The sequence below is a fragment of the Aulonocara sp. 'chitande type north' Nkhata Bay genome, linkage group LG18 (assembly GCF_057382095.1).
Source record: "Aulonocara sp. 'chitande type north' Nkhata Bay isolate Kocher_YH1m ecotype deep benthic linkage group LG18, A_spYH_male_GT1.1, whole genome shotgun sequence".
NCBI classification, from domain to species: Eukaryota; Metazoa; Chordata; class Actinopteri; order Cichliformes; family Cichlidae; genus Aulonocara; species Aulonocara sp. 'chitande type north' Nkhata Bay.
Window position 1 is genome coordinate 28,891,844 of NC_141361.1, and position 57,875 is coordinate 28,949,718.

Consider the following 57,875-nt stretch of genomic DNA (forward strand, 5'->3'; position numbering starts at 1 on the left):
TTTAAATTCTGGATTTCACTCAGTCAGACTTGCATATAGGATGAGGTGGAGGAGTGCAGGGAGGTGAGAGTCAGAGGGCACACCAGCTTCTGAGGAGCCTGAGAAGGAAGCCACTGTCACTTATGGACAAGCGTGTAACCAAAGGTGTTTTTTGGCTCTACCCGTTCTTTCTTTATGGATTCAATTTCAACCCTATTAACACTGGGTTGAAAGACTAACAATAAACATGAAAACAGGGCAACTCTGTCTATAACCACCATGACTGGAGGATCACTGATTGCATCAGTGATCAGACAGCCAGGTTCTTGAAAGTGTCAAAGCACACAAACCAAAGGGAGATGCTCATCTCTGCAGGCAGCCCAAACATTTATAAGCTGCATATCATACGTTAATATCTATGACATGACTTGAATCTGGATATATTCAGTACTATTTATAGCAATTTCAATGCATATAGACAGATTGTTTAAGACTGTTACTTTCCAGCACTGACAAGATGACTTCAATGTGTGATCAGACGATAGAAGGCCAGTGCAGATGTTTCCTACAGCACTTACGCAATACCTATTAACCATAATAGGCTTCAGCTGTGGTCTCTTTGCTCCAGCACAGACTACTCAAACACTGGGATGTCCTTCTCTGAACTTCACCTTCCTTTTTTAAATCAAGTATTTCCCTTCATCTAACAGTTCAGAGATCCACATGAAAAAAACAAAACAAAATGAGGGACAGAAGAAAATAAACAACATTTCTGAAAAAAGGTTTTGCTGGAACATGTTTCTTTCAACCACATATGGTAACCATGGTAACTTTCAGGATTTGTGGAGGGAGAAATCAAGTCAAACTGTTCTGAAGCAAACTGATGTATTCTGAGAGAATTAAAAGACATAACAAGTGAAATGTAACATTTTTATTGTTACTATCAGGAGAGTGTTGTGAGATTTGTTGTTTGAAATAAAAGTAACTTTTTTGATTAAGTAATGTTACTAGGTTTAAGAATGTAAAGGCTCAGTTTAGGAAAAGCACCCGTGAAGCTCTACTGCAGCACATGTAAAAACCTCCCAACACAAATAACACCAGGTGTGTTCCCAGTCTGAGATTTATTCTTTGATATAAAACTGCTACAGTATAAAATGCAACACCTCAATGCGAGATTCAGATTTAGAAAAATAAAAGATTTAAAATGATGGAAAATATAAAGGGAACATTTTAAGAAACATAATAAGTAACTCTGATAAGTAATCATGCATCCCTAGTTGCACAGTAAGATGTGCTGTATTTCCATGATGACTTCAGGTGCACTGAGGTGGCAGCACAAGTTTCTTTCTCAGGGTGAATCTCACTTCAGGCATCTGCTTGGCCAACGAGGAGGTCTCTCTATGTGCTACATCATCGTTCACGTAGTGGAGGATGGAGACGATGTCTTCGCCCCTAAGAGCATTTATAGAGATACAAAAACATGTTGATATCACTGTCAGGGTCAGTGTGCACATGTGTTTGGTGATTTTAAAACAATTACCTGGGACAGCGCTCCTTCAGCTGCTCACAAAGAGACTGAACGAACCAGCTTCCATCGACTATATGTCTAAATGAAGCATGATCTTCAACAGTGGCTATGGCAACCAGAACATCAGCTTCCTCAGGGATGGTAGACGGTGAAGTATCATCATCAATCTCCATATCGTTCATCTGCACTCCACGCTGTATGTTACTTCCTTGGCAGGCCTGGATCAAGAACACTTTGGGCTTACCGGTGAGGACGGACTGGTCACACCCCCTGAACTTCCGGGTAATTTCTTTAATGGGGAGGGGGTTCCTGTCAGTTCCCAAAGCTACACCCCTTTTTCCGTGACTCAGAATAGAGCAGATGAAAGCATCACCGTGCTCAAGAACCTGCTGAGGATCAACAAAGCTGCTGCCATCCCACTCTTTAAAGTTGAACTTCTGCAGCTGAGACATGTCTGCCAGGGAAGCAACAAACGTCAGTGCCTGATCCATCTGATCCTTGTTCAGGTCTTCACACATCAGCACTCTGAAGCCCAGACACTTGAACACCTCTGCCAAGCTTTCTGCAAAAAATGTAATTAGAGAAAAATATTTAAGCACCAGATACTAACAAGAAAGAATAAAAAATCTGCCCCTGAAACTTACGGGCGTCTTTATCTGTCCCTCTTCTCTGTGAACCATCCTTGAAGTTCTTATTGTTTATGATCACGCAGAGGCCGATGGGCCGGCTAATGATTTGATAAACATCCTAAAGAGTGGACACCAAGATTTTACATGTGTTACTACAGGATGTGTAACCACAGAATCTCATCTACATATCTGCCTCAAGCGATGTCACAAGTGTAGGAGGCTGGTTCTGCATCAGCATCTTACCTGTGACATATTCCCATCTTGTGGCAGAACATGTGAGGGAAGAACAATAAAACTGAGGTAAACAACCAAACACAGAGTGTTTCTATACTGTGTTACGTGTGTGTGTTACCGTGCTGACATGAAGACACTTGGACAGGCTCGGATAAAAGGGGGGTACAACTCAGCTGTAACCTCGCCAGCAGAGGGAAAGTTTCTTTAATGGCGCCATCGGTTTGCAGGAGGTTCAGGAAGTCTTTGCATTTATCTTCTCCTTTATTCATGATCTTATCCACGAGCTCATTGACGTGTGTCTCCGCATTTGCGTTGCTGATGCTTTTAAGATTGTTGTATTCCCGGTGAGTGATCAGCTTATTCTCATAAACTTTGTTGAGAATTAGCCTGTGGTCTCCGGACAGAATCTCATGAATGGCTGTTTTATTGCTCCTTATTGCATTTTGGGCCAACATGCTGAATCTGCGCAAAGGAAAGAGTCAGAGGTGATCCTAAACACTACTGTCTATGAGAACGAAGTGGTTTATTACAGCTTACTATCGTAATAATAGCTGCACATTATATTACATAAAACGAAATTCTCTTACGGTGAAATGTATGGTTGTAGTTGTGTGTCTTATTTTGAAAGAACTATTTACGCGTTACCATAGCGACCAGAGAGCGTTAAGAAGCAGAGAGGAGGATGTCACTGTCATTGTTGCTGGCGCACAGCTCAAGTCACGTTTATTATTATATTTACAAAATACCACAGTTTCTTTTTTTTTATTCTTTTGTTGTATTTATCCGCGACACCTTAAAGGTCGTTCCCTGAAAATATTGTCTGACATTAAAGTGGTCTGTGGTGCAAAAAGGTTGGGGACTCCTGCTGTACAGTACAGAATGCGCTTAGCTTGTCGAATTTACATAAATCTTCGATCGCTAGCAGTGTAACTCTGAAGTGCTGTACTGTATGTTTGTAAGTTTTCTCACAAACAAACACTACAATGCCGACGAAACGTTTTGCACCCTCAAATGCACCTTTATGTTTCATTCCATAATACTGGACTTATGTTTCTACGAAGGTTTGAACTCTAAGAGTGTTTAAACAAAAGAGAAAAGTGTGAAAATGTTCGTTCCTGTCTGAGAAAAGTGTATAAAGCATGTAGTGAGGGGTTTTACAGTCTTAACATCTATAATAATTGTAAAAAATAAAGTTGGCTACTTCACGGATTTCACCTACCGCGGGTTATTTTTTGAACGTAACACCAGCGATAAACGAGGGGCTGCTGTATTATTAATAGTAGTGTCTGGGACATCTAATTGATTAACATCAACATTGATTATTATGCACTATTATTTTTGTTCAAGGAGAGCAAAAAATATGAAACTCTCTCTCAGCTTGTTTGTTGCCAAAAATGGCTACTTTTTGTGTATGTTCACAAAATGCTATAAAATGTATATTTCTTAAAACATTTATCTACTTTTACCGATGTGACTCTTTAAAATAGCACCAGTCCTTTTCATCAAAATCAAAATTGTATCTAAATTTTTTACTCTTTATAGCCAGTTAGGTTATATATTACCATTAACTTTTCAGATAAAACGGTGATAAAGTCCTAATGTTTTCATGAAACTTCCTTTTTATCCCCATCTGAGCATCGGGGAAAAGGCTGTCTTGCAATTGTTGAGGTCACTAGTGTGTGCCCCATTTCTTCCGGGATCACTCTCTTTATAGGTTTTAGTGGACTCCTAGTACTGCGAAGTGGTTTCATGGTACAAAGGGATTGTATTCCAAGATCTGGGAGACTGTAGAAATGAGCAGTGATGCCCTTCCTACCATCTTTCCAGAAAAATAAGTGATCTGGAAGCTGTTAGGCTTACTTACAGCAGCAGCACTTTCTGCACCTGCATAAACTCCAGGACACATTTACTAACGGTGTTGCTGTATGTGCTGCAGCTTTGAATTTGTTAATAATATATATTTTGTTAATATTTTGGCTATGGTGTCTTGTTTTGAAATGTACAAGAGTAAAAGTGTTTTTAGCATGTGCTTCAAAGCTAAGTTTGACTGGGAAACTCAAAGCTCAATAGGCTGCATCAACAGAAATTCACTGCAGCCTATGTAATATTTCATGCGTCATAATTTATTCTACTCTATCTTGCAAATACATATTTGTGTGGCAATGTCATGCACAACACACACAACTATTAGATCCTTAAGATCAAACCCGTGTCATTCTTTTGGTCCACTGCAGTGCAGTAGTCAAAAAAAAAGAATAAGTGAAGTGTCCACAGATGGCCAGGATAGAGCCCAGAGTGTTAATGTTTAAAATGTATAAAAATATTATTGATTGCAATTCTTTACTGTTATTATCAACAATAAGCTTTTTATTTTGAAATTACAAGTTTAAAAAAATGCTGTTACATTTACATTTAATGCTGTTACACTGTAATCCTTTATTATAAGTATGGACACAGAATAAAGTGAACAACATTTTGAAATAAGTTTAATTGGAATTTTGTACTACGCAAAAAACAAAACAAAAAAACAACAACAACAACATATTAAACAAACAAACAAACACAGCCAGTGCCTTCATTTGTCCATTACATGTCAAACATAGCACTGACCCTTAGTCCCTGCTCATCAGCACATGCTTTCAAAAAGAGCTCCATGTCCTCTGCAAACTGAAAAACAAAGAGGAACAAGTCCCTTGCTCCAGTGTCTTCTTCCTCTGACATGTCTATTAAGACCCTCTGCTGGTCCCCTTGATTTAAGGACAGATATTTGGGCATTGTTACATGTCCACGGAAAAGTGCCTTATTTTGGACAACCCACTGCACAGCAGGACGCAGATCTTCAACAACTGCTGGCTCCTGTGTCAGGCAAATGGGGATGAAAACATAGTTATTTCTCTGTTGCAGAACAGTTTTTTAACAGTTATTCAAATTTCACTAACCATGTAATTACACTACTGTTTAAAGTGAATACTGACCTGACTGACTTCCTGGAACTTGCGCTTTTTCAGTCTGAAAATGGGCACGTGTTGTCCTTCAAGCACAGCTTTGGCTTCCTCTCTCCAGTGTGCAAATAGCTTGCCAGAGCTATGAAGAGTAAGGCCACAGTGAGGGCATGTCATTTTCATGGACTTTCCATCAGCTGCAGTTTTATTGAACACAGAGGGTAGAGCCAATGAATGTTCTAACTATAGCTGTCGAAATTAACGCGTTAATTGCGATAATTAAATTTTGGAATAAATTACGTTAGAATATTTAACTATTTAGCGCAACACGCAGATAAGTCGCTCCCATAATTCCACTTGATTTGTTTACCGCGCCACTGAAAATGGAGAAGCAGGAACAGGATGGCCTTCTGGATGGGGAATTTAAATACAAGAAGAACATAGATGGGACAATAAACAAACGCGTTGTAATTTGCACTCACTGTAGTAAAGAGTTTCAATTTCACCGTTCAAATTCGACCTTAAAATACCACCTGAATGCCAAACACGCATTTGTCGGGGCAGCAGCTTCACCCGGCCTGCATCAGACCACTCTTAGTGAACGCAGGCCACTCGGTAAGTCTTCTTTGGACAAACTGACCGACAATATAGCCAAATGGATAGCAAAGGACTGTAGACCGCTAAGCATTGTGGAGGACAAGGGCTTTGCGGATGTTTTAAAGGTTGTATCTCAGGACGCGTCCTACAAGCCCCCAGCGAGAAGCACAATAACAATTCGAATCCACGAACTGTATGAAACGGAGAAATAGAAAAAAGAAGAGGCTTTAGTTCACACAGAATGCGTGGCTCTGACAGGAGACCACTGGACATCATTGAGTAATGACAATTACCTGGGATTTACTGCGCATTTAATCACTGAAGCCTGGGGTCTGACATCCTTTGCGCTGACTATAATGAAAACGGAAGAGCGGCACTTTGCGGAGGTTTGTGCAGAGCAGTTCCAGACTGTGGAGAATTGAGGAGAAGGTGACAACAGTAGGCACGGACAGTGCGCGCAATATGATCGCCGCGGCTCGCATCATGCCATTCAATCACATGCCGTGTACCGCGCACATTCTACAGAGATGCATCACAGTGAGTCTCGCAGACAGTGGCTTTGTCACTGCGCTGGCCAAATGCCGCAAAATTGTTGGCCATTTTAAGCACAGCCCAGCAAACACAGCAGAGCTGAACGCAGAGCAGGTGTCACTGGGGCGCAAGCAGGAGCCGTTGGCCCAGGACGTGCCTACGCGCTGGAACTCCACGCTGGAGATGGTGAAGCGCTTGATCCGCAACCAAACTGCAGTAACCGCGACTCTGGATAAACAAAAGCATAAACTTGTCCTCCTGACGCCTCCAGAGTGGGACAAACTCCAGAGACTGGAGACACTTCTAGAGCCCTGCAGGTGAGCCTGTCATTGTGACCATAATTGTAGGTTTAGATTAAATGTATCAAACATACATCTTAAATCAGTTTTGTTATTATGAAAATGTCTTATTTAAAAAATAAATGAAATCAAATATTTTATTAATATTACCTAGTATTAAAAAGCTTTTTTTAATTTGCTGTCTTATCTGTGTGTGTGTGTGTGTGTGTGTGTGTGTGTGTGTGTGTGTGTGTGTGTGTGTGTGTGTGTATTCCACTGCCACTGCAGATATGTGACTGAACTGCTGGGAGGAGAGGCCTACGTCTCCTGCTCTGTAGTTCTACCAGCCTTCTGCCACCTGCGCCGTGTCATGGAAGTAACTGATGAGGACCCTGCATATGTGGTGAGGTTTAAAGAGAAGTTTAAGGAAGACCTTGCTTCCCGCCAGGAACATACCAACTATGCATGGCTCCAGATCGCAACTGCACTGGACCCACGTTTTAAAGACCTACGCAGTGTGCCCAAGACTGACAGAGAAGCAGTGTGGACCACACTGGCAGGCATGCTGCATGAAGACTCTCCTAGAAGATCACACACTGCAGAAGAAGGTCCAGCCAAGAAGAGGCTGAGCCTGCTGCAGATGGACTCTGACTCTGAGTCAGAGGAGGAGGTACAGCAGGACAGAGCCATACAGTGCTACAGAGCAGAGCCCTGCACTGCCTTAGAGGACTGTCCCTTACAGTGGTGGGCAGCTTATGCAGGAGCCCACAGCCAGCTGGCCCGCCTTGCTCGCAGATACCTGGCCACTCCTGCCTCCACAGTGCCCTGTGAGAGGCTGTTCTCTGTAGCAGGGCACATTGTGAACAAGAAGAGGTCTGCTCTGCACTCAGAGAACGTGGACAAGTTGGTTTGTCTCAGCAACTGGCTGAAGGATGAGTAGACCAGAGGACCGTGTGTTTAGAGCTTGTTCTATGGTTGAATGTGATTTAAACAATACTTTTCACTGTTGTTCATATTTTTTTGCACTAATCTACCTTACCCAAAAGGATGATTGGAGATTTTTTCTATTTTGCCTGTTGAATTAGGCCTATGTTCTGTGAACTTGAAGATGTATATGGATAAAACAATGTGCTAGATTTAAACGGGTGGAAAACATTCAGTAAAAATCCCTCACAATTATTTGAAGCCCTGTTCTTCTTGTACTGCTTGTACTCACAATTCATAATAAATAAAACAAACAAGTGTGTTAAAAACCACTATCTGTCCCGATTTTTACACATATATACACATATACACATATATTTCGAGTTGCGATTAATCAATTTTTAGGCTGTGATTAATTCGCTTCCAGCACAACACCCAGCCTACGTCAGACCACGCTGAGTGAACGCAGGCCACTCAGCATGGTCTTAGCATTAAATAACACTAACAAGTGTGTAAAAATCCGCTATCTGTCCGTATGTTTGCACACATTTTGGTCATATTTCGAGTTGCGATTAATCACAGCCTAAAAATTAATTAATCATGATTAATCTGATTAAAAATTTTAATCATTTGACAGCCCTAATAAATTATAATATGAAAACTAAAAGAACATGCATATTCTCTGTCATATGGACCTGCATGAATAAACTTTCTGAATCCTTTATCTTCCACTACTGAAAATAGTTGTGGATGATTACTATATCTTTCTAATGTGACGTTGTTGTCCCTGGCTCTCTCTCCCTCTGGCTCTATTCCTGTGTTACTTGAGTGTAACTACCGCCCCTCCCCCCTCTGCCCAGTGTAAAGCACAAGGCTCACGTGCACAGTAAAGCGGAAAAAAAGTGCGAGAGAGAGGGTGAGAGAAGGGGGGGGAAAAAAACCCACGTGACGGCTCGCGATAAGGAGCCGGCTCGCGTCGTTCACGTCAAAGAATCGGCTCTAAGAGCCATTTCGTTCGCGAACGACCCATCACTAGGAGCTCCACAGTGGCTGCAGCCAGACCCTTCTCCAGAAGGCGGGATAGTTTCGTGTTGGATGTTAATTGAAAGAAGGAACGAGGTTTCGTTTTCAAGGACAGCAGAAGTTCCAACTGACCGTAAGAGAATTACGTTTTATGTAATATAATGTGCAGCTATTATTACGATAGTAAGCTGTAATAAACCACTTCCTTCTCATAGACAGTAGTGTTTAGGATCACCTCTGACTCTTTCCTTTGCGCAGATTCAGCATGTCGGCCCACAATGCAATAAGGAGCAATAAAACAGCCATTCATGAGATTCTGTCCGGAGACCACAGGCTAATTCTCAACAAAGTTTATGAGAATAAGCTGATCACTCAGCGGGAGTGCAACAATCTTAAAAGCATCAACAGTGCAAATGCGGAGACACACGTCATTGAGCTCGTGGATAAGATCATGAATAAAGGAGAAAAAACATGCAAAGACTTCCTGAACCTCCTGCAAACCGATGGCGCCATTAAAGAAACTTTCCCTCAGCTGGCGAGTTTACAGCTGAGTTGTACCCCCCTTTTATCCGAGCCTGTCCAAGTGTCTTCATGTCAGCACGGTAAGACACGTAACACTGTATAGAAATACACTGAAAAAAATATGTTGTTGGATTTACTTAATTCAATAGTGGACATTTGTTGCACACAGATGTTTTGCTTTGGCAGCAACTTAAACAATTGAGTTAAATTAACACAATTTATTCATGTTCAATAAACCTGTGCAATTTGTGTTGATAAAATGTGACTTAACCTCCTAGGACCTGGTGTCCACATATGTGGACATCACATTTTGGGTTATTTAGACCAAAATACTCAATTTTGCTCTACAAGGGCCTGATATCCATTTACGAGGACATTATACTGCTACTGTTCTATTGAAATTTTAAATGAATATCCTGATATGTGGCTCTCATTTTTCTTAGAAACAAAAATCAGATAAAAAAAAATAAAAATCTGGTAATTGTTTGTTTTTACATTCGTCAGGTCCCAATATGCCCAAATATCAAAGAGAAATTAAAAATGCAAGCCGTGGAAAAGTTTGGCTCTTAGGAGGTTAAACATGTTTTGATGAAGTAATTTGAGCTCTTGGAATATTTTAATCCTTCACAATTTTCTCACTTTATCCCAACACCATTCAATAACTTTTACCCAATACTCAGATGTGGATACAGTATCCACATCTGAACCAAAGAGTAAAACAGTGAAATGTGGATTATTAAATATTAGGTCTCTCTCCTCCAAGTCTCTGTTAGTACATGACTTAATAATTGATCAACAAATTGATTTACTCTGCCTTACAGAAACCTGGTTGCAGCAGGATGATTATGTTAGTTTAAATGAATCAACACCCCCGAGTCATTCTAACTACCAGAAATCTCGAAGCACAGGCCGAGGGGGCGGTGTGGCAGCAATTTTTCACACCAGCCTATTAATTAATGAAAGACCAAGACAGACTTTTAATTCATTTGAAAGCCTGATGCTTAACATTGTCCACCCCAGCTGTGAAACTCAGAAACCAGTCTTACTTGTTATCATCTATCGTCCACCTGGGCCTTACACAGAGTTTCTGTCTGATTTCTCAGACTTTATATCTAATTTAGTTCTGAGCTCAGATAAAATAATTATTGTGGGTGATTTTAACATCCATGTAGATGCTAAAAATGACAGCCTCAACATGGCATTTAATCTGTTATTAGACTCAATTGGTTTCTCTCAAAATGTAAAAGAACCCACCCACCACTTTAATCACACTCTAGATCTTGTTTTAACATATGGCATAGAAACTGAACATTTAACAGTGTTTCCTGAAAACCCTCTCCTGTCTGATCATTTCCTGATAACATTTACATTTACAATAATTGATTATACAGCGGTGAAGAGTAGACTTTATCAAAGTAGATCTCTTTCTGAAAGTGCTGTAACTAAGTTTAAGAATATAATCCACTCACTGTTATCATCTCCAATGCCCTGTACCAACACAGAGCAAAGCAGCTATCTGAACGCTACCCCAACAGAGGTCAATTATCTTGTTAATAATTTCACTTCATCACTACGTACGACTCTGGATACTGTAGCTCCTGTGAAAACTAAGGCCTCAAATCAGAAGTACCTGACTCCGTGGTATAATTCTCAAACACGTACCCTAAAGCAGATGACTCGTAATCTGGAGAGGAAATGGTGTGTCACAAATCTAGAGGATCATCATTTAGCCTGGAGAAATAGTTTGCTGCTTTATAAGTGTTAGGAGTTTTCCTGTAATGCAACTCAGGTCAGAATAAATGATACTCAGACAGGTTTGCAGGTTTAACGTGCACACAGGTGAGAGTTCAAACGGAGACTCACACTCCGCAGCAGTTGCCACCCTTTATTTATACTCAAATTCAAATTCAAATTTTTTATTTGTCACATACACAGTCATACACAGTACGATATGTAGTGAAATGCTTGGACAACTGCTCGTGACCTAAAGAAAACAAAAAAGGAAAAGGCTATGAATAAGATAGGAAATAAATATGAAAAATTAAAAAGGGTAAATTTAACTAGGAAGGAATAAAATATAAATTAAGGTTAAAAATGAAATAACTGTACAACACACTGGGAAAGAATAAGATAAAATATATAAATTAAATTGAAAATAAAATAACTGTACAACAAAATACACAATACACAATATAGAACTATATAAGAATGTATGAACAAAATACACAAGAAGTATAAATAAATATATACACAATAACAGCAGCAGTGATTAAGTGATGAAGTGAAAACAAAGTCCAGAATGTCCAGTGTGTGTGTGTAAGAACTATACAGGGAGTGCAGAATTATTAGGCAAGTTGTATTTTTGAGGAATAATTTTATTATTGAACAACAACCATGTTCTCAATGAACCCAAAAAACTCATTAATATCAAAGCTGAATGTTTTTGGAAGTAGTTTTTAGTTTGTTTTTAGTTTTAGCTATTTTAGGGGGATATCTGTGTGTGCAGGTGACTATTACTGTGCATAATTATTAGGCAACTTAACAAAAAACAAATATATACCCATTTCAATTATTTATTTTCACCAGTGACACCAATATAACATCTCCACATTCACAAATATACATTTCTGACATTCAAAAACAAAACAAAAACAAATCAGCGACCAATATAGTCACCTTTATTTGCAAGGACACTCAAAAGCCTGCCATCCATGGATTCTGTCAGTTTTTTGATCTGTTCACCATCAACATTGCGTGCAGCAGCAACCACAGCCTCCCAGACACTGTTCAGAGAGGTGTACTGTTTTCCCTCCTTGTAAATCTCACATTTGATGATGGACCACAGGTTCTCAATGGGGTTCAGATGAGGTGAACAAGGTGGCCATGTCATTAGTTTTTCTTCTTTTATACTCTTTTTTGCCAGGCACGCTGTGCAGTACTTGGAAACGTGTGATGGAACATTGTCCTGCATGAAAATCATGTTTTTCTTGAAGGATGCAGACTTCTTCCTGTACCACTGCTTGAAGAAGGTGTCTTCCAGAAACTGGCAGTAGGACTGGGAGTTGAGCTTGACTCCATCCTCAACCCGAAAAGGCCCCACAAGCTCATCTTTGATGATACCAGCCCAAACCAGTACTCCACCTCCACCTTGCTGGCGTCTGAGTCGGACTGGAGCTCTCTGCCCTTTACCAATCCAGCCACGGGCCCATCCATCTGGCCCATCAAGACTCACTCTCATTTCATCAGTCCATAAAACCTTAGAAAAACCAGTCTTGAGATATTTCTTGGCCCAGTCTTGACGTTTCAGCTTGTGTGTCTTGTTCAGTGGTGGTCGTCTTTCAGCCTTTCTTACCTTGGCCATGTCTCTGAGTATTGCACACCTTGTGCTTTTGGGCACTCCAGTGATGTTGCAGCTCTGAAATATGGCCAAACTGGTGGCAAGTGGCATCTTGGCAGCTGCACGCTTGACTTTTCTCAGTTCATGGGCAGTTATTTTGCGCCTTGGTTTTTCCACACGCTTCTTGCAACCCTGTTGACTATTTTGAATGAAACGCTTAATTGTTCAATGATCACGCTTCAGAAGCTTTGCAATTTTGAGACTGCTGCATCCCTCTGCAAGATATCTCACTATTTTTGACTTTTCTGAGCCTGTCAAGTCCTTCTTTTGACCCATTTTGCCAAAGGAAAGGACGTTGCCTAATAATTATGCACACCTGATATAGGGTGTTGATGTCATTAGACCACACCCCTTCTCATTACAGAGATGCACATCACCTAATATGCTTAATTGGTAGTAGGCTTTCGAGCCTATACAGCTTGGAGTAAGACAACATGCATGAAGAGGATGATGTGGACAAAATACTCATTTGCCTAATAATTCTGCACTCCCTGTATGTGTGGGTCAGTACTGTGTGGTGGTGTGATTGTGATTGAGAGACCGTATTGCCTGCGGGAAGAAGCTCCTCCTCAGTCTCTCTGTGTTGGTCTTCAGGGAGCGGAATCGCTTTCCTGACCTCAACAGAGAGAACAGTCTGTTGTTGGGATGGCTGAGGTCTAGGGCTGCCACAAACGATTATTTTGATAGTCGACTAGTCACCGATTATTTTTGCGATTAGTCGACTAATCAGATCATCATCATCCATTGGATGTAAAACTACAGCTTATTGCACCAGCAGCATCTGCTCTTATATAACTATCATTAGCTTACAGCTTTAAGTGTTTAAAGTATGCGCTAACTAAAAATAAAGACAAGATGATAGTTTATTAAATTTTAATGAAATCTGCAGATTGTTTCGGTGAAGTTTAATAAACTCCTTGCTATCTAAAATATAACAGGAGACCGGAGTATATTCTCAAGCATCTCACACTTAATAATCAGCTGTCTGCTTGACGTTTATTCAGCTGTGTAAAAACTATAACTTTAATCTCAGCCAAACCGATTTACTCAGGAACAAATAAAATACTAAAAAAAAGACAATCAATAACAGTTTTAAGTTATCTAAGTGACTTATATATGTTTAACCTGAGTAGCGAAAGACGACGGTGGGTTTGAAAACGATCTGCCGGGAGTCCGGTGTTCTCACGGCTCTAGTTAGCCTAGCCCCCGGCTAACTATCGAGCTAGTGGGTAACAGACGTCTCCGAAAACGTCGGATCACTTTTGAAAATATGTGGCGTCTTGATAAACTGAGCAGATATTTGAGGTTTACACAGCTACATTCTCACCTAAAAATATGTTAAACGTTTATTTTGTGACCCAGAAAGAATAATAAGAGTAACATTAAAACTAACTAGCTGCCGCCATCTTTGGAAACTGAGCTGGGCTGCGCTATGATCTCTGGGACACAGCTTCTTCTTCTTCTTCGGGGTTTAACGGCAGCTGGCATCCTTGTACATGCAGTGCTGCCATCTTCTGTTTCAGTCCGGTATTACACTCTTAAATCCTGCTACTTATTGCTGCGTCTTTTGGGATCTTACAAAGCTTCAAACGACGCGTCGACTATTAAATCAGTCGTCGACGATTTTGATAGTCGACGTAATCGTGACTAGTCGACTAATCATGGCAGCCCTACTGAGGTCCTTCATGATCTTCCTGGCCTTGGTCCAGCACCGCCTGCTGTAGATTGAGTGCAGGTCAGGGAGCTTGGAGCGGATGGTGCGCTCAGCTGACCGCACAACCCTCTGTAGAGCTCGTCTGTCCTGCATGGTGCTGTTCCCGAACCAGGTTAAGATGTTTCCCGTCAGGATGCTCTCTATGGTGCACAAGTAAAACTTCCTGAGCACCTTGGAGGGCAGTTGGAAGTCTCTCAAGCGTCTGAGGTGGTAGAGACGCTGACGGGCCTTTTTCACCACGGTGTTGATGTGACAGGACCATGACAGGTCCTGCGTGATGTGAACTCCGAGGTATTTGAAGCTGTCCACTCTCTCCACTGGGCACTCGTTGATGACAGGGGTCTGGTAGTTCCTCTCCTGCTTAGTGCTGAAGTCCACTATCAGCTCCTTTGTCTTACTGACATTTAGAAGGAGGTTGTTCCTCTGGCACCAGTTCTCCAGATTCCTAATCTCCTTCAGGTAGGCCGTCTCGTTGTTATCAGAGATCAGGCCCACCACGACGGTGTCGTCAGCAAACTTGATGATGGTGGTGGAGCTGGTAGTGGCCACGCAGTCATATGTGTACAGAGAGTACAGCAGGGGGCTCAGAACACACCCCTGGGGGGCTCCAGTGCTGAGAGTGGTGGAGGCTGAGACATGTCCGCCCATCCTTACTGCCTGTGGTCTGCCAGTTAGGAAGTTGGAGATCCACTGACACATAGATGAGCTGAGTCCCAGATGCTCCAGCTTGGTGGTGAGTGTGGAGGGAATTATGGTGTTAAATGCAGAGCTGTAGTCTATGAAGAGCATTTTAACATAATTCCCCCTTCTAGTGTCCAAGTGAGTAAGTGATGTGTGGAGGAGATGAGAGATGGCATCGTCTGTGGAACGATTTGGACGGTAAGTGAACTGTAGTGGGTCCAGTGTGTCTGGTAGTGAAGAAATGATGAAGTCTCTGACCAGGCATTCAAAGCACTTCATCACTACTGAGGTGAGGGCTACAGGGCGATAGTCATTGAGAGAAGCAGGGTGGGGTTTCTTCGGGACAGGAACAATGATGGACTCTTTGAAGCATGTGGGGATCATCGACTGAGATAAAGAGATGTTGAATATCTCAGTGAACACAGGAGCTAGCTGGTATGCGCAGTCTCTTAGGATACGACCTGGGATGCCGTCTGGTCCTGCTGCTTTCCTGGTGTTCACTCTCTTGAAGGCTCTCCTTACTTCATGCTCGGAGATGACGAGCACGTTTCCGGTGCTGGCAGTATCTTCCTGTCTGCAGCCGTTAGCGCCGCTAACATTAGCATTGTTGGAGTCCTTAGCTGCAGCCTCGAAGCGAGCACAGAAAGTGTTCAGCTCGTCTGCCAGAGTCACGGCCGCGTTGGTGCTTTATAGTCCGTTATTGTCCTTAGTCCCCGCCACAGGCTCCTAGAGTCACTCTGTTGGAGTTGTGACTCTAGTTTCCTCCCGTAGCGCTGCTTCGCCTCTTTCACCGCCCTTCGCACGTTATATGACGCGGCTTTGTACGGGTCCATGTCCCCCGTCGTAGGCAGCGGTGCGGGATCTCAGAGCGTCGCGGATGGTTTTATCCACCCACGGCTTCTGGTTGGGAAACGTTGTGATAGTCTTTGTCTCCACGGTATCATGCGCTAGTTTCCCGATGAATCCCACAACCGCTTCCGTAAACACGTTGACGTCATCATCGGAGCTGTTTCTGAACATGCCCCAGTCTGCGTCATCGAGTGCGTCCTGTAACGCGGCCACTGATTGATCCGTCCAGCGCGCGACCTTCCTCTGAACCGGAACTTCCTGTTTCAGCCTTTGTTTGTATTTTGGCATGAGGAAGATGGCGGCGTGATCAGATTTGCCAAACGGAGGGCAGGATTGTGCCTTGTAGCCGTCCTTGACCGTAGTGTAGCAGTGGTCCAGTGTCCTTTCACCTCTGGTGGGGCAGGTGATGTGTTGATAAAAGTTCGGCGCTGCGCGTTTGAGGTTGGTGCTATTAAAGTCCCCCGTCACAATAAGCGCAGCGTCCCGGTGTTGTGTCTGGTGCTGTGTGAGTGCCTCATGCAGCTCGCATAAGGCGGTGACCGTGTCCGCTTGTGGTGGAATATAAACGGCACTTATAATGACCGATGTAAATTCCCGAGGACGACACATGATGGACAGTAGTTCCAGATTTGGTGTGCAGGAGCGTGTGAGAGGAACAACGTTCGCACTGTTGCACCAGTTGTTGTTCACCATTAAACACACGCCGCCTCCCCTTGACTTCCCCGAGTCCCGTGTCCTGTCCATGCGGTGAACCGAGAAGAACTCGGCCGGCTGGATGGCGTGGTCCGGCACCGCTGGGTTCAGCCATGTCTCAGTGAAGCAGAGGAGATTGCAGTCCCGAATGTCTCTCTGGAACTTTATCCTGGCCCTGAGGTCGTCAAGCTTGTTCTCCAGTGACTGGACGTTGGCGAGCAGGATGCTAGGCAGAGGTGTGCGGTGTGCACGAGCTCTCAGCCTGTTCCTGACGCCAGCTCGCTTCCCTCTAGGCCGCTGCTTCCCTTTGTTCTCCCTCGGCCAGCTCGGATCCGGAGTTAAAAACTTCGAATTGTGAGTACATTGTATACCAATAGAAACAAGAGTGTCACGGTCATACCTAATGTACCCAATGGTGATGATTTTGCCGATTTAGAAACGCTGAAAACTAACTTAAAAAGCAAAGACAAAGAAAAAGTGGTCGGAGCAGTCGTGACGGCAGCCAACCTCACCGGCGCCATCTTTATATACCCTATTTTCACAACCATAAGGCGCACTTAAAAGTCTTAGATTTTCTTCAAAAAGTACGGCGCGCCCTATAGCGCAGTGCGCCCTTTGTGTTTTAAGGAGGACGTAGTAGAGAACACCATGAGAACGCTAAAGGGTGAAGTGTGTGCGTTGACTTTATTGCACATACCTGTATAAAAGAACAGGTACGTGCGTTATGCAGGACATCGTTGTTTTAACAACCCTGAAAATGGCAAAGAGACACGCTTACGAAGCACAGTTTAAACTGAAGGCCATCAGCTACGCGGAGGAACATGGAAATCGAGCAGCGGCGAGAGAATTTAAGATTAATGAATCGATGGTTTGCAAGTGGAGGAAGCTGGAAAACAAGCTCCGACAGGTCAAGAATACGCAGCTGAGTTTCCGCGGACATAAGGCGATCATCGAGCAAAGAACGAGCGGGAGAAGCGTTTCGACAGTCACCATTCGGCTAAAAGCAGTTTCACTTTCACTTTTTATGAAACTGTGCCATTTTTCCATCCGGACCAGGACTACGGTAGCGCAGCAACTTCCAGCGGATTATAAGGAAAAGCTGGCCATCTTCCGCTCCTACTGCAGCAAACACATCGGCGACAAACACATCCAGCGATGGATGACCGATGGAGACCACAGTTTCACCAAGAGTGGAAGGCAGCGCCGGGCGAGTTACGCCACAATTTGCCAATGGATTGTAGATGCTTGGGCTAACATGTCTGCTGGCACTGTTGTTCGAGCTTTCGCAAAAGCCGGCATCATTTCCGAGGAGCCGCACGGCACGGAAAGTGACTCTGACAGTGAAGAAAGTGAACCTGGCATGTGTGATGGAGATTTAGCGCAGCTGTTCAATTCAGACACAGAGGATGAGGACTTCGATGGGTTTGATTGATGATAAAAATGTGAGTACCAAACTTTGTTTTGCTCCTGCTTTATTTTTAAATACACACACTTGTATGCTTGTGTGTTGTTGATGATGACGATTACTGATAATAAAAATGTGAGTAAGGCACCGAACTCAGGTTTGCTCCCGCTTTATTTTTAAATACGCATACGGTACTTGTATGCGCCCTATGATCCAGTGCGCCTTATGTGTGTGTTAAATACAGTAATGGCACACATAACTGAGACTGCGCCTTTTAGCACAGTGCGTCTTATGGTCGTGAAAATACGGTACTCAAACATGTTTGCGTCACAGACACATGCAGGAAGAGATAACATACAACAGTAGAGACTTCATCACAGATACATGAGTGGAAGCGATAACATACAACAGTAGAGACTTCATCACAGATACATGAGTGGAAGAGATAACATACAACAGTAGAGACTTCATCACAGATACATGAGTGGAAGCGATAACATACAACAGTAGAGACTTCATCACAGATACATGAGTGGAAGAGATAACATACAACAGTAGAGACTTCATCACAGATACATGAGTGGAAGAGATAACGTACACAGGTAGAGACTTTCTGCTGAGCTTGCACAGTGTAACTTCTCTAGTAAAAAGAGCAAACACATCTAGAGAACCTCAAATGAAATGTACTTCTATACATAAACATAATAAAATCTTTCAACAATAAGAAAGCCCTCCGCAAAGCCAGAACATCTTACTATTCATCACTGATTGAAGAAAATAAGAACAACCCCAGGTTTCTCTTCAGCACTGTAGCCAGGCTGACAAAAAGTCAGAGCTCTTTTGAGCCAACCATCCCTTTAACGTTAACTAGTAATGACTTCATGAACTTCTTCACAAATAAAATTTTTATCATTAGAGAAAAAATTACCAATAATCATCCCACAGATGTAATATTATCTACAGCTACTCTTAGTACCATTGATGTTAAGTTAGACTCTTTTTCTCAAATTGATCTTTCTGAGTTAACTTCAATAATTACTTCCTCCAAACCATCAACGTGTCTTTTAGACCCCATTCCTACAAAACTGCTCAAAGAAGTCCTGCCATTAATTAATTCTTCGATCTTAAATATGATCAACCTATCTCTAATAATCGGCTATGTACCACAGGCCTTCAAGCTGGCTGTAGTTAAACCTTTACTCAAAAAGCATCTCTAGACCCAGCAGTCTTAGCTAATTATAGGCCAATCTCCAACCTTCCTTTCATATCAAAAATCCTTGAAAGAGTAGTTGTCAAAGAGCTAACAGATCATCTGCAGAGGAATGGTTTATTTGAAGAGTTTCAGTCAGGTTTCAGAGCTCATCACAGCACAGAAACAGCTTTAGTGAAGGTTACAAATGATCTTCTTATGGCCTCTGACAGTGGACTCATCTCTGTGCTTGTCCTGCTAGACCTTAGCGCAGCATTCGATACTGTTGACCATAATATCCTATTAGAGCGATTAGAACATGCTGTAGGTATTACAGGTACTGCACTGCAGTGGTTTGTATCATATCTATCTAATAGACTCCAATTTGTGCATGTAAATGGAGAGTCCTCTTCACACACTGAGGTTAATTATGGAGTTCCACAGGGTTCAGTGCTAGGACCAATTCTGTTTACATTATACATGCTTCCCTTAGGCAGTATCATTAGAAGACATAGCATACATTTTCACTGCTATGCTGATGACACCCAGCTCTATCTGTCCATGAAGCCAGATGACACACACCAATTAGTTAAACTGCAGAAATGTCTTAAAGACATAAAGACTAACTTTCTGCTTCTTAATTCAGATAAAACTGAGGTTATTGTACTCGGCCCTGAAAATCTTAGAAATATGGTATCTAAGCAGATTCTTACTCTGGATGGCATTACCTTGGCCTCCAGTAACGCTGTGAGGAACCTTGGAGTCATTTTTGACCAGGACATGTCCTTCAACGCACATATTAAACAAATATGTAAGACTGCTTTCTTCCATTTGCGCAACATCTCTAAAATTAGAAATATCCTGTCTCAGAGTGACGCTGAAAAACTAGTTCATGCATTTATTACTTCCAGGCTGGACTACTGTAATTCATTATTATCAGGATGTCCAAAAAACTCGCTGAAAAGCCTTCAGCTAATCCAAAATGCTGCAGTAAGAGTCCTGACAGGGACTAGAATGAGAGAGCATATTTCTCCTGTTTTGGCTTCCCTTCATTGGCTTCCTGTTAAATCCAGAATTGAATTCAAAATCCTGCTCCTCACATACAAGGTCTTAAATAATCAGGCCCCATCTTATCTTAATGACCTTGTAGTACCATATCACCCTATTAGAGCGCTTCGCTCTCGCTCTGCAGGCCTACTTGTTGTTCCTAGAGTATTTAAAAGTAGAATGGGAGGGAGAGCCTTCAGTTTTCAGGCCCCTCTTCTGTGGAACCAGCTTCCAGTTTGGATTCGGGAGACAGACACTATCTCTACTTTCAAGATTAGGCTTAAAACTTTCCTTTTTGCTAAAGCATATAGTTAGGGCTGGACCAGGTGACCCTGAATCCTCCCTTAGTTATGCTGCAATAGATGTAGGCTGCCGGGGGATTCCCATGATGCATTGAGTTTTTCCTTTCCAGTCACCTTTCTCACTCACTATGTATTAATAGACCTCTCTGCATTGAATCATATCTGTTATTAACCTCTGTCTCTCTTCCACAGCATGTCTTTATCCTGTCTTCCTTCTCTCACCTCAACCGGTCGCAGCAGATGGCCGCCCCTCCCTGAGCCTGGTTCTGCCGGAGGTTTCTTCCTGTTAAAAGGGAGTTTTTCCTTCCCACTGTTGCCAAAGTGCTTGCTCATAGGGGGTCATATGATTGTTGGGTTTTTCTCTGTATCTATGAAGCGCCTTGAAGCGACTTTTGTTGTGATTTGGTGCTATATAAATAAAATTGAATTGAATTGAAAACTACTTGGTCACTTAAATACTACATGTTATCTTCAAATTACATTTTGCTATTATATTCTAGTATCAAATACACAATTTTCAAATGGAGGCCTTATAACAGATTGTATTGTTCTCTTCCAAGATGGTTGCTGGCATCCACCAGTAACCTTTCAAAACAAAATGTCTAATTTCATTGCATTGACAGTAGATAAAGAATTAAACTGACATTACTGAATCTATATAAATCAACAGTTAAATAATGTCAGTTCTTCCGTGTTCTCTGGAATCAATCACAGCAAAGAAATTAAACTGTTTCTTTTGAAAAATGTTACAGGTAATCATCTTGGGAAAGAACAATACAAAACATTCTATTTAAGGCCTCTGATGTCAAGATTCAGTTAAACAACAATTATAACTAAACAATTTGAGGTAATGTTAGTTTCCATTAACATTAAATTAGGTTACTGAATTGGCAAACACCTTCCTATTAACATTACCCATGTTACCCCAATAACTAAAGAAATTAGCACTTGCAGGTCAAAACCTTTATTCAAGAGACGCAAAAATAACATTGATACAGTGACTGTCAAAAATTACAGCACTGATCATACTGTGACATCTTGGTTCAAAACAGCACACTTAGAAATATTCAACGTTCTTTACTTCAACTGAATGAAACTGAAAATACCATTTCACACGACCCATATGGGATATTTAGACTGTATAACTGTTCACGCTATATCTCTTCACTAGTAAAAGAAAGAAAAAATACAAACAGAAACTGAAAAATGCTGCCAAACAGACAAACAGAAAAATTGTATAGAGCAAAAGGAAAAACAAACAACAACAACAAAAAAATGGCCCTGTCCTCATGGCAGTTGCAGAGTATATAAAAATGAACCCTGCAATCTGTTCCTGGAATTGAGCTTCAAAAATGCAGCAGAACAAGTGTGAGATTTAAATGTCCTCTCACCTAGAGCTGATCACCTCACATGCATAACAGTGAGCTTTCCTAGCAGGAGCAGTTTTGTCTTACTTGTGAGCTTTTCTTGAGAGCTGAGTTGCATCCAACTCCATTACCACCCTTTGAATCACCTCAAAAGTGTAGCAGAGTTGTGATGGGTAACTCATATTGAAGGAATAAAAAAGGTCCAAACAGCATGGCTACTGCAAAGGTCACGTTATCCAGATCTTGAAGAACTACTATACCCTCGATGATGATGCCAACATCAGTAAAGTCATTGCCTGGCGCATCCTCTGGAGACAGATGTTCATTGTGGTTTTCTCAATCTGTGCAGTGGCCTCAGTCAAGTCCTGGTTAAACACAAAACATTTCTTTAAGATTCCTTTTTAAACTCATCTCTTTTGAATCTACCAGTTCTAATGTTAGAGTAATTTAAACCAATGCAAGCAACATAGTAAATAGTTATAGCCAAAGAGTGGCCTGCCATGCTGCCATTCATGGTCTAACAGAGTTTCTAAGAGAGGGTGAAAAACATAATAATTTCAAATACTTTACATTAGTTTTTGTTAGAAAGACACCGGCCCATCAGAAATCCAGGTTATGTCACTCAGAAGATGTTAGAATTTAGACTTTCAGCCCCACAATTTGGTTAGCTGTTGATCAGTTGGTCATTTTTTTTTTCAAACAAAAGCTAATGTAAATATTGGTGGGATTTTCCTTTGTTCACTAGAATGACAAATTTAAAGTTTTTTCACACTGATGTGACCCCTAATACAGGGGTGGGGGTGAGGCCTCAAGGGCTGGCGGCCGAGTTCACTACCAGGCCTCATGTGAACTTCAAATTATTAAAGAGGACTACTGGTCCTAACCAGTCCAATGAGGATCAAGTGGATAACTGAATGCATTTTTAAATGTTGCAAAGCCACAATCTACTCATAAAACACTCACCATGAACTCCTGCACCAAGATGTTGCAATTGTCTTTCACACAGATGCGGAGCACTTTGATGAGGGACTCCCTTCGAGCATTAATGTCATCCTTAAGTATTATAACAAAGAAAACAGAGATTTGTGAACTTTTCAGTAGCACAGAAGAAAATGATCCCAGACAAAAACTCTTGACTTTTTAAACCAGTCAACATGCAACACCAGCATCTACAAAGCAATATCAAAAGTTCCTGTTTGACATCAACTTTATGGATATATAGTTTCCAGAACATATATTTTTAAAAAAAGATACGTTTTTCTCAGTGGGCCAGTAAATGCATGACGGAAATTATGGCATCCTTTTAGTGGAATCAGTACTCACAGGTAATAGTTGACTGTTTCAATGGATGCAGCATAAAAATCTTTTACTGACCTAATGCAATACATATACACTTTGTAGTTAAAGAATTTTAAAGTTCTTACTGTCATCATGGCAGCTACATCCTTTAGCTTTGTGCCCCGTTTCCCCGATCACTTTGCGAACACTTTCAGCAGACTGTCAGAGAGAAACTTAGCTCCGTCAGAAACCTTGACAGTAAAGGCAAGGTTGGGATGCGCTGGAATCCTGCATTTTATCTGAAATGACATAAATTTTAAAATCTTACTTCTTGCATACAAGTGTTTCCATAAATCTGCTCCTTCATATTTGTGTGACCTGCTCCATATCACCACTGTTTCCCGCACTCTCAGATCATCATCTGCTATTCATCTTACTGTTCCGTCCTCACACCTTATCACTATGGGGAACAGAGCTTTCAGTCGCTCTGCTCCTCGGCTCTGGAACTCTCTTCCTCCTGCACTAAGAAATATTGACTCCCTCTCCGTATTTAAGACACAGCTCAAAACACATCTGTTTAAACTGGCTTATTCGCTTTAATGCTGATTTTATCTGTTGTCACGCTCTGTTTTGTAATTTTAACTTATTTTATGTATTTTATGACTATTGTTCCTTTTATTAATTGTGTTTTTTTGTAAGGTGACCTTGGGTTTCTGAAAGGCACCCTCAAATAAAATGTATTATTATTATTATTATTATTATAAAATTATTTTGAAATAACAGCAGGCACTGTGCTTGGTTAATCAGTAATGTTTTGTTGAATAAAAACTGTGTTTCCAGATCTTATGGGATTAAAAAAAATCCAAAGATGTTTGTTTTTGATTTGCAACCCAACAACCCACAAGTTACAACCTCATTTTAGTTCAAGTGTGCATTAATGTGAGTCCAGTATTCACCTTTCTGACAATACATACAGGTATAAGTTAAACCTATGGCAGATTTTGGATTTCTCAGTCTGTTTGATTATGCATGCACCTAATAATTATAAAAAAAAAACCTTATTATAATTAAGTTACAGAAACCTTAAGCAAAAGTAGAATATACTTTCTAACCATAACACCTTGAACCCACAATCCATCAGCTGACTCCTGGTGAAATGCAGAATAGAGGTCGTCTCTCAATGTGCAGCAAAAAAACCAAAAAAAACAAAAAAAAACAAAAACAAAAGGACAGCAGGTGAGGGCAGGAGGGGTAGGGATGTAAGCTAGCATAATGTCGCTGATGATATTAGCTAAAGCTTTTCAATGTCCAAAATCTCACTAATACCACGGTGCAGTAAATACACAATGTAACTGAAGAGTCAGTTGGCAAATCTATTCACACAGAAAGCCAAATTATGTTATGAGTGCCTCGTAATTAGGTTTAATGTGATATTACGGCTCTTGTGCCAATGACAAATTCAGATGAAAAAGCGCCAATTCTTTGACAACAGATAAAACAGCAAATAAGCTAACGGCTCTTTTTTAGCATGTTACATGGCGACACTCTAGACGTTTAACTACATTTGGCTGAAATATGGTAAATATGAATTCAAAAAATCAAGTCATACCAAAAAACGTAGAGTTGGCTGCTCGACTTGACTGAGATGGATACCTTTTTTAAACCACGATCCAAAGCCCGCGAGATGAAATCACGCGTGGTTTCACGAGATTTAACGTTGCTATCTTATTGACTTACTTCACCTGAACATTATATAAACAATTTAATACACCCTTTCTGCATATCATGTAGTTTTTACACTATATAGTTACATTTAACTTTAAAACATGAGACAATTGTGTTAAATACATGCAAGATGCTTACATAAATCCAAGAGATGGCCAGTCCGTTTTTTTTTTTTTTTCAGTGTACTGTGTCTACTGTTGTGTTTGGTTGTTTAACTCAGTTTTATTGTTCTTCCCTCAGATGTTCTGCCACAAGATGGGAATAAATACGGTGGCCCTGAGAGGCCAAACGGACTGCAACTTCAGAAAACACCAGCAAAAAGAAAAATGCTGCAAATAGAAGAACCCAGCAAAAAGAAAAATGCTGCACTGCAACTTCAAGAAAAATGCTGCACTGCAACTTCAGAAAACACCAGCAAAAAGAAAAATGCTCTAAAAAGAAAAACACAGCAAAAAGAAAAACGCTGCACTGCAACTTCAGAAAACACCAGCAAAAAGAAAAATGCTCTAAAAACAAAAACACCTGCAAAAACAAAAACACCCACAAAAACAAAAACTCTGCAAAAAGAAAAAAGCTGAAAAAGCACACAAAACACAATAGAAATGTTTCTGGGGAGACAATCGAATTTCCCAGAGGAACCCACCCGAGGGATTAATAGTTCTATCTTATCTTATCTTAATCCGGTCTTTAAGGTATGACGTGACGAATCCTACTTCCGGGCCTAAAGTAGTCTGTGTTTAATATGGCTTTTGTGTTGTTAACATGTTTAATGTTTTCTATTTTGGCTCAATGCTTACATATATGTGTAAAAAGAAAATGTACAAGTTGTGATAACTGTTTTTGATAGAATGAAGACTAGACTGATATATTAAATATTCCTTTATTGGGTGAGAAAATCAGACCATGTCATAACTGCTTTAGATATCAGAGTCTTAAACAGGCTGACTTCTGCTAAATGGGTCAAACTGGGCAGAAAGCCTACAAACACATAACATCCTTATAGAATATGATGTAACACTATAGATCAACTTATCTCAGAATATATAAAGCATATAAACAGTTACAGCAATATGATACAACAAACACAGCAGTGCTACTAATCCAAAATACTCAAAGCTTCATAGAACTAAAACAAACATTTATTTTTAGGTCCATTCTGCTGCTGATACATACTTTAAGTTTCTGAATATTAAACTTGTTGCTGCCTTTCATAGTGTGTAATTTGAAGGCCCTGAGTACTTTCTCCCACACTGAAAACACTGGGATGATAAAATTATTTGAACATTACCTAATAAGACTGATTCAGGACAGGTAAATGGTCTGTATTTGCATAGCGCTTTACTTGGTTCTAAGGACCCCAAAGCGCTTTACACTATACACAATCATCCACACACACACACACACACAAGTGATGGCAAGCTACATTGCAGCCACAGCCGCCCTGGGGCGCACTGACAGAGGCGAGGCTGCCGGACACTGGCGCCAACGGGTGAAGTGTCTTGCCCAAGGACACAACGACCGAGACTGTCGGTCGTTGTAAGCCCAGTAAGCCACCCCCGCTCCGCCACTGGCTGTTACTATTTAAACGATTTTAGGACAGAAATATTAGCCTCTGTGATGAAGTAATGAGTTACTACTTAATAAAGTTTCCAGTAAAGTGATTAATCGCAGCCACAGATTGACAGTAAATATCCCGATTAGCTTCAATGCATCTATAAAAATATGTGCAAGTTTCAGTGCTTCGTTTACATTGTATGATACTTATACTGATCTAGGGTCAGTGTAAAATACAATCCTAGCTGTCTGAACAAAGTCTGCCTCATTTAATCCTGCATGACAAACCTCAGGATGTAGGTTTATTGAGCCTCCTTCCTGCTGGCACAGCTGAGAGTCAGCTGGAAACTTACAGTAACGTGGACATCATGCAAAGACTGCCAGACTCTCTAATACTGTAAATGATCAGTGACTCAGGTTAACACTAAACTTTAAACAGTGTGTGTGTGTGTGTGTGTGTGTGTGTGTGTGTGTGTGTGTGTTCAGGCTGCATCTGAGCACGTAAATAGCAGGGGGAGGCGGGGCTTGTTCTTTCTTAACCAATTCGGTTTCGAATTTATTCTTTGGGGTTTCTTATATGTATAATATTTATATTTTATTATCGATTTAAATGAGGTCAACTCAAGTGATTGACAGCTTAGTGATGAATCACACTTAACAATAACAACGTTGCACTGCATTACTGAGTCCTAAAACTCACTGCGCTACATACCAAACTGCACCACTGTGGAATACTGTCAAAGAATAATGCTGTCCAGGAATATAGTTAAGATGGCTAACTGATAAACACACATGTAAGCTGTACTACATTCAACTATGTTTATGTGCTGCGTTCATTAAAGGTCACTTGTTCTTTGCTGACGACTTCATTATCAGCCACCATTGCAATAATAAATAAATAAAAACACGGGCCCACTTTAACCCCTGGCTATGGCACACGATTTTGCCTTTCATGTCTTTGATATCTCCTGGTGATGAATACACGAGCAGGACTGCCTTTCACGTGTTTCTGTTTAGGCTCAAGTTTTTATGTTTGGAGGCTCCCAGTGACGAAATACAACAAATAATGGCAGTTTCTCAATTCTCTCGCCAGTCCGGACTTTGTCGATTCACATGGGAGTCCTGACTTCCCGAGGACGGCAGTGTACGTGATGACATCTCCGTTCCTGAGTTTTTACTGCGTTTCCTTCTTAATGTAACTGTGATTAATATTTGCATTGGAAATTACACATGAAATGAAAAAAATGCACATAATGTAGTAGATTTTTTTTAAGAAAAAAATAATTAAAAAGTACCTTAAGCACTTTGGCAAAATTTGCTTTTACGTATCATCTGTTTCATAATGTCTAATAAGCTTCATACGGTTAAGCAAAGCCACTACATGTCAGAAACACAAGCTTAATCTCTCTATTAATAAACACATGTATGCCTGAATAAAGACAAACAGGTGAGATGTTAGAATGCTTTTATTTTCATTTTAATAGACACTCAAAACTTACAACACACAGCTGCTGGGGTTTGGAAGAGAACTGAACAATATTTAAAATACAATCTTCAGGATGTCCACTTATTAACATGCTATTTTTGCTCCCGGTGAAAATGTTTCTTCTTGTATTAAAAATATTTTTAATGTTAAATTCAATTCACAGTCAGCCGTTTAAATAAGAACAGTGTGGAGGTATGTAATAACGACAGGAGAGGTCTCTGTGTCTCACACTGCGAGACCCAGGTTGACAAAAACGCCTTGGCCACCACTGCTGCGGTAGTGGACGCCAGGGGGACCGCCTCCGGCCACCTGGTGGTCCGGTCAACAACAGTCAAAAGGTGCGTAAAACCTTGTGACTGCGGCAGAGGACCCACCAGATCGACATGCACATGATCGAAACGTTTGCCAGGTATGAAGAACGGCTCCAGGGGCGCCTTGGTGTGTTTATGAACCTTCGCACGCTGGCAGGGAATGCACGCCGACGCCCATTCCTTAACAGATTTGCGAAGGCCTGGCCAAACAAATTTAGAGCTGACCAGTTTAACAGAGGCCCGGACCCCTGGATGAGAGAGAGCATGTACCGAGTCAAAAACTTGACGAAGCCAGGAAGCGGGAACCACTGGGCGAGGGCGGCCGGTGGAAACGTCACAGACGAGGAGGGGACCACCGTCCTGCACGGGTCTGTCCTCTAGTATGAGGCCCGTCTGGGTGGATTTAAGCGCGAGGATGTCCGGGTCACCGCTCTGATCGGCAGCCATGGCGGCGTAGTCTATGCCGAGAAAGATGGGAGAAACCAGCGCACGGGACAAACAGTCAGCCACATGATTGGATTTACCAGCCACGTGCCGAATGTCTGTGGTAAACTCAGAAATGGCTGCCAACTGGCGCTGCTGGCGTGCACTCCATGGATCAGAAACCTTGGACATGGCAAACGTCAAGGGTTTGTGGTCCACGTATGCGGTAAAGTGACGACCCTCGAGAAAAAACCGGAAATGACGAGTCGCCAGGTGGAGCGCCAGTAGCTCCCTGTCAAAAACACTGTAATTGCGTTCGCTGTCACGTAGCGTACGGCTGAAAAAGGCGAGCGGTTGCCAGACACCCGAGATTCGCTGTTCCAGCACCGCACCCACTGCTATGTTCGACGCATCGGTGGTCAACGCAATCGGCGCTGAGGGGGATGGGTGGGCCAGAAGGGCAGCATTAGCCAACGCTGACTTAGCATCAGAAAACGCTTGGATGCTTTCCGGAAACCAGTCAACGGAGTCATTAGCTTTCTTACCTTTTAACGCCCCATAAAGGGGCTTCAGCAGGTGTGCCGCTCTGGGGAGAAAACGGTTGTAAAAATTCACCATCCCCAAAAATTCCTGCAGTGCCTTAACATTCGTGGGACGCGGAAATTCCGAAACAGCTCGGACTTTGTCAGGCAACGGAACCCTCGGCGGAAATACGGTGCCCAAGAAAATCGAGAACGGGCAACCCAAACTGGCATTTAGACGGATTAATAATCAGTCCATGCTCCGCCAAACGCTGAAAAACCTGCCGCAGATGGAACATGTGCTGCTCCTTCGAGCTGCTGGCCACCAGTATATCATCAAGATATACAAAAACAAAGGGCAGCCCGCGCAAGACCGAGTCCATCAACCGCTGGAAGGTTTGGGCGGCACCTTTCAGGCCAAACGGCATGCGCAGAAACTCGAAAAGGCCGAAAGGTGTAATTACGGCGGTTTTGGGGACATCCTCCGCGCGCACGGGAACCTGGTGATATCCCGGTACCAAATCGATCTTCGAAAAAACCGAGGTCCCCGCAAGATGGGCGGAAAAATCTTGGATGTGGGGAATGGGATAACGATCGTTCTCTGTGACATTATTAAGACGGCGGAAATCCCCACAAGGTCGCCACCGACCATCAGATTTAGGCACCATGTGTAACGGAGAAGCCCAGGCACTGTTCGAACGCTGCACGATGCCCAGACGCACCATGGTGGCAAATTCTTCCCGAGCGACAGCCAGTTTGGCAGGGTTGAGGCGGCGCGCGCGCGAACACCGGGGGCCCTACTGTAGTTATGTAATGCTCCACCCCATGCTTCGTCACAGTGCTCGAGAAAGTGGGGACAGAGAGTGAGGGAAACTCAGAAAGCAAACACTGAAAAACGTCACCCGAATCTACTGAGTTAGCATGCACCACGGGCTGAGCACCCCGAGTCAAACAGGGTAATGAGGAAAATGACACAGCATCAATTAAACGTCTGTTAGCAACATCAACCAGTAGTCCGTGAGCACAAAGAAAATCAGCGCCTATTATAGGCACAGAGCTAACAGCAACAACAAAGTTCCACTGAAAGTCACGGTCGTGAAAGCAAACAGTCACCAATCTTTCACCGAAGGTTTTGATGGGAGAGCCATTAGCCGCTGTTAGCAATGGCCCGCAGCCCTCAGCTAGCCTGTCCGAGCCAGCCGGGGGAAGAAGGCTCTTCTGTGAGCCGGAGTCCACCAGGAAACGCCTCCCCGAGCTTGAGTCCTCTAAGAAAAGCAGCCTTTCCTTGTTGCCAGCGGTCGCGGCTGCTACAGAGCGCTGACATGCCCGTTTCCCTGGGTCTGGAAACTGCAAGGCGGGAGACAGCGCCGTGCCTTCGCTCCAAAACGCTGGTGATAAAAACAAAGCCCCTTTCCGCGGTGCCGCCGTGCAGCGATTCCGGCCACCGTGGACGAGTCGGAGGGCCCCTGGAGCATCGGTGAGGGGGCGGGGGAAAACGCTGGTGAGTCCTGAACAATCGCCTGGATGCCGAAAGTCCTGGTAGCCAGGAGGATGCGATCCGCCTCTTCCACAAGGGAGCGGTAATCCTTCGTGGCCAATAGCGGGGAGTTGGCAAGGCCAGCGCACACTGGAGCCGGCAGCTGTCGGAGAAAGAGGTGGGTGAAGAGAAATCCTCCGTCATCCGCGCCCAGCAAGGACAGCATGCTCTCCATGAGCTCGAGAGCGGTGCCGTCGCCCAGGCCCGCGAGGGAAAGGAGTTTCTCGGCTCGCTCAGCATCAGAGAGGGAGTAACGCCGCAGCAGCAGCGCCTTGAGGGCGGTGTACTTGCCTTGGGCTGGGGGGTCCCGGAGGAGAGTCATCACGCGGCGGGTTGACAGCGGGTCAAGTGAGGCCACCACATGGTGGTATTTAGTATCGTCAGCTGAAGAGCACGAAGAGCAAACTGAGCTTCTACGTGCACGAACCATGAAGGAGGATCGTGAAGCCAAAAATCCGGCAATTTAAGCGCCACAGCAAACGCAGCCATCGGCGGAGGTGAAAGTCCGGCGGCAGCCGATGCTTCCAGGCTGGAGCTGGCTTCGTCGTCGAGCCTTAGCATGTTCGCTACAGGGGTCACCAATGTGGAGGTATGTAATAACGACAGGAGAGGTCTCTGTGTCTCACTCCAACTTTATTAACTGACTCTCAGAACTTCACATATATTGAGCGCCAAAGTCTCCACCCCAACACTTCCCTTCAACTTGGGTGTGAGTGGAGCCACCTGGTGGTCCGCCACAACAGAAGATTTTACATCGGGGGGGATATGACGGGTGAAATTCAAAGTACACTGACAGCTCTCAGAGTAAGGCTTCAATATTAAATTAAACGGTCCAGTTATGAAGCCAAACTGATTTAGTCAGGAACCAATAAAACACCGAAATAAACCAAACATTAACATTTAGAAATGACTTATAGATCATGTGCCTCTATTCTAAGCGCACGTAAATAATTTTTGCAAGTACAAATGTTGCATTTTGAGGAGAAAAATTCTCAAGAGAGTACAAACAAAAAGAAAACCCTTTTCACTAGCACTCAAAAACTAATGTGTACACTTATGTCTACATTTTTATTTTAAATGTGAACAAAATGATAGCAGAAGAGCTGTCACGTGTCTGGCCATAAGAGAGTGGCAATTTGTTTGTTTGATTGTTCGATTAAAGGCTTCAGTTGAAAAAAAGAATTGCGTTCACGTTTGCAGCTTGGTCTTGTTGTACAATATTTTAAATTTAAAACAAACACTACTTTTAGAAAATATTTGCAGGTGTTTTCTTGTTTTCTTTAGTTTGGTGAAACTAAACCTTTATGGAGTTAGTTCAGTTACAACAGCATTTGTTTCATTTTTATTTTGTTACTATATACTATATATACTGATTTTGTTTTTGGTGTGTGTGTGTTTTGTTTTTGTTTTTTCCTGCTCATTTTCTGTTATTTTTAGGTTTTTCTTTGACCCTTAGTCTGTTGTAATTATGCAATTTTTATTTTTATAGTATGGCTGGTTTCATTATGTCTATATCCTCAGGCCTTTTTACCTGTAGTCTGTGTTCTGTTCATAATTCTAGTTTGATCGTATTCTGTTCCTTGGTTAAGTTTATTTTACGTTCCCGTGTTTCATCCATATCTTATTTAGTCGCCATTTCCTGTTTTATTTTTTTAGTCTGTCTCCTGTGCGTTTTTGCTTCCCCTGTTTAGTTATCTGATTATTTTCACCTGTTTCTTATTTTCCCCCAGATGTGACTCATTCTCTATTAATGCTCCATCTGTCTGTATATAAAGTCTCGGTTTGTCCTAGCTTTCTGTTGTGTTGTACTTTTTGTCTGCCCGTGTGTTTCCTTCCATTTTGGCTCAATGGACTTTGTGTTTCTGCAGGCTAAATGAAGCTTTCTGAAGCATTTAAGCTTGTACTGAAAAACGGTTCATTACTGAAAGCTTTTCAACACAGTCTTCTTTGGTGGCATCAAAACAATATGAAGAGCAACCTAAATCTAAAACTTGAAACAAACTTCTTCAATTGCCCACTCAAGAGAGCTGTGTTCATAGCTTCTGTTTAATGGCAGCTCTGACTGATATCGGGCTGCTGTTTGTTCTATTCATCCATCCATCCATCCATCTTCATCCGCTTTGTCCGGGGCCGGGTCGCGGGGGCAGCAGCCTAAGCAAAGAGGCCCAGACCTCCCTCTCCCCAGCCACCTCCTCCAGCTTATCCGGGGGAATACCAAGGCGTTCCCAGGCCAGCCGAGAGATATAATCTCTCCAGCGTGTCCTGGGTCTGCCCCGGGGCCTCCTCCCGGTGGGACATGCCTGGAACACCTCACCTAGGAGGCGCCCAGGGGGCATCCTTGTCAGATGCCCGAACCACCTCAGCTGGCTCCTTTCGATGTGGAGCAGCAGCTGCTCTACTCTGAGCCCCTCCCGGATGGCCGAACTTCTCACCCTATCTCTAAGGGAGAGGCCAGCCACCCTTCGGAGGAAGCTCATTTCTGCCGCTTGTATCCGCGATCTCGTTCTTTCGGTCACTACCCACAGCTCGTGGCCATAGGTGAGGGTAGGGACGTAGATCGACCGGTAAATTGAGAGCTTCGCTTTTACACTCAGCTCTCTCTTCACCACGACGGACCGGTGCAACGTCCGCATTACTGCAGCTGCAGCCCCAATCCGTCTCTCGATCTCCCTTCTCCCATCACTCGCGAACAAGACCCCGAGATACTTGAACTCCTCCACTTGGGGCAGGAACTCATCCCCGACCCGGAGTGGGCACTCCACCCTTTTCCGGCTGAGAACCATGGCCTCAATTCAATTTTATTTATATAGCACCAAATCACAACATCAGTCGCCTCAAGGCGCTTTATATTGTAAGGTTGACCCTACAATGATACATTCAGAGAAAAACCCAACAATCTATGACCCCTATGAGCAAGCACTTTGGCCACAGTTTGAAGCGGAAAAACTCCCTTTTAACAGGAAGAAACTTCCAGCAGAACCAGGCTCAGGGAGGGACGGCCATCTGCTGCAACCAGTTGGGGTGAGGGAAGGAAGACAGGATAAAAGACATGATGTGGAAGAGAGCTGAAGATTAATAACAAGTATGATTCAATGCAGAGAGGTCTATTAACACACAGTGAGTGAGAAATGTGACTGAGGAAGAAATACTCAATGCATCATGGGAATCCTATATGCCTTAGCAAAAAGGAAAGATTTTTTTTCCTTACAAAATTCCACTTGTTTTATGACATAAAATAACTAACCTCCATCCTCAGATATCAGTGTGTGGGAATGGGGCAATGGGAGTGGAACACCTGAGCCTGAGGCAGCAGGTTGGCAGATATGTGGTTTGTTTTCCACATATACAAAGGGTCTGCCTTCACCAAATAAATTATCATGGTAAATACAATGCGCACCATAAATTTATTTCTTAAAATGCAGCTTTTATGTCTTTTAATCATGATTTACAATGTACAGTTGCACATGGGCGTGCACACACACACGCACGCACGGATAAATTCAGTGTGAAATTCACTGTGAGATCTTTACAAAATATGTTATGTTTGTGTAATAATACTGTGCGTTTTTGCAGCAGGGTGGGGGATTTGTGGGGAATACTCTCTGCTGCGACAGGGATGCTGCAGCACAGCTTCTTCTCAGTGCTACACCAAAGGCTGTAAACCTGTTATTCCTGCTGTCCAGAAGTAGAGGGCGCTATTGTATAGCGTGTAGTCGTTATTGGAGGATCTGAGTCACTTCCGAGTCTGTTCTCAGAAGGCGGGATAGTTTCGAGCTCAATGTTATTTGAAAGAAGGAACGAGGTTTCGTTTTCAAGGACAGCAGAAGTTCCAACTGACCGTAAGAGAATTACGTTTTATGTAATATAATGTGCAGCTATTATTACGATAGTAAGCTGTAGTAAACCACTTCCTTCTCATAGACAGTAGTGTTTAGGATCACCTCTGACTCTTTCCTTTGCGCAGATTCAGCATGTCGGCCCAAAATGCAATAAGGAGCAATAAAACAGCCATTCATGAGATTTTGTCCGGAGACTACGGGCTAATTCTCAACAAAGTTGATGAGAATAAGCTGATCACTCAGCGGGAGTACAAGAATCTTAAAAGCATCAACAACGCAAATGCGGAGACACACGTCATTGAGCTCGTGGATAAGATCATGAATAAAGGAGAAGAAACATGCAAAGACTTCCTGAACCTCCTGCAAACCGATGGCGCCATTAAAGAAACTTTCCCTCAGCTGGCGAGTTTACAGCTGAGTTGTACCCCCCTTTTATCCGAGCCTGTCCAAGTGTCTTCATGTCAGCACGGTAAGACACGTAACACTGTATAGAAATACACTGAAAAAAATATGTTGTTGGATTTACTTAATTCAATAGTGGACATTTGTTGCACACAGATGTTTTGCTTTGGCAGCAACTTAAACAATTGAGTTAAATTAACACAATTTATTCATGTGCAATTTGTGTTGATAAAATGTGACTTAACCTCCTAGGACCTGGCGTACACATATGTGGACATCACATTTTGGGTTTTAGACCAAAATACTCAATTTTGCTCTACAAGGGCCTGATATCCATTTACGAGGACATTATACTGCTACTGTTCTATTGAAATTTTAAATGAATATCCTGATATGTGGCTCTCATTTTTCTTAGAAACAAAAATCTGGTAAAAAAAATAAAAATCTGGTAATTGTTTGTTTTTACATTCATCAGGTCTGAATATGCCCAAATATCAAAGAGAAATTAAAAATGCAAGCCGTGGAAAAGTTTGGGTCTTAGGAGGTTAAACATGTTTTGATGAAGTAATTTGAGCTCTTGGAATATTTTAATCCTTCACAATTTTCTCACTTTATCCCAACACCATTCAATAACTTTTACCCAATACTACTTGGTCACTTAAATACTACATGTTATCTTTGCTATTTTGCTATTATATTCTAGTATCAAATACACAATTTTCAAATGGAGGCCTTTATAACAGATTGTATTGTTCTCTTCCAAGATGGTTGCTGGCATCCACCAGTAACCTTTCAAAACAAAATGTCTAATTTCACTGCATTGAAAGTAGATAAAGAATTAAACTGACATTACTCGTCTACTGAATCTATATAAATCAACAGTTAAATAATGTCAGTTCTTCCGTGTTCTCTGGAATCAATCACAGCAAAGAAATTAGACTGTTTCTTTTGAAAAACGTTACAGGTAACCATCTTGGGAAAGAACAATACAAAACATTCTATTTAAGGCCTCTGATGTCAAGATTCAGTTAAACAACAATTATAACTAAACAATTTGAGGTAATGTTAGTTTCCATTAACATTAAATTAGGTTACTGAATTGGCAAACACCTTCCTATTAACATTACCCATTTTACCCCAATAACTAAAGAAATTAGCACTTGCAGGTCAAAACCTTTATTCAAGAGATGCAAAAATAACATTGATACAGTGACTGTCAAAAATTACAGCACTGATCATACTGTGACATCTTGGTTCAAAACAGCACACTTAGAAATATTCAACGTTCTTTACTTCAACTGAATGAAACTGAAAATACCATTTCACACGACCCATATGGGATATTTAGACTGTATAACTGTTCACGCTACATCTCTTCACTAGTAAAAGAAAGAAAAAATACAAACAGAAATTGAAAAATGCTGCCAAACAGACAAACAGAGAACTTGTACAGAGCAAAAGGAAAAACAAACAACAACAACAAAAAAACGGCCATGTCCTCATGGCAGTTGCAGAGTATATAAAAATGAACTCTGCGATCTGTTCCTGGAATTGAGCTTCAAAAATGCAGCAGAACAAGTGTGAGATTTAAATGTCCTCTTACCTAGAGCTGATCACCTCACATGCATAACAGTGAGCTTTCCTAGCAGGAGCAGTTTTGTCTTACTTGTGAGCTTTTCTTGAGAGCTGAGTTGCATCCAACTCCATTACCACCCTTTGAATCACCTCAAAAGTGTAGCAGAGTTGTGATGGGTAACTCATATTGAAGGAATAAAAAAGGTCCAAACAGCATGGCTACTGCAAAGGTCACGTTATCCAGATCTTGAAGAACTACTATACCCTCGATGATGATGCCAACATCAGTAAAGTCATTGCCTGGCGCATCCTCTGGAGACAGATGTTCATTGTGGTTTTCTCAATCTGTGCAGTGGCCTCAGTCAAGTCCTGGTTAAACACAAAACATTTCTTTAAGATTCCTTTTTAAACTCATCTCTTTTGAATCTACCAGTTCTAATGTTAGAGTAATTTAAACCAATGCAAGCAACATAGTAAATAGTTATAGCCAAAGAGTGGCCTGCCATGCTGCCATTCATGGTCTAACAGAGTTTCTAAGAGAGGGTGAAAAACATAATAATTTCAAATACTTTACATTAGTTTTTGTTAGAAAGACACCGGCCCATCAGAAATCCAGTTTATGTCACTCAGAAGATGTTAGAATTTAGACTTTCAGCCCCACAATTTGGTTAGCTGTTGATCAGTTGGTCTTTTTTTTTTTTTCAAACAAAAGCTAATGTAAATATTGGTGGGATTTTCCTTTGTTCACTAGAATGACAAATTTAAAGTTTTTTCACACTGATGTGACCCCTAATATAGGGGTGGGGGTGAGGCCTCAAGGGCCGGCGGCCGAGTTCACTACCAGGCCTCATGTGAACTTCAAATTATTAAAGAGGACTACTGGTCCTAACCAGTCCAATGAGGATCAAGTGGATAACTGAATGCATTTTTAAATGTTGCAAAGCCACAGTCTACTCATAAAACACTCACCGTGAACTCCTGCACCAAGATGTTGCAATTGTCTTTCACACAGATGCGGAGCACTTTGATGAGGGACTCCCTTCGAGCATTAATGTCATCCTTAACCCTAGAACACTATCGCTATAAATACTAACACAATCACTAATGCCAGGTGATTTTTACCCGATATAATATAACCAATAAAAAGTAATCAAATATATCAAAATATGACAACACATGACAAATTAGAGTAATAATGACTCTGGAAAGCTGGTCTTTGGTCCACCCATTCCTGGGACATTTGAGACTTCCCTGGTGAAGGCACAGGCTCCTCGACACGCAAACAGCTGCAGGAGAGAGAAATCATGTAAATGTATTTGCTCGGGTGTAAATCACCCAGCGATAGTGTTCTAGGGTTAAGTATTATAACAAAGAAAACAGAGATTTGTGAACTTTTCAGTAGCACAGAAGAAAATGATCCCAGACAAAAACTCTTGACTTTTTAAACCAGTCAACATGCAACACCAGCATCTACAAAGCAATGTCAAAAGTTCCTGTTTGACATCAACTTTATGGATATATAGTTTCCAGAACATATATTTTTAAAAAAAGATACATTTTTCTCAGTGGGCCAGTAAATGCATGACGGAAATTATGGCATCCTTTTAGTGGAATCAGTACTCACAGGTAATAGTTGACTGTTTTAATGGATGCAGCATACAAATCTTTTACTGACCTAATGCAATACATATACACTTTGTAGTTAAAGAATTTTAAAGTTCTTACTGTCATCATGGCAGCTACATCCTTTAGCTTTGTGCCCTGTTTCCTCGATCACTTTGCAAACACTTTCAGCAGACTGTCAGAGAGAAACTTAGCTCCATCAGAAACCTTGACTGTAAAGGCAAGGTTGGGATGCGCTGGAATCCTGCATTTTATCTGAAATGACATAAAATTATTTTGAAATAACAGCAGGCACTGTGCTTGGTTAATCAGTAATGTTTTGTTGAATAAAAACTGTGTTTCCAGATCTTATGGGATTAAAAAAATCCAAAGATGTTTGTTTTTGATTTGCAACCCAACCACCCACAAGTTACAACCTCATTTTAGTTCAAGTGTGCATTAATGTGAGTCCAGTATTCACCTTTCTGACAATACATACAGGTATAAGTTAAACCTATGGCAGATTTTGGATTTCTCAGTCTGTTTGATTATGCATGCACCTAATAATTATAAAAAAAAAACCTTATTATAATTAAGTTACAGAAACCTTAAGCAAAAGTAGAATATACTTTCTAACCATAACACCTTGAACCCACAATCCATCAGCTGACTCCTGGTGAAATGCAGAATAGAGGTCATCTTTCAATGTGCAGCAAAACCCCCCCCAAAAAAACCAAACAAAAACAAAAGGACAGAAGGTGAGGGCAGGAGGGGTAGGGATGTAAGCTAGCATAATGCCGCTGATGATATTAGCTAAAGCTTTTCAATGTCCAAAATCTCACTAATACCACGGTGCAGTAAATACACAATGTAACTGAAGAGTCAGTTGGCAAATCTATTCACACAGAAAACCAAATTATGTTATGAGTGCCTCGTAATTAGGTTTAATGTAATATTACGGCTCTTGTGCCAATGACAAATTCAGATGAAAAAGCGCCAATTCTTTGACAACAGATAAAACAGCAAATAAGCTAACGGCTCTCTTTTAGCATGTTACATGGCGACACTCTAGACGTTTAACTACATTTGGCTGAAATATGGTAAATATGAATTCAAAAAATCAAGTCATACCAAAAAACGTAGAGTTGGCTGCTCGACTTGACTGAGATGGATACCTTTTTTAAACCACGATCCAAAGCCCGCGAGATGAAATCACGCGTGGTTTCACGAGATTTAACGTTGCTATCTTATTGACTTACTTCACCTGAACATGATATAAACAATTTAATACACCCTTTCTGCATATCATGTAGTTTTTACACTATATAGTTACATTTAACTTTAAAACATGAGGCAATTGTGTTAAATACATGCAAGATGCTTACATAAATCCAAGAGATGGCCAGTCCGTTTTTTTTTCAGTGTACTGTGTCTACTGTTGTGTTTGGTTGTTTAACTCAGTTTTATTGTCCTTCCCTCAGATGTTCTGCCACAAGATGGGAATAAATACGGTGGCCCTGAGAGGCCGAACGGACTGCAACTTCAGAAAACACCAGCAAAAAGAAAAATGCTGCAAATAGAAGAACCCAGCAAAAAGAAAAATGCTGCACTGCAACTTCAAGAAAAATGCTGCACTGCAACTTCAGAAAACACCAGCAAAAAGAAAAACGCTGCAAAAGGAAAAACACCTGCAAAAGGAAAAACACCTGCAAAAGGAAAAACACCTGCAAAAACAAAAACACCTGCAAAAGGAAAAACACCTGCAAAAACAAAAACACCTGCAAAAAGAAATACACCTGCAAAAACAAAAACACCTGCAAAAGGAAAAACACCTGCAAAAGGAAAAACACCTGCAAAAGGAAAAACACCTGCAAAAGGAAAAACACCTGCAAAAACAAAAACACAGCAAAAACAAAAACTCTGCAAAAAGAAAAAAGCTGAAAAAGCACACAAAACACAATAGAAATGTTTCTGGGGAGACAATCGAATTTCCCAGAGGAACCCACCCGAGGGATTAATAGTTCTATCTTATCTTAATCCGGTCTTTAAGGTATGACGTGACGAATCCTACTTCCGGGCCTAAAGTAGTCTGTGTTTAATATGGCTTTTGTGTTGTTAACATGTTTAATGTTTTCTATTTTGGCTCAATGCTTACATATATGTGTAAAAAGAAAATGTACAAGTTGTGATAACTGTTTTTGATAGAATGAAGACTAGACTGATATATTAAATATTCCTTTATTGGGTGAGAAAATCAGACCATGTCATAACTGCTTTAGATATCAGAGTCTTAAACAGGCTGACTTCTGCTAAATGGGTCAAACTGGGCAGAAAGCCTACAAACACATAACATCCTTATAGAATATGATGTAACACTATAGATCAACTTATCTCAGAATATATAAAGCATATAAACAATTACAGCAATATGATACAACAAACACAGCAGTGCTACTAATCCAAAATACTCAAAGCTTCATAGAACTAAAACAAACATTTATTTTTAGGTCCATTCTGCTGCTGATACATACTTTAAGTTTCTGAATATTAAACTTGTTGCTGCCTTTCATAGTGTGTAATTTGAAGGCCCTGAGTACTTTCTCCCACACTGAAAACACTGGGATGATAAAATTATTTGAACATTACCTAATAAGACTGATTCAGGACAGACAATTAAATGGTAAATGGTCTGTATTTGCATAGCGCTTTACTTGGTTCTAAGGACCCCAAAGCGCTTTACACTATACACAATCATCCACACTGGTGATGGCAAGCTACATTGTAGCCACAGCCGCCCTGGGGCGCACTGACAGAGGCGAGGCTGCCAGACACTGGCACCAACGGGTGAAGTGTCTTGCCCAAGGACACAACGACCGAGACTGTCGGAGCTGGGGCTCGAACCGACAACCTTCCGATTACAAGACGAACGCCCAACTCTTGAGCCACAATCGCCCCATTAGTTAGTTCTAAACTTTTCTAGCAGTCCTTCACAAACAGGGAACACTCTGTCTATTCTCTCCATCTGTCAGCTGCTGCTGGCTCTTCCTCCTCCTCTTCCTCACACACTGCTGAGTTTGTCCTGGTGGATCATCAGGGGTGCAAAGCCTCAGAGATAATGTGCAGCAGTGGGTCCCTCAGTCTGTCTTCACTCTGGACACTTGCAGTTGTCACACATGGAAATCAAATGTGTGATAAGCTGCAGGATTCAAACCAATGGCGTGTCCAGCGGGGTGGTCTGGGGGGGCACAGGCCACCCCCCCCCCAACCAGACTGGCCACCCCAGGTGCCATCCCGAAGCTAAAACAATAAAATTTAATGAAATATCAAATGTACGATTATGGTTTCACAGTGAAGCTCAGATATCCGAGGGTAAGTGAATGCAGCACCGGGTTCTGCACTATGCGCATCATGTTAGCAAAGGTAGGAGAGCCAAGCACGAAAGACGGCACCGCAGATTAACAAGTTAACATAGCTGGACTAGCCATCTGACATTTGCACGGTGGGCTGATGACTTATTTATGAGAGATGGTGGATTGGCCAGATGCTGGCCGATGTGTAAAAATAACTCAGTTGTTTGGTGGTGGCTATGGCGGAGCTTCCACAGAGGCAACAGGTGGATGAGGGAAGGTGAGGCAGGAGGAGAGACCCGAGGCGGCTGCTGGTGTTCCAGATCTACTGGCGTTTAGATCAACTGGCGTTAGTCGAACAGATGTGTGGCAGTCTTGCGTTTCAGGAGCTGCTACCGACAAACCAGCAAAAACACGCCAAATGTGTCATCTGTGACACTTGTAAGGTTATCTCAAACACACTCCGTCAGTCTTGATGCTGTTGAACAACAAAATGTATAAAAATGTGGCGAGTTTACCTGGTGATATCCTCATGCGCAACGCAATCATGAAAACAGCAAACAATTAACACCATGCCGATGTTGTTCACGGGAGTAAACGATCAGGAGACTCTTGTCGTCGTTATCGTTCCCCTCGCACGGTTTATTTCTCCGAATTCAGCGTTTTTGCTTCACAACTACAGCGTGCAGTTTACTTTGTGCACTAACATGGAGTCGAGTCAACCAGCGCCACCTCTGGCCAAGTGCCACAGCCTACAGCCAGATCAACTTGTGACACACATCTACACCACGTTTGAATTCGTGTCATGCACATTTGTACCTTTCAATTGTGTCTGTTTGTGCGTCATGCAAATAAACCTTTGAAATGAATGAAATGACACTAATATTTCACTAGTGTTGTAACATCACATGTGTCATCCAGGGAAGGACGGATGTTGTTTTGCTGTGCTATATTTTAATATGAAGTGTATTTACTTAGTTTTTATATTGCATGTATCGGTCATTGTTAGATTTGTATTGTTGATTGTCATTTATGCTTAGAAACATTTACCCACATATGCTTAGAAGTGTATAATCATTTGTAGATTGAAAGAATGTCTCATCCTAGGAGGTCTGTAACAGCTCTGTGTAGCATGAAGGGGGAGTGCGTTCACTCCCTCTACAGAGTGTTCCGGCGTAGATCACACCTCCTAGGAGAGGTCGTATCTTTTCTTATTGATTTATGGTATAGCAAGCACACGTATATCTGTTTAAGTATAAGAGCCTTTTGTTCAGATGGACCGCTAGACTCCTGGCACCAGCTTTGGGGAGTCTTCACAGGGTCACATCTGGACACCACACACACACACACACACAGTATTCTTTGTTCACATGTATACCTATGTAAGATGTCATATGTTAATGACCCTATGCATATTCATGTAACCACAATAAAAGGAGTGCTATGGGGAGCCTGGCTGAGAGTCTGACGGAGGTCAAGTGGTGGAACGACACTCGGCTCCAGCCAGCTTTCCCTCATGCATGAGTAAAACCAGCCTGCTTGTGTCTTGCTTTGCAGTGTAACTATATTGTCTTCAACGTTCCAGCGGATAGGTACAAGCTACAAACCTATCAGTCATGTTTTGTGCAGTGGTTATGTTGTTGCATGTTTTCGTTATACCGTCAAATTGTCCTGGAGAGACTCCGCCTTTTCCCCCGTTTTTATTGATTGGACACACCTGAGAGGGAGGCAAGATAATTTACAGAGTGACATATAAGACGGCTGGAGTTGACTTTGAGGAGAGGACCAGCGCGCAGATCGCCAGCGGGGAGAGTGGAGACACCAGCGGGGAGAGTGGAGACACCAGCGGGGAGAGTGGAGACACCAGCGGGGAGAGTGGAGACACCAGCGGGGAGAGTGGAGACAGCACCAGCGGAAGGCACGAGACGGCTGTGCCGATTTGCAGTTTTAAAGAAGCGGCGGGCGGAGTTGAGAGCTCTGCCCACCCGGGGTAAGTCTCTGACTTATCCCTTTTTATGAAATAAAACTGTCTAGAAGAATAGTGACTGCCGCTCCTCCCTTTCTCCAGCATATCGGGACGCGAATGCGGAAAGGAAGGAGAGGACTCCGCTGGGTTTCCCTTTTTATACTACACTGTTAAAAAAATCCGTAAATTTAGGGGTCCCTTTACCGTGGATTTGCTACGGATTCGCTCCGTTTTGCGAAATACGGAAAGTTTGCTGTTGCGCAAGGCAGAATATTCTCCCCCAGCCAGAATATTCCGACGCCATTACTTTCAGTGCGGTCAGTGCCTACCTAAATTTCTGCAAGTCACAAGGAAAGTTGGAAACAGGTTGGTTGTGTGGAATGAGAATGAGAATGGAGTGCCACCTTGTTCCCCCTCGTACATTAAATTGGTCTCGATAGGCAGTTGGTAGTGGTATGTATGTGAGTGGACGTTTGCTGCTAGCTGCGTTAGCATTAGCCAGCCGCCTGCGCTTCGTAAGTACGTCAAAAACCATTTTTTCCCTCCCTCTTACATGAAATTTGGTCTCGATAGTCAGTTGGTAGCCATGTGTTTTTCATGGTAACATTTGAATGTGTGGGTTTTGCGTTATTTTGAAGCGTGGTTTGCCCAACTAAAGTTAACGTTAGCCCATAAGTTGGATGCGCGCGCGCGCGTGTGTGTGTGTGTAAATTAGCCACATGTGTGTATTGTTATAGCTCGCTGTGTTACGTTAGCATGCAACTGAACATGGTAATAATTAAAAGGGGTGATAGTTAAGTAGAATCAGATTTCATTGCAGAAAACATTGCAGCCCAAAGAGAGTGGCCCATGCAGCCCAACGCAGATTACTTATTTGAAGGTACCTGAAAAGTGAATGTGCTTCACTGTGCTGATATAAATTTATTGTTTTCATATTGATTCTGTTCTGATTCTGGCTATCCTTCAATTGGCAAATTCAATCTCTTAAAAATGTTGACTTGTAACATTTGTGGCTTTAACGCTCGGTCTTCGACTGATTACTTGAAACACTGCCGAACACACAGAAATAATAATAATAATACTGTATCTTTTTTATGTGGCCATAGGGATTGCAGAAGGAAGTTTAACACATACAGTAGCCTTGCTGTGCATATGTCACGAGCTCATGTAGACAGAAGGAGCACACAAACATGGAACCGTGATGTGTCTGTACAGTTAAGGTGCTTGTTTAATTTTTGCAGCAGTGAATATGATGATCTTAAAACTTTAAAGTGTCATTTGAGTGGTCACATAGATGAGGGTTTGACTGTAACATGTCCCTTTGATGGATGTTCTAAGACATTCAATGTAAAGTCATCCTTTTTAACGCATATTTCCAGATACCATAAAGGGTGGGATGTTACCAAGATAGCCCCAGTTCATATATGTGAACTAACAGAACGGTCTTTCCAAGGTGAAGGATCACATGTAGAACCTGAAAGTTTTAACACTGATGCAGAACAAAGTGATAATTTCTGCAGTGATCAAGTGAAAGACAACTTCACAGAGAGTCTTGCTCAGTTTTACTTGGGATTACAGGCAAAATATTTGGTTCCAGCCTCCACAATAACAGAAATAGCAAATGAAATGAGAACTATAAGTGATATTCAACAGGAATATACTGTGGATGCACTAGCCTGTGAACTGGGGCAGTATGGTGTTCCAAAGGAGACTGTAACATCTCTTGGGAATAGTATATACGAGCAGAGCCCTATGCACAAGGCATTACATGAAAAGGGTCATTTAACTACGCAACACAAGAGGCTGAAATATTACAAGTCACACTATGACTATGTTGAACCTGTTGAAGTCTTTCTTGGATGCAATCGCAGTGGCCAGAAGAGGCACTATCATTACATCCCAATACTGGAAACCCTCAAAGTAATTCTGAAACAGCAAGGTTTAGATCAGCACAGTCCTAGATCAAATTCTGAAGATGATGTACTGTGTGATGTCACTGATGGGTGGGCCATCAAATCCAATGCCATGTTTTCCTCAGACCCAGACAGTTTAAAGGTAATGCTCTTTCAGGATGCTTTTGAGGTGGCTAATCCACTCGGATCTGCCAAGACAAAGCATAAAGTATTGGCTGTCTACTTCACACTTGGAAATTTTCATCCACACCAACGATCAACTGTTGATCAGATACAGTTGGCATTACTCTGTGTAGAGAAAGATTGCAAATACTTTGGAATGGATAAGATTTTCAATAAGCTAGTGTCAGACTTGTGTGAGCTGGAGGAAAGGGGCATATCTTTCAATGGAAAATATATAAAGGCACTGTTGTGTGCATAATGGGCGATAATCTGGGCTCCCACATGGTTGGTGGCTTTACAGAAAATTTCAGCACAGCTCAATATTTCTGCAGATACTGTTTGGCAACAAAGTGAATTTCAGTCGAACCCTCTCAGTTTTCACTCATAGAAATCCAGCTGATCATAATGAGACTGTGCGGTTTCTGGAAGGTAACGATGAAGTACACACTCCACGGTGTTAAATGTGACAGTGTTTTCAACAAACTGTCCAACTTTCATGTGTGTCAGCCAGGCTTACCAGCTTGTTTAGCTCATGATCTGTTTGAGGGGGTAGTAGATTATGATTTGGCATTGTTTTTGCAGTTCTTAATCAGAACACAAAAGTGGTTCAGTTATGAGGTTCTTAATGAAAGAATCAAATCATTTCCTGGTGAAAGCATCAACAAGCTAAACACTATTCCCACTACAGGAGCCAGGCTTGGAGGACATGCAGCCCAAAACAGGTGGCTTTTGAAATTCTTGCCTGTTTTGGTGCATGACACAATTGAAGATGCTGATAATGAAGTATGGGGACTTGTACTACTTCTGAGGGAGCTTGTTGAATTTGTCTGTGCACCTCGGCTCTCAGAGTTGCAGATTGCTTTCATGAAGGGACTGATTGAACTGTATGTGGAATTGAGGCAAGAGCTGTTTCCAAGAGTTCAACTTAGACCAAAACACCACTATCTGCTTCACTATGCACACTTGACTTTACAATTTGGCCCACTCATATATACTTGGACAATGCGCTTTGAATCAAAACATTCTTATTTTAAAAGGTGCATTAGGGCAAGTAAGAACTTCATAAATGTAACCAAGTCTCTGGCTGAACGGCACCAGTTGCTTCAGGCTTATCAGTCTTGTGGTACCTTGTTTCGTTCCCAGGTTCATGGCTCAGACTCAACACGGTTCTACCCAGAGCTCTATGACCAGAACATAAAGACAGTGGTTGGAGAATTTGATTTGAACTCAAGTAACTCAGTTGTCACAGAGAGTGTGCAGGTTAAAGGCACTACATATGCAAATGGAATGCTGGTCTTACTGAGCTACGCAAAAGGACTACTGCAGTTAGGACAAATAGCAAGCATTTTTGTAAAAAATGAAACTACTGTCCTACTTTTGCTTCGAGGGAAAACTGCCAGCTGGATACCTGAGCTTGGACTCTATGAACTTGATGAAAATGCTTCTGACCTGTTCAGTTGCCATGATTTGAACAAACTTGATGATTATCATCCACTTTATTCTTACCAGAGAGGTACTCGGTGGCTCATTCCTCTTAAACACACACCAACATGGAACTTGTGAAAAACTATGTCAAGAAAGCAATGCCATCGCTCAGTAGCGATCAGATGGATACACTCATGGCTAAACTGGAGGAATTAGGAGTTCTCTCTGTAGATGACCTGAGCCTTGTGGACCTGGAGGACATTAAAGACACTCTGCCATTCATTCAGTGCAAAAGATTCGTCAGAGCTGTCAAAGCATTTGAAGCAGGTGAGTTTTTGCCCCTCTGTTTTAATGCAAGTTTTCTGAAACTACAAAGGTTTATTCCAAAAATGCAAAAAAAAAAGTTGCCATCAGCTGTACATGGCAATAATTACTCTATAATTGGTTTTCATAATTAGGTCCATTTGTATTCCTGGTTGACCCAAACTGGACATTGAGGACCAATGTATTAATTGATTTGCAACAATTGTGATGTGTTTAATTTATGGAGATGTTTGTCATGTCATCCATAGATTCACAAACTCCACCGCAGTTCACCCGGCCTGGCCCCTCATCAACACCTGAACCACAGAGGTTTCAGCTGCCCTCAACACCACCTGAGACAGCCGACTCCCCATCCCAAGACACATATTCTGTACCATGGCACAAATTTCCCTCAAAAGTCATGGATGAGTTACGTGGAAAAAAAGTACATAATGGGGAAAGACAGACGAGAGATGGTTCGGATCGTCGCTGAAGATTACCTCAAACACCCAGGAAGACCTGGTAGACAAAAGCTGAGGGAACTCGCCAGTATGACTGTAGGACAATATCCTGCCTCCTTCAAGCTGACAGAGCCGTTTGGAAACAAACCTTTTGCAAAAGATGGTTCTGAAACTCTCTTTCGTCAGCTGGAACACAGAATTAAAAATATGAAGAGGCCACAAAGCTCACTGAAGAGGCAAGCAGGGGGTGAAAATTCAACAAAGAAAAGGCCCAGGAATTCAGATCTGTATGGATGTGTGGCGTGGGATCCAATCATTGAGGGGGGCCGTGTGTAGAGAAGACCTGCTGTCTAAACGAGATGAGTTGAAACGTGCCTTTCAAACCCAGGATCTTCAGGTGGGTCTGCAATCATCCATTACAGATACAGAAAGCTTTATTAATCCTCGAAGGGCAATTCGGTTCCTACAGTCCACCATCTAGACATACAACCATTCACACAGCAATAGTATATAGCAGGAGTAATGCGATAAGGTCTGGGTCCAAGTACAATTTAGGACACATTGTGAAATTGTAGATCGTCTGTAGATCACTATGCCCATAGTCAATTGAAATTGATACCCTGTTTTATTATTTTAATTGGTTAGTTTGACTAACTGTTCGACTGTATGTCTGTCAGGGGTTAGACACTTTTTCAAACACAAGTAAGTGAAATAAGACACTGCAGACCGACTCAGAGTTTAAGAACGTGTACACGGGTGAATGCCTCTGAGAAGACAGACACACCGAGTACAGGCTGCTTGCTTTATTTATAAGGCAAAAAATGGGTAACAGTACTTCCTCTTTTACCAGAAAAGAGGAGAGTTCAGACATAAAGTTCAGACATAAAGTTCAGACATAAAGTTCAGACATAAAGTTCAGACATAAAGTTCAGACATAAAGTTCAGACATAAAGTTCAGACATAGAGTCAGCTTATCTGATCTTTCACACACTAAAATAAGAATACAGAAATATATCATGCTTATCTGATCTTTCACGCTTAAAGTAAGGATACAGAAATATATCATGTCTTGTCAAAACATCTTAAACACTTAAGCAAGGAATGCATTGTGTTCTCTTTTAACAATAAGCTTGGTTATGTGAAAATATATGAACACTCGGTTATAAGGCATACTTGGTTATATTGCATTTGAATAAAAAGCATATTTGTTTTTACTTGATTACACTCAATGATTTGTATTTAATAAAAATCCTCTGACATTCCCTCCTGATGTTAATATATTTCACATGTTTAAAATGTATACAACAATTGTCTGTGAAGGTTATTTATTAAGTATATTAAGCCATTTTTTTAATTTTCAAAATGTCAGCAAAGCAGATATGGAAATCATTTGGTCTAAAGAATAAAACAAAATAAAATAATAAAAAGAACAAAGAAAATCATAGCTTGGTATTTAAAAATGATGAAAACCTAATATTTAAAATGAAAACTTCAAAAAATAAAAGAATGAAAACCTTATAGGTAAAATGATGAAAACCTGCATAAACTACTAATGTGTTAATCAGTGCGTGATCACTTGACAAGTCATATTTAATCACCACGTCAGTCATTAGCAGTTATTACAAGTTCTCCTCTAACAGAATTGCAACGGGATGCTGTTCTTCTTGAGGCAGGGCAACATAAGCAGTCATTGTAGTTGTTATCATCTTTGAAATAATTAGTCTTAGACATGGCGGTGTAGCTGCTCCAGATGTGTGGTCAGTGACATATTTCTGCAGAATGGTCAAATTCTGCAAAGCTTCATAAGTGTCTCCGCTTACATACTCCTCCTTGTGATGCTGTTAGCAGGTCTAGTGTCAGTCTGTTCTGCAACACCATCGTTCTGATGGCCTTCTGTTCTCCTGCTAAAGCCGGTCCCAGGGTCTTTGTCAAAGTTGATGCGTCGTAGCAGAGCATATCGGTTGATTTCCACGTGATCCCGCACCTCGGCAGCTCCAATGCCGGGGATCAAGCTCTGTAAGAATTTCACTCCTCCTCAGATGCGAAACTCTGGTTCCTTTACTGCTTGGTGCCGTCCGTGCACATCCTGTCTGGTACTGAGTCTTTGTTTGTAGTATCATTCGGTAGCTGTAGTTGGAGCGACAGTTGAGGCTCATCAGTGTCGCGTTACTGGCACAGGTTTCGTTGAGTGAACAGTCCATACACTTCCTCTCGTTCCTCGGTGGGCAGAAAGTGTGTATGTATTTGCATAGCAGTCAGTTTTATTATTCCAGTAAGCTGTAGTGTTCATAAACTTGGTGTACTTTCCGGGTACATGCATAGCAGTCAGTTTTATTATTCCAGTAAGCTGTAGTGTTCATAAACTGCCACCAGAAATTAGTGGCATAGCCATGGGGAAACTTGGTGTACTTTCCTTTGTCATACAGTGTCTGCCTTTTCTTCATATAGCGTGACTTATTGTCCCTCACGGAAGCAAAGATGAGGAGCCCGGCCACGGTCAGGGCCGCTGCAGTTATCAAAAGCCACCACCGCATGACGACGGGACACACCCTCCTGTCGCGAATAGTTCCCCCCGGCCAGGAAAGCTGACCCCTCCACCGGGCGAGATCACAACAAGTGGGCACGCCTGCTGTCAGCTGTGTTTAGATGGCTTCACTTACTCGCCTGCAGTGACTCTGATGGATGCAAGATGGTCGTTCCGCTATTTTGCAAGCTCCAGTTTTTCCTTTGGAGCACTTTGATCATAACCCAGTCACCGGGCTGTGATCTGCAAGACACTTGATAGACATCATTACATTCTTCGTCATTTACAATCATCTCTTTATTTTCCTACAACTTAGACATACATTTTGCTACTGAAATTATATCTGCCTTTTTCACTGGGTAGATTTCTGGCCACTTTGAGAATACATCTATAACCACTAGGGCGTATTTTTACCCTTGGCATTCCTTTAGCTCAATAAAGTCCATATGGATTGTGTGGTCTCAGGTTTCCCTGAGCATTATATTTTCGACAGGTCATGCATGTTCTGACAAATTGTTTTGCTGAGGTTTCAAAATTTATAGTGTAGAAATGAGAGTTGACAATACAGGGCATTCCCCCCGTTGACAAATGCGTACAGCCATGAGTCACTAATGCCGCCATTTCGTGGAGGAATTTTTGGCAACACTGGCTTGCCATAACACATCATTAAGTTGTTTGTCAGAACTGCACCGTGTTTTAGCCATTTTGCCTGCTCTGCTGTGCTTGCTGCTTTTTGTTCATTTTGCAACACATCCAGTGAAATCTGTGTGTTTACTGCCATCAATGTTATGTTTGTCTTTTGTGCCGCCTGTTTTGCTGCTCTGTCTGCAAAATTGTTGCCTGTAGTAATGAAAGAGTCAGTTTATGCCAAATTTTTTGCAAAATGATGCACAGCAGAGAAAACATACTGGCTGTCTGTATGTATGTTTATTAGTTTGTCTTTTTGTATTTAGCTTTCGCGTATCACAGCTATCAGCTCAGCGCTCTGTGCAGAACATGAAGAAGAAAACGGTTTTGCTTCTATTATTTTACTATCTGTTGTTACTGCGTAACCTACACAATTTAGGCCTGTGCTGTAAGGTCAAATGCTGTTCTCCTAGCTTCCACACTTGCTGATCATAAGGTGGATCTGGGCCTGGGGTTTGTTTAAATCGCAGAATGTTGTGATACTCGGTCGGTTTCTGGAAAGTGGATGTGGCGGGTGTCATTTAGTATGCACTCAGGTGTAATACCAGAAAAGAATGGCATGACTGCTATCTTAAGTTTTGTCAGAGCGTCTCTACTTAACAACTTTACTGGACACGACGGGTCATATATGCATTTAATAAAGCACCTGCGGCCACTTGCTGTATGTACTAGTTCTAAAGGGGCAGTTAATTGTTGTACAGTTGTGTGGCCTGAAGCTGACTTTACAACTAATTTGTCCTTTGAAAACTGTAAGTGGCTGCCTCAGAACTGTTTTGCATTATTTCTCTGTGGCCTACCCCTACAATCTCGTGTGAAGTGACCTTCCTCTCCACGGTTCTAGTTCTTCAAACAATTCATGGATCTCACACATTTCAAACTTTCAAGATAAGGTTGTTTTCCATTTATACAAATATATATATATATATATATATATATATATATTTAACTTTGCATTTTTCATAGCTCATAGCTCACAGCTCTAAACCTAGGCATTTTTCAATCATATGCCTAATCACCATGTGTCACTGTGATTCTCAAGTATTGTCACAAGTTCGTTTAAATTCGTTTCCAAAATCAACAAAATAATCAAACAAAAACATAAAACATAAACGTGTCAGGACACAAAAGAAAAAAGAAAAAAAAAAATGCTGCCACCCGAACAAGGCAGAAGTCTGCATATGTTGGCTTTTAATAGCATGCAGCTTGTAATATGGTAGACTAATGTGCCTGTGTTAATTCAGCTCCATATTATTGTGTGAAGTTGCACTGGGTTGGGAGTGGCGTTGTGTGTGTCACATTTTTGGTTAGCCAATGGCTCGAATCAGGTTGGACTAATTAGAGGCAGGTGTACTTGATTGCACTGATACACTGGTCTACTTATAGCCCACACTACAAACACTGCTGTTTCGTTTTGTCTCTCTGTGCAGGTATGTAATGTGATGAAATCAGATATGGGATGGATGGGTTTTGCGCTATGAATTTTATATTAAGTGTGTCGTTTTGTCTCTCTGTGCAGTCCAGGGCCTATTATATGCCACAGCCTAAAGACAGCTGGGTTCCAGAGGCTTGAGTGACCACTGACTATATGCTTGCAGGGTGGTGGGTCTCCAAGGACAACTTCTAACCCTGTTAAAGGCAACATGTGGAGTGCAACTTGGCTGTGTGGCATAGCTGGCTCTGGCCTTTGGACTGTGTGTGTTTATACAATTCATAAGTGGGAAACTGGACTGTTTTATCTATTATCTCTTGATATATTTTTCGTCAATAAATTATCTTTTAGAATTTTATTGACTGGTATCTTTTTGCCCACGACTGAGACGGTTGGTCAGACCTAGAGTCTTTCTTTTGGTGTGTTACAGCAGCTTCTGCTCTAAAAGAAACAAATAAATAAAAAGAAAAGAAAATGTGGAACATGCTCATCAGCTTAGCGGTGTCCACACATTTAATTCAGCTTCATAATCCTGTAGGTTTAGTTATTTTCTACAGGGTTTGGCTTATTAGTTGTTATTATAGATGTTGCTCTGTATCTCAGTAATATTTATCTAGGATAAATTACAGGTTTTCAAACAGGTTAAGTGCCTCTATGCACCTAATTGGTTTAGATATTGCCTTTATTTTCTTCATCTCATATGTCATTATACTGAGTTTGAGCAAACCTTAAACTTAATGCAGACTACTTCATAACAATATTAATATTATATCTTTATTAATTATTATCATATTTTTCTGTCTATATAATGACAATAGTATATTACAATATTTCATTAGTGTATATCACTATACTACTACTACTAAGCTAATTTAATAGTTAGGATCATCTTACTCAGCAAACAGATAATTTATAGTTCATCCAATCTGTACAAATTTGCTTTTTCTCTGAACAGGTTTGTGCCTACTTTTAGACTGGTTTTCTGTTTGCCTCATCTCAGATCCAACCTTCATTCACATTCATTCTCTCTGTTGCATGTCGAACCAAGTAGTTTATTATTATATTTTATTTTGTATCCATCAAGGACTGTGGGAGAGCTGCAGTTCTCACCCATTTCCAAGCTGGAGACATTTATCTTTTCACACACTTTCCTTGGCTGAACAATGACACAGCCTTAATCTACCTTATGCATCTCTCTTTTTTATAGAAAAGGTCTTCATATGAATGATTTCCTTTTATTTATTTCATACAATCTGGGCATGATCGTCATGCCAACTATATTTCATTATTTAGTTCTGTTTGGAGGGTCTCCACGTAGGACAATTTAGTTTCTTTGGATTTCTCCACCTATTTGCGCTTATTTTGGCCGGCACCTGGATGGATTTTCTCCATCCACTGCTCATCAGCGGTTAATTCAGGTCTTGTGGGTTTATTTCCCATTTTAGTTTATTTGTTTTATTTTTATTTTATTAATACCGCCAACACATACACTATGAAGTTTGGTGGATACAAAGGTCGGAGGAGGTTATTGAGGCAGCCTTCTACCCTGAGCTAAACTCAGGGCGGCCCCAATTTTATGCGATGAAGCGCAACCTTTCTCTTCCCCACCACACAATACCTCACAGGAAAACAGAAGAGTAGTACAGAGACCTAGAGTCTCTATTCAAAGGCGTACTTACTCTTTACACACATACATTGCGCGCTTAAACGAAAACCTGCTTTTACTCGACACTCCTTCCCTTGTTAAAGTTTTTAGCGGGTGCGATCCACACAGGAAGTGCAATCCCGTCTTATAGGTTACTTTCGAACCTTCGGTCCACACAGGACCTCTCTTAGTGTCCACACAGGACTCTTATTATCCACACAGGATTCTACAGGTATGAGTGTCGTTGTAAAGTCGATTTATTTCAAACGCATGATGTTTATGACTGTTGGTTTGACTTCTGACCCTAGCAGCAGTTGTTCTATATTGTAAACTTCGGCTTCATCTGCTGTTAATTTTACTTTAGTTTTAGAGTTACCCATTTTAAACGTCAGAACTGTGACACTGTCTCTGGTATGAAAAAGTGGGCGGGTTATCAATAACAGGCTTCTACTCACTGGCTAATCGAGTGAGCGGTTATTGATTTTACGTGATGACGCACAACCTTGGTCCCACCCTTAATCCAGTACGTGAGTGTACACAGGAAAACAACTTTGAGAGAAGCGGTTCGACCGCGTATTGGGTCGTAAATGACAACTCACTTCTCTTTGTTAACACAAACAGAGCGCGCTTTTATGATTTTTATTGAGATTTTCCGTATTTTTCGTCGTGCAACCTTCTAACCGTTCCGTTCAGCTGCTCACACAGGGCAACCGGAACCTGTTCCGTTCAGTTGCTCACACAGGGCAACCGGTACTTTTAATAGCGATTTCTAGAATCTCGCTCTTGCCTGTCGTCTCCTTAGTCCCGCATGGACACTGAGATCTGTCGGCGCTCACCAGGTTTACACACTATTTTAAAGGAAAATGTCAATATCAACGTATTTTAGCGCTTGATGGAATGCAGTGTTTCATATTCACCTTACTGTGGCGCTGCGTTTTGGATCCGGCTCATCTGGTCCTGGCGCCGTGGAGCCTGTATAAGACGCTGACCGGAGATCGAATGGTCCCGGTTTTTCTCCTTTACTGTGCACAGGTTTTTTTCCAGCGCAGGCAACACGACGTCAGGATCGATGAAGACCGTCTGTGGAGAACTAGACGTTAAAAATAACAGTTAGTTCTCCGGCTACGAAGGACCAATTAAATGTCAGGGGTTAGACACTTTTTCAAACACAAGTAAGTGAAATAAGACACTGCAGACCGACTCAGAGTTTAAGAACGTGTACACGGGTGAATGCCTCTGAGAAGACAGACACACCGAGTACAGGCTGCTTGCTTTATTTATAAGGCAAAAAATGGGTAACAGTACTTCCTCTTTTACCAGAAAAGAGGAGAGTTCAGACATAAAGTTCAGACATAAAGTTCAGACATAAAGTTCAGACATAAAGTTCAGACATAAAGTTCAGACATAAAGTTCAGACATAAAGTTCAGACATAAAGTTCAGACATAAAGTTCAGACATAAAGTTCAGACATAAAGTTCAGACATAAAGTTCAGACATAAAGTTCAGACATAAAGTTCAGACATAAAGTTCAGACATAAAGTTCAGACATAAAGTTCAGACATAAAGTTCAGACATAAAGTTCAGACATAAAGTTCAGACATAAAGTTCAGACATAAAGTTCAGACATAAAGTTCAGACATAAAGTTCAGACATAAAGTTCAGACATAAAGTTCAGACATAAAGTTCAGACATAAAGTTCAGACATAAAGTTCAGACATAAAGTTCAGACATAAAGTTCAGACATAAAGTTCAGACATAAAGTTCAGACATAAAGTTCAGACATAAAGTTCAGACATAAAGTTCAGACATAAAGTTCAGACATAAAGTTCAGACATAAAGTTCAGACATAAAGTTCAGACATAAAGTTCAGACATAAAGTTCAGACATAAAGTTCAGACATAAAGTTCAGACATAAAGTTCAGACATAAAGTTCAGACATAAAGTTCAGACATAAAGTTCAGACATAAAGTTCAGACATAAAGTTCAGACATAAAGTTCAGACATAAAGTTCAGACATAAAGTTCAGACATAAAGTTCAGACATAAAGTTCAGACATAAAGTTCAGACATAAAGTTCAGACATAAAGTTCAGACATAAAGTTCAGACATAAAGTTCAGACATAAAGTTCAGACATAAAGTTCAGACATAAAGTTCAGACATAAAGTTCAGACATAAAGTTCAGACATAAAGTTCAGACATAAAGTTCAGACATAAAGTTCAGACATAAAGTTCAGACATAAAGTTCAGACATAAAGTTCAGACATAAAGTTCAGACATAAAGTTCAGACATAAAGTTCAGACATAAAGTTCAGACATAAAGTTCAGACATAAAGTTCAGACATAAAGTTCAGACATAAAGTTCAGACATAAAGTTCAGACATAAAGTTCAGACATAAAGTTCAGACATAAAGTTCAGACATAAAGTTCAGACATAGAGTCAGCTTATCTGATCTTTCACACACTAAAATAAGAATACAGAAATATATCATGCTTATCTGATCTTTCACGCTTAAAGTAAGGATACAGAAATATATCATGTCTTGTCAAAACATCTTAAACACTTAAGCAAGGAATGCATTGTGTTCTCTTTTAACAATAAGCTTGGTTATGTGAAAATATATGAACACTCGGTTATAAGGCATACTTGGTTATATTGCATTTGAATAAAAAGCATATTTGTTTTTACTTGATTACACTCAATGATTTGTATTTAATAAAAATCCTCTGACAATGTCTAACTGCCTCATACAGTGGGGCAAAAAAGTATTTAGTCAGCCACTGATTGTGCAAGTTCCCCCACCTAAAATGATGACAGAGGTCAGTAATTTGCACCAGAGGTACACTTCAACTGTGAGAGACAGAATGTGAAAAAAAAAAAATCCATGAATCCACATGGTAGGATTTGTAAAGAATTTATTCGTAAATCAGGGTGGAAAATAAGTATTTGGTCACCTCAAACAAGGAAAATCTCTGGCTCTCACAGACCTGTAACGTCTTCTGTAAGAAGCTTTTCTGTCCCCCACTCGTTACCTGTATGAATGGCACCTGTTTGAACTCATCATCTGTATAAAAGACACTTGTCCACACCCTCAAACAGTCAGACTCCAAACTCCGCCATGGCCAAGACCAAAGAGCTTTCGAAGGACACCAGGAAAAGTATTGTAGACCTGCACCAGACTGGGAAGAGTGAATCTGCAATAGGCAAGCAGCTTGGTGTGAAAAAATCAACTGTGGGAGCAATCATCAGAAAATGGAAGACATACAAGACCACTGATAATCTCCTTCGATCTGGGGCTCCACACAAGATCTCATCCCGTGGGGTCAAAATGATCATGAGAACGGTGAGCAAAGATCCCAGAACCACACGGGGGGACCTGGTGAATGACCTGCAGAGAGCTGGGACCAAAGTAACAAAGGTCACCATCAGTAACACACTACAACGGCAGGGAATCAAATCCCGCAGTGCCGGACGTGTTCCGCTGCTGAAGCCAGTGCATGTCCAGGCCCATCTGAAGTTTGCCAGAGAGCACATGGATGATACAGCAGAGGATTGGGAGAATGTCATGTGGTCAAATGAAACCAAAGTAGAACTTTTTGGTATAAACTCAACTCGTCGTGTTTGGAGGAATAAGAATACTGAGTTGCATCCCAAGAACACCATACCTACTGTGAAGCATGGGGGTGGAAACATCATGCTATGGGGCTGTTTTTCTGCCAAGGGGACAGGACGACTGATCCGTGTTAAGGACAGAATGAATGGGGCCATGTATCGTGAGATTTTGAGCCAAAACCTCCTTCCATCAGTGAGAACTTTGAAGATGAAACGAGGCTGGGTCTTCCAACATGACAATAATCCAAAACACACCGCCCGGGCAACAAAGGAGTGGCTCCGTAAGAAGCATTTGAAAGTCCTGGAGTGGCCTAGCCAG

General features: G+C 41.6%; 2 protein-coding genes, 3 long non-coding RNA genes and 1 pseudogene across 6 annotated transcripts; 2 read left to right on the top strand and 4 right to left on the bottom strand.

Moving 5' to 3' along the window:
• Positions 1-1,152: 1,152 nt before the first annotated feature.
• Positions 1,153-2,889, bottom strand: LOC147308889 (caspase-8-like). The gene is made up of 5 exons (XM_086272132.1): positions 2,489-2,889; positions 2,380-2,411; positions 2,152-2,254; positions 1,520-2,069; positions 1,153-1,431 (listed from the first exon to the last, which is right to left on the bottom strand). The coding sequence occupies exons 1-5, from the start codon at positions 2,823-2,825 to the stop codon at positions 1,293-1,295; spliced, it is 1,161 nt and encodes a 386-aa protein (XP_086128258.1). The 5' UTR covers positions 2,826-2,889; the 3' UTR covers positions 1,153-1,292.
• Positions 2,890-6,302: 3,413 nt separating this feature from the next.
• Positions 6,303-7,901, top strand: LOC147308890 (E3 SUMO-protein ligase ZBED1-like). Its single transcript, XM_086272363.1, has 2 exons — positions 6,303-6,757; positions 7,007-7,901. Exons 1-2 carry the CDS (start codon positions 6,372-6,374, stop codon positions 7,656-7,658), a joined length of 1,038 nt encoding a protein of 345 aa, XP_086128489.1. The 5' UTR covers positions 6,303-6,371; the 3' UTR covers positions 7,659-7,901.
• An 853-nt stretch (positions 7,902-8,754) lies between these two features.
• On the top strand, positions 8,755-25,111 carry LOC147308891 (uncharacterized). Its single transcript, XR_015126058.1, has 3 exons — positions 8,755-8,798; positions 8,924-9,267; positions 25,075-25,111. It is a non-coding gene; the product is annotated as an uncharacterized LOC147308891 (long non-coding RNA).
• On the bottom strand, positions 21,413-23,796 carry LOC147308892 (uncharacterized). Its single transcript, XR_015126068.1, has 3 exons — positions 23,256-23,796; positions 22,795-22,884; positions 21,413-22,196 (listed from the first exon to the last, which is right to left on the bottom strand). It is a non-coding gene; the product is annotated as an uncharacterized LOC147308892 (long non-coding RNA).
• A 5,195-nt stretch (positions 25,112-30,306) lies between the features above and the next one.
• LOC147308893 (uncharacterized) lies at positions 30,307-32,751 on the bottom strand (annotated as a pseudogene).
• A 3,316-nt stretch (positions 32,752-36,067) lies between these two features.
• LOC147308894 (uncharacterized) lies at positions 36,068-42,183 on the bottom strand. 2 transcript variants are annotated; one of them, XR_015125979.1, is made up of 4 exons: positions 41,950-42,183; positions 38,208-38,360; positions 37,452-37,768; positions 36,068-36,851 (listed from the first exon to the last, which is right to left on the bottom strand). It is a non-coding gene; the product is annotated as an uncharacterized LOC147308894 (long non-coding RNA). The 2 variants fall into 2 exon arrangements; XR_015125978.1 differs by having other exon boundaries at positions 36,068-37,768.
• Between the last annotated feature and the right edge of the window lie 15,692 nt (positions 42,184-57,875).

Bases quoted from the DNA above. Each gene is read 5' to 3' on its own strand.
- LOC147308889 (XM_086272132.1), bottom strand. From the start codon at position 2,825: ATGTTGGCCCAAAATGCAATAAGGAGCAATAAAACAGCCATTCATGAG. The intron at 2,255-2,379 runs GTAAGATGCTGA...TCCACTCTTTAG, and splicing joins AAGATGGGAATATGTCACAG to GATGTTTATCAAATCATTAG. The intron at 2,070-2,151 runs GTAAGTTTCAGG...CATTTTTTGCAG, and splicing joins AGGGACAGATAAAGACGCCC to AAAGCTTGGCAGAGGTGTTC.
- LOC147308890 (XM_086272363.1), top strand. From the start codon at position 6,372: ATGATCGCCGCGGCTCGCATCATGCCATTCAATCACATGCCGTGTACC. The intron at 6,758-7,006 runs GTGAGCCTGTCA...CTGCCACTGCAG, and splicing joins ACACTTCTAGAGCCCTGCAG to ATATGTGACTGAACTGCTGG.